A 72,089-nucleotide genomic window follows, 5' to 3' on the forward strand; every position below is an offset into this window, starting at 1 on the left:
GCAGCAGGTTAGTTTTACTTCCTCAGTTCTGGTTAAGTGTGGTCCCGAATAACGCTAGAGTGTCCAGAAACTGCTCAAATCACATCGTTTCAGAGACTCCGGGATGGCATTGCTATGGACTGTAGCCATTTGGGGCTGATCCCAAATGTTGCTTCTCTGTGCCCTTCTAGGAGTCCTGATGATGCAAACTGACCAGGGAGTTGTTTTACCAACGAACCCCTCCTACACGTCTGGCTATGGTATAGAAAGAAAGCCTTTATGGAAATGAGACAGCATCTCAGTTTTTTAAAAATTAAAGTCTAACTGTTTGAGGGTCTTCAAGACCAGGGGCCTCAACCAGCACAGTGTTCTCCTCCTCCTCCTCTTTTGGGGATCTACCATTTCAAGTGATAAGAGGAAGGGCACTCTGCTGGACAGAGCTGGCCAATCAGTCAATCCGCAGCCAGTGGTCCCAGCCAGGTCACGCACATCCCCCTGCTCGTCATCCCTTGCTCCAAGCCCTTATAATCAGGACAGCACACAACCCAAGTGCGATCTGTGGGGTTTTACAGAGCAGCATCGCGGCCAACCCTCGCTGCAAACCTCCATAAAGGGCTCTCAGTGCTGCGTGTCCTGGCACCACCACCTCGAACCAAGGAGTCAAGGTGAGGGCAGCTCCAGAAATCTGTTCCATTTTTCACAAATAGGTGTGGCCTCCTTCTCCTGGAATGCTGCCAATTTGGTCTTCCATCTGGGTTTGACACGGTAAATAATGATGAATATTTTCTCTAAGCCTGTACGGTCCTGCACGCAGGTTATTTGCACAGCCAGAAAAAAAAAAAAAAATCCTCCCACAAAACAAAGCATTGTTGTGGCTCCCCTGTATCAGCAGGGATACCAACTTTATAAGAATTTGCCTAATTTCGCAGGTGTATATGTAATTCTCCAAATTTCCATTCTGGCAGATCTCTTTCATCTTTGGGGGATGAAGGAAAACACACCTGTAGTTGCCAAAGCCTAGCCCGATGAAGGGGACTTGGTGCGTGGAGGCACAAGCAGAAGCAACAAGCTCACTTCCCTCTGACTGTGACCTGCCCTCGGATACGGAGCAAAGGGTCCCTTCGTAACAAGTGTTCTGTGCTGTCATTAAAGCACTATAAACGCACGTTGATTCAGTACTTGTGATCATCTCAAGAGGCCCCAGAAAGCACTTCCCCATAAACTATATCTTCAAAAAGACTTTTACTTTATACCAGCACATTACAAGAGTGTCTAAAGACACAGAGGCACTCTATATAGCTATACTTTCAAGAACACTTACTCTCCACAGAGTTAGGAGAGCAGGTAGGGCGCCGGTTGATAACAAAGTCAGCTTATCCACCCAGCGTCGCGACCTGGAGGAAGCATCTAAGGGCTCTCTTAAAAAGAAAATATCCTCTGCCTTTGGCAACAAAGCCTACAATAGAATAAAAGCAAGCACCTTTACAAGCAGAAGTTATAGGGTAAGCCAAAAGGGGGAGAGCACACATAAAAGAATTCTCCTCCGGTGGCGCACAGCTCTGGCTCTCCTGTACCTGCCTCGTAAACCCCGCACCAGCCTCCGGGAGACACAGTCCCGCGCTGTCTGCCACGGCGTCTGGGTGGCAGCAAATGTGGGAAGAAAACCGGGCAGGGTAGCTTCTTTCCCAGGGAAATGGTATCTCATTTTTTCCTTTAAATTGCAAGAGTAACAATGCCTTTCCTAACTTCCGAAGGGGGTAAGTTACAGTTACTGTTTCAGTATTGAATATACAGCTATACTTAAGGAAGACCTAGAAAAGTCTTCACCAGCAGCTACTCAACCCTGAACGTCCTCACGCTTCAACCAAAGAAAGGCACATCCCTGCCCTCCAAAGTTTTTGATATCAGACTTATCAAGACTTCCCTAATATTCACTGCGTGGGCAACAAGTACAGGCCCATTTGCGCTCTGAAACCCACGGTTCTGACTCTCATAAACAGACAAATACATCTAACTTGAATCATCTAGAAATACGTTTTCCTGTTTTCAAATAAAGTTTTGCCTTAAACACGGATGTGTCTTTTTTTTTTTTTTATTTAATTTGCTTTTGGTTTCTTTCGGTGGTTGTTCTTGGTTGTCATTTTTTCTGTTGGGCAATTACTACTTAGAACCAGCATAGTGTGAAAGGCATGAAGCAAACTCTATAGATGTTTTTTATATAGTTCATAATCTTCACCCAGTTCACATGTTATTTTCTACCATTGTTTAGAAAAATAATTCTATCGGCCTCCTTACCCCATGCTTCTATATCCCTAAAATATTTTACTGTTGGCTTGGAAAAATATAAACAAGTAAATCCTACCAGCAAAGGCAAGAAATTAAATGAATGGATGGCACTGCCATGGGCTGCTGACTGTACACTCAGTCTGATTCCCCCTCCAGCTGTTACTACCCTATGCTTTCGGACAACCAAAGGAAAGGACGTACCTGTCACCCAGCACCACACCATACCATGCCATCTTCCCCAGTCCAGGATTCTATCTTCGAGTCAGGCTTACATTTGGCTCTAGTACCAAAGCAGTATGGAAAAGGTGTGTGAAAACAAACTCTGCCTCCCTCTGCATTCCTGGAGAAAAATCCTGGTGCCTATCATTGGCTCTACCATCCTCCTCTTCGTCACCAGTCTTATCCTCTAAACTCTATTATAATGGACACAAATATTAGTGTGAATTAGATTCGCTCTGCAGTTTTGATTAAAATGCAGACTTTCAGACTCACTCCCCCAAATGTAGCAGCTTGTGGATAGCACCCAGGAATCAGCACTTTGATCCTGTTCCCCATGCTATTCACGTACAGGCCACATGTTGGGACACAACTGACATGTTCCAAACCAGTGGAAAGAGGAAAGTGGAGCAGATCTGAGTTATGACATTCCTACAACAGTATGCAGGGCAAGATAAGAGGGGACCATTATCTGTCATCAGTAAATCCATGAGGTCATTTTGTTCCTCTATATTTAGTTCTACTTTGCTCGAGAACACCTTATCCTACACTAGGGGCTACGTCGTAGGCACTGAGAGAAGATTGCACTCATTAATTCTGTAGCATCACTTTCTAGGAGGCCTCCTTTCCATGTCTGAAGAGACATACAATATCAGTTTGAGCAGATATTTTATCCATCACACTTGAGAATTATTCAAGTGCCACATGGAGATTTGGCTGATGGAGAGGTTTTGTGGGAATTCCATTCCATCACGCTTCCCGTGCTCTTTGGAAATCAAGCTGCGACACAAATGAGGCAGCTCTAAATCAGATTGTGGAAGTCATTACCCCTTTTTTTGTTTGTTATAGTAGTTGTTATTGTTGTTGTTGTTGTTTTTACAAGACATGGTCCCCTTTGAAGAGTTAGCAAGGGACTGGGGTCAAGGGGAGCACAGGTAGATCTGATCTTTTTACAAGCTGTTGATAAGTTGAGGATCTAAAATATTCTCACCAAAATCTGCCAGGATTTCATACGCAGCTACTGGAAATTTCACAACTCTTTGAAAGAAGCAATATGGTAAGTGGGGAATAAAGTGCAAAGTGTATGTGTACGCATGTTGGCAGGGTTGCAAAATTGTGAGAGAAGTTCCTTCGATGAGGAAGTTAGAGATAGTCTGATTGTATTTAACACAACTCAAAGCAAGCCAACTTGCCCTAATTTGGTAAAAGTACTTAAGAACTATACAAATCAGCAAGGAAAATAGAAGAAAGGAGTAATTCAGATTCATACAATGTTGAGTTATAAATTTTTAAAGCAGCTGGTCTTGTTATTATATATAAGACAGAGCAACATATTGTGTATCTGGGATCACTGAGGAAGCAGACATTAAAAAAATAAAAAGAATGTGACAGATCATTAACTCAACCATTAAAGTTTAAATAAATTTAGAACAAAGAAGGAAAAAGATATCCGTCTGTTTGGATTAAAAAAATAAAACCTTTCTAAAATAGGTTAGATAATAAAATCTATTTTCTACTCTACAGAAGTTCATTTCTAAGAATGTGTTAGAATGAATAAGGACACAAAGGTACTCCTTGAAAACCCCTATGAAACTGGCTGAAGCAACAATAATGCACAAAGAACAAGAAAGAACATTTCTTGATTGGCGGGGGGGACCTGCTTATCCTTCAGCTTCCTAACTCATTTAGATCTTTTCTCTGAACTGTTTCATTTTCTATTATTTGTAATAAGAGCTCAGGACCGATGGCTAAATCCGCATTTTATCAATAACCACAGAAGTCCCCTTAGAATGATGAGCCTTCCACGTGGATGCAATTTTGGTCCCTTTGCTATGCTGGTGAGATCACAAATCTACCAGGAACTCTTGCTGATAAGGAGAAAATACCATGAACTAAGTAAGTATCTACCTGCCCCTAACCAGGAACCATGGAAAGACACCCCACTCTACATCACCCTGGCTTGGTCATCCCCACCTCTGAAAAACAGAAAGAACAAACAATCAGGACAAAGCCAAAGAAGAGGACAAAAATCCTAGAATGTGCTAATCTTCGGTTTTACAGCCTGGACATCTCTGTTATTTCATCATGTCAAAGAATATAAATTAAGGGCTTAAGACTGAGGGGTTCAAGACGGGGGAGAAATTTGGCATATAAGCCAAACTATACGTTAATGACTAAGAAAGGAAAGTCTTCCCAGAAACATATTTATTTTATAAAATTGAATAATATTTTAAATACGCTTCATGTTTTCAGTTAAATCTTAGAGACACTCAAATAAGCTAAATACATAATAAGAAAAGACTATTACAATAAAATCTCAATAATCAAAATAAAAAGTATAATGTTAAGCAATACACAGCACACCTGATGGTCCAGAAAAACTAAATTAGTGATGCTGATGAGAAACGATGAGAAACCACATGAGAATGCAGAGAAAGATAAGAACAGGTTAAAAAGACAAGGGTGAGAGGAAGACTGGTTACAAAGCAGCAACCCACTAATAATAGATATTCTAAATTTAAGTTAACTTAGGAAACAGTGAAGTGACAATGTGTATAATATTCAGAATCTCCATATATTAAGAATTTCAAGACCTGAAGAAAGCCCTCACAGTATGCAATTAATACGCAAAATCAACATCAAGTACATCTTTGTTATATTTTCAGAGTGAGAATAAAGAATCATCTTTATATCCCCAGATCTTTCTGTTCTCAAAGCTTCCAGAGTAGATCGCCTAAAAAGAATTAAATAAACGGCAAAAAGCAGAAGGGAAACCCAGCATTACCTTGCAGGGAAAAGCTGTGAAAGAACAATATATTCAGTTGACTCTGAAATTTATATGTGAGGTTGACCAAAATACTCTCAGGTCTGCCAGGCCTCAGAAACAACATCATAAGCCATCGTATCTGCAGACTCTATTAAAAGATGTTCTCCCAGTTTCAGGAAGATGAATTATTAACCATTAAGAGAGACAACTGTGCTTAAAAATAATTTGCAGGGAATGCTAAAACTTACTAAAAGAGAAAAGGATTCTTCTCTTAAAATGTCAAAATACAAATAAAAGAAGTTGATTCTAATGAGTCTAAATGCTTGTTTGAACTATGCTAATAAAGTAGAATTTATACAATACATATTAAAAGAGAAATTATTTTCACAAAATTAGCAAACAAATTAGATTAACAGAAAACAGGGAACTGGGGTGAAAAAATAAAAAAGCAAAATACCCAATTTTTATTCCTCCCTAAAGAGGGATTGAATTATTTGGGTTTGATCATTAGATAAAAATAGATTTTTTACAAACAAACTGGGTAATTCTTTAAGATAACATTTAGTAGATCTTTTGCCTACCATATGTTTAAAGATATTAAAACCAAACAGTAACATTTCAAAAAGGACAAAGTTAGAATATAATCATTAGGAACACAAAAACAGAATGCAATACTAACAAGTTTAAGAATGGAATAAAAAACAAAAGCATATTAATATTTTTCATTAAACATTTAAGAGTGTTAAACATTTTTCCAACTGAAAGTATAGGCAAAAATTTAGCAGTCAACATCAAGGAAAATATAGGAATGTTGAAAATACTGGTATCACATAAGATTTAAGGAATTAGCAAATTAAAATTATGAGACAGTGATAAAAATCAATAATACCATTGAGTAGAAAATGATGTCATTATCATAATGCCATACATTGAGGAATCAAAAAATAACAGAATTTGAACAATATAATTAACATTATATTGTATTGCATAATAGAACCTACATCAACAAAATTAGATGTCAGCTCCCATGCTGCTTCCTATAAATGAAGAATAAGTTTTTAAAGAACTCATAAAATGTTTATAAACACTGACCAAATATTGGGTATTCAAATAGTTTTGAAACAATTAAATTTTATTATAAAACAGTGCAATTAGGAGGGATACATAAAGTTAAAATAACTTAGAATTTTTCTCAAAAACAACTTTTTAAAAAGTATTAGTGATATGGTTTTGGTAGTCTTGGGTTTAAATACTAACTTCCCTTCCTACTAGTGCTCTGACTTCAGCATACCTAGGAAAGGCAGCATAACGGCCAGTAAGAACTTCACAGGGTATATAAGACACCTTGAAGGCAAACAATAAAATGCGTAAGGAAGATCATAGTGGGAACACGCAAAATCGTCTTAAAGGATCAAAATGTCTTTGAGCAGACAGACCCAGAGATTCTTTATTAGTGCTGGGAACTTGAATAAAAACTGGCAATTACTTAAAAAATTAAAAGCTTTTTGAAATGTATTAGAGGAAACAGTAAACACAAATGAAGTTTGAAGAGAAAAAGAAAATAAAACATTTTTAATAGGGCAGATCATTATATTAATAAACTTAAAAATAATTTGCAGGGAACACTAAAACTTACTAAAGAGAAAAAGATTCTTCTTTAAAATGTCAAGTTACACATAAAAGAAGGAAAATGCAAGATTTCTCTTTAAAAAGCTTACTGTGTTTTTTTTTTAATTAGGCTATCTAAATTGAAAAATGGTTGAAGGAATAATTTTAAATGCATATTAAATAATTTCAATAATTAAAAACTCCTAGGATTAACCTCATCCAAAAATATATATGACATTGAAAAAAAAACCCACAAAATTTAATGAGAGAAAAAATAATTTGTTTTACAAAAGTGGCTGCCTAACACACCCCTAGAAGTAAAAATCAAATATTGTAGAGATGCCAATAATTGCCAAAGTAGTTTAAATATATCATGGTTTTCTATTTTTAAAACCCTTGGAAAATTCTTAGGAACTTGAAAAAAAAAAAAAAGACTCTCTAATGTCTGATAGAGGTTTCCAGGATGAAGGAAATGTTCTAAAATTCTGCACTGTCCGATGTAGTAGCCACTCACCTCATGTGACTATTTTGAGACTTAAGATAGAGCTAATGTGACCAAGAAACAATTTTTAAATTTCACTTAATATGAATTAACATAATGTATGTTTGTCCATATGGGGCTAACGGCTGCCATATTGCAATGCATCTCTAGATCATCTGGAGGAATAAGTAATTAAGAGTTGCAAACACAGTCCAACCCAAATATATATCATATTCCAAACTTAAGACAAAATCAGTACTCAAAAACATCACCTCTTACCATGACTGTGGTAGTAAAATAAACATTTAGCAATGACTGTCATTTGTAAGAATTCAATAGGGATTTTTTTTAATAGAAAGAAAGGATTAGTTAATTAATTAAGTTGAACTAACTACTTAGCAATTTAGAAGGAAAAGTCAATTTAAGCCCTCATCAGACATAATTTGAAAAATAAATTTCAGGTTGCTTTTTCAAGAAGTAATCAGAACGTAATAGCCATAAGACACAGAACTGGTTAATAATCAATTCTTTGGCCTGGGAATGATATTTTAGACACAAAAGAAATTACAAAGCAATAAATAAATGGACTTAAGTCTAAATAAAAAGTAAAAAATAAAGCCTATACCTAAATATATTTAGAGTTTTATATGTCAAAATATAAAAAAAAAAATATATAACATGGGAAAATATTTTCAGCAAATAATTTAGATAATATGTTAAAGCTTTATAATGGTTATTAAATTATTCAATCTTTTGGAACATCTCCTCTGTGGCTTGCCTCCTCCTTGTGTTTACGCAGTGAGTACGCACCATGAAAAAGGAGACAAGATCCCTGCCTTCAGGGTAGTTATGTCCAGTGGGAACAATAGCAACTAGATCAGTTTAAAAAAGAGGTTTCTCAAGCTCCAAAGAAAGGATTAAGAAGTGATTCCTCTGTCCCTTAGTCCTGCATCAACTCTATCAGCAAGTCTTTAAAGCTCTCCCTCTGAAACGTAACCTAAGCTGATGGCTTCATACCATCTCCACTTCTGATCCCCAGTTAAAGCCACCTTTCTCTTTTACAAGGGCTGAGGCAGTGACCAGACTTCTCATCTAAATCTAGTCTGGAGGGGCGCCTGGGTGGCTCAGTGGGTTAAAGCCTCTGCTTTCGGCTCAGGTCATGATCCTAGGGCACTGGGATCCAGCCCCGCATCATCGGGCTCTCTGCTCAGCAGGGAGCCTGCTTCCTCCTCTCTCTCTGCCTGCCTCTCTGCCTACTTGTGATCTCTCTCTGTCAAATAAATAAATAAAATCTTTAAAAAAAAATTAATAAATGAATAAATAAATCTAGTCTGGGCAGTAGAGACACATAACCCAGGAAACCTTAATTTAAAACCTGCTTTACCAAATTATTCAATATGGGACTTGAGCAAGTTCCCTAACCTAAGTTCCATTTTGTTTTGTTTCATTAATCCGTAAAATTTAGACCAGAAGTACACACACAGCATGGAAATCTTAAGAGGTTTAAGCAATGTATTTCAATGCCTCAACTTGGAACTTTAGTAAACCTGTTTGTCTATTACTGAATATTAGTAAATGTTAGCTATTAATCTGGGATTGATGTTCAAATCTTGCCTCCAAAATATTACTTCTTTGACCCTGAGCAAGTCTCCTTATTTTCTTGTGCCTCCTTTTTCTCATCTGCAGTACAGAAATGACAGTGGTCCTACCTCCTATCATCAATTTTAAGATGAAATAAGTTAACAAGTATGATGTTCCTATAACAGCACTTGACAATAAACATTAACATATATATAAATATATAACATATATAAAAACATGTTTTTATATATGTATCAGAAGTGCACATATTCTAAACATAAGACAAAATCAGTACTATAAAACAATTTTTATACATAATAAAAATATAAAACATTTTATGTTATATATAATATATAGATATATAAACAATTGTTTTATATATAAATAACGAACATATTAACTATTAATTATTCTTTATGTATTCAAAATGGGTGTACTTTAGTTATTAAAAATAATGATTAAGGCTATTTTGCAATGTGTTTCTTTTTTTTTTGCAATGTGTTTCAAAGGCTTTATAATTGTTCAAACTCAGAATGATTAATTCCACTGTATCCTCAGAAATAATTAGAGAAGATGACAAAGTTCATCACAATATTTGTTCTAGGAGAGAAGTTTTAGAAACACTCTAAATGCCAACACAGTTTGATTTCAAAAATCATAAATCCACATCATTGAGTGCTATGCAATCTTTTAAAAAAGCAAAAACAAAAACCCTCTTTCAGAAGAGAACTGACAGGAAATGTTCAATATATATTAAATGAAAACAATTAAACAACATGATCCTTATGTAGTTAGCTCTAATCAGCTTTAGATTAGAAAACCAAATAACTAAGTTTGCCAGGACTGATCCTAATTACTTTGAGTGAATGAAAGCTCTAAGTAAATTTCAGAAACTCTTTTAATTGGACTTGGTGTCCCATATTCTGCTGAGTTTGTCTTTTTTCCCCCTTGCCTGTATATCAATTAAAAAAAAAAAAAGTAAGAAAGAAATACACAATTTGGCCAGTAGATATTTCTTGAAAGTTATAACTAATGTTTCCTTTATATGTTAGCAAATTGTATTTGCAACCTGTAAGGGTGTAGTGTGGCTGATTAAACTTTTCACCATGGCTCAAGGCACTTTGATATAAACTCGTCCACTCCACCTAGTACTTCCACAATCCAGCCACACGCCGGTCTGATTTGCTCTTTGCTAGGGAGAGGGAAGAGGCAGAGGAAAACAACTCTTCTAAGAAAAGAAAAGAGGATGCCTAAACTCCCAGTTTGTTGTGCTACTAGATCACAGATCACAAGTACGGTCCTCTTATATGGCACAATAAACTACTGAAAATGTTAATAAAAAGTAGCAGTTATGGAAAAAGTCTTTACTTGCATGGAACAGAATTGCAGATGTTGCCATTTCATGTACCTCTGAGACCAAAACCTCCTCAGTGGCTCCATTAAATACTATCATTTTACAGATGACTTCTAACACAAAAGAACAATCATAAAAAGAAAGTACAGTATACCATAATCTTATATGGTAGCCTTAAAATGAATAGGGATCATGAACACATTGAGAAACATAAAGAAAGACTTCTGACAGAGGTCAACAAAAAGCATTACACCAAAACTGCTCTGCCTTAAGGTAATAAACTTTTTTTTTTCTTCTTCATCCTTGTGGGTTCCAGAATATTTATTAGGCATTTGTAGATAAGGTTATGTTACTTCTTAAATTACTTAATGATAAAATCTGGTACATCAAATCAGATTAAAGCGGTTCTCTTTTATATCAGTAACTTTTTTATTATGATATATATCTTTCCTATGACATCAACACCTAATGATTGCTATGCCTGTAAAAGGGAGGAGCTGAAAAAGATAAGAGATGATTTAAGGAGATGGAAAAAAAGTGTGAGAAAAACGCAACTAATGAAATGATAAAAGTAGAACCAATGATGGCACCGGTGGTCTGAGTAATTGGTTAGGGTGGGGTGTTTGTTCAGAGCTCAAATCAAGATAAAACTATATTTTGGGAGGTTTCATCTGTGTTGATTTCTTGAGCGTTGTGTAATTAACACCATCATTTACACTTAATCAAATTTTCAGTTGGAAAATTACTTTCTTATAATGTTACTGAAAACATTTAAAAGCTGCATAATTAATAACAAATTACTTAACAGAAGGCACAAGGGCTTTTTCTATATCATACGAACACCTCAGTATTTCTATAGCCATGAAAACACAGTAATTTGCTTTTAGTAGCTTTATTTTCTTGACCAGCAGTATTGGTATCTTGTTACACCCCTAAAGGCTGTTCTAATGCAAATAAATATTATCAGGAACCTTCCTCATTGTCCTTGAAATGCAACCCGAAAAGTAAGCATGATAGATACACACTAACTGAAGATATCTGTGCCCTCCCCAAATCAGCAGATGAAGAATGTCTTCCCCTGATGTTTGAACCCATCTGCATTCCTCACTTCTTTTATCTAAGAAGGGTCTTTTCCACACTGAATACTTTCTGCCTTCAAAGAGCCCTTAGCCTGTTCTTCATTCCCATCCCCACAAATGCAATCTGCAAGTCTCACTGCAGAAATATGTTAAAAATAAGGGTTCAACTCTTCCCCATTTCAAGGACTCAGACTGAATAGGTACAGTGTTCACTCCCGCCAGGCCAGAGAATGGAAGGTGCTCATAGTCTACCAAACACACATGCTGCTCTTTTTGACAGGAAACCCAGAAAAATCCAACAGACACAATGGAAAAGTATCCATCCAGTCAGTTTTTGCATATTCAACCACAGCTAAGGAAAATGCCATATGAATGTTTTCTCTCTCTCTCTCTCTCTCTCTCTCTCTCTCTTTCTCTCTCTCACACACACACACACACGCACACACACACACGTTTCATTCTTTGTTTCCTATCACGGGCCAGTTTTCCTTGACACATGTTGGCTCTGAGAGGTACAGGTAAGCATGAGCAGGGAGGTCAGAGGAAAAAATACAGAAATACAGTATTTTTGGAATCAAAAAATAAGATAAAAGTGTACACAAAAAAGGGGCGCCTGGGTGGCTCAGTGGGTTAAAGCCTCTGCCTACAGCTCAGGTCATGATCTCAAGGTCCTGGGATGGAGCCTGCATCGGGCTCTCTGCTCAGCAGGGAGCCTGCTTCCTCCTCTCTCTCTCTGCCTACTCCTGATCTCTCTGTCAAATAAATAAACAAACTCTTAAAAAAAAAAAAAGTGTACACAAATAAAGGACATGTCATAAAGAGTCACAAGCTTAAACACTTGAAGACACAGAACTTTAAAAAAATGAGTAACAGGCCCTTTGAAGCATTAGTTTCAGAATTCCCAACATGAAGTGTCACTTGGAAAATACTTAATTGGTTACAGCCTACACCGGAGATGAGTCGTCGGTAGACACTCTTCCGTTTAAACTTTGAATTGTGTAATGGACTTATTAGCATGATGCCTGACATAAGGGTTCAAAATTTGTCAAGACGTTACATTTGAAAGACTTCTATCAATAATCATAGCACGCTTTTGGAAAGGTAATAACAAAAGCAGAGTGGGGGAAAACAGCAGACAGATCAATACGGGAAAAGCATGCTTATTTTGTTATCTTGAACTAACACATCATCTACCTGGAAAGAGGAAGTGACTCGGCGAGGGGACTCCATTTAGGAGAACCAGAGCCGTCAGATCTTGCTCTAGAAGTGTGGGTGAGGGTCCTTATTTTTTGTGGTTAATGAGAATTTGACAAAATGTGAGTCCCACCATCTCTAAAGTTATCAGTGTCCAAATACGCTAAGAATTTAAACACTCCTTTCTAATTTATGAGAATATAAGAACAGGGTTTCGAATTAGAGGGGATACACAGAAACACTAAAGATAAACCTTTGTTCCACAAAACAAAAATAAACTTCCATTTGAGATTAAAGGAATGCTCTCCAGTCTCTTTAAGAAATATTGAGAGAAAGTGCAAAACTGGAGGAAGTATGAACATAACGAACATAGAGCACAGTAGCTTCTGCAGAGGAAGGATTGGGTTGGGCCCTGGGGACATTCTTTGCAAAAACTCTTGCTTCTGTGTCATGGAGATATGTAGGAGCTCTATAGCCTGGATCAGACCCAGGAGAAACAAACTAAAGATGTCTTACCTTCCATAGTGCTCATTTATTTGTGATTTATACTGAATTACAAAGTTCTAGTCACAGACACTGCCTAGAGACCACAATGGGAAAAGGACCAGAAAAGGCTGTTACATACACACACATACACACACACGTGCTTCCAGAAAATCAAAAGAACCTGCATATTGGCACAGACAGAGGAGTCCCTTGTTTCACAATTCCAAGTGCTGCTTCATGAGGATAAACTGATTTTTAAATGTTGGAGGCATGAAAAAATGCTACTCAAAATTCAACTCATTTAATGCCGCGCCCTCTAATTTATTTTATTGCCTCAAGGGTGGAAAAGGCATGTTCTTCACTGTCTGTGAAACAAGAAGCAGCACCAAGCTAATGCTAATGGGAATTCTGTGGCCAGAGCCCACACTCGAAGATGTCTGTGCACACTTCAGTTTGGGATTTACCGGCTTTCACAAAAGGGCATAATGGAATGAATGCATCCCAGAAGAGACAGCCTTTTCCGTTAAAACTTTTTCTGAAACATAGCACCTACTCAGCCCTCGAGAATATGAAACATCTGAATTACACTGTGTATACTGCTCTATATGCAACTTGTAATAACATTTTTAAACGCTCTCAATTTCCAGTACTATTAAAAGAGTAGGTTTCTTTGAAACAGAACTAAGGAGTAGCAAATTCCCTAAGGAAAAAAAGCAACAGGAGAAGAAAAGTGATACATTTCTATAAAGTAGCAAACATCTTTAGGAATAAATAACAGAAGGGAACAGTGAGGGAACCCTGGTGTATTTCCACAGAGTTAGCAGGTCAATAACAGACACATTGTAGGAAACATCTCCTGAACAAAGGTAGCAGCAGTGCTCCTGGAAAAGTTCTCTGCTCTGACTCACACTCCCCACCCTACTGGAGCGTTTCAATATGCAACCAGCAGTCGGAAGCATTTTAGGTCTAATTTTCCAAAATTTCAATCTTCAAATTGGTAACTTTCCAAATTAGAGTCACGAATGGGAAGAATTCTCACACAGACAGAAGATACGTTTAATTATTGTAGCTTTCACGAGTACACTGGCACTTTTAATTAACAGTTTGTGAATCCACATCCAAAATCTCAAGGAAATAAATATACACAGTGAAAGATCTCACCAAGATTTTCCTTGCGCAAAATGAGTTTCTTCCACTCAAGACTGTCTGTGCACAATGACTATGCCACTGCCAACTTACCTTAATACAAGAGCAAGTGCTGATTTATCATAATATGAAAAATGTTAGGGCTGAAATTTTGTCTTTGCATTAACTGGAAAGAAGAGGTCTTCTTCCAAAAAGTTGACCTCTAGCTGCGGAAATACTAAATGAGCATCTTTAATTCCTTTTAAGAGAACATATGTTGCTTTTAAGTGTTCCCCCGAAACTAGACATTTACCCATTACTGACATATTTCACATTTCAAACCTGCCATAATAACCTTTTCAGTATTATATGCCCAAATATTTTTATTAGGCTGCTTTCTATGCTAGCCTCTCTTCCAAATGTGTATAGTTTGAAAGCTATAATAGTGTTTATATAGGGTATATATACTTTTATAAAATATGTAATAATTATACAAGTGTTATGATACATATATTTATAAATATATATAATTTTTTTTATAAATCAAACTTTGCATTAGCTGGGTCTTCACCTGGTTATTTGGTCATTTGTCATAGACTTTAAAACTGGAAGGTGCCATATGGTTTATAATAATGAAATACCTTCATTTTACAGATAAGAACACTGAAGAATGCTTAAGTTTTTCACAGAACTAGGACTACACACCTGCCCTCCTATATCTCCATCCATCCTTATAACACATGGTAGATGAACAAGCCTCCTCCCCATCACTGATTCCCAGTGTTAAGGCTTAAAACAGAATTTGATTTAAGGTAAAGAAACCTGCTATGTGACACCACAAACAGTAACAAGAATTGCAAAAAAGAAGGGAGAGGTGGCTAGAAAAGTTGGTCCAATTTTTTGTGTATAGATTGGGGGCTGAAATTCAATGGAGTGAAGTAATTTACTTGTTTGCATGTTTCAAAAATAGCCCTATTGATCGTTTTTAATTTGTATTAATCCTGCAAGAGATAAAAGTGCTGCAAGTGAGATTATAGCAAAATAGTTTTCAACCAAAATTATAATGATTAAACACAAATGTGGGTGTTTTTATAAATATTCACCCCTCCAATGAACTAGGTATTACTCATTTTTTTTTATGTCCCACAATAGTCAGAACAGTGTTTGGGGTACATAGTTGGCCCTTAACAATTTTGGGAAAATGTTAATATATTGTTAGCAGGAAGCTAGAGAAAGGAATGTGATTTTTAAAAATACATATATATAATATAATGTGGCTATACCAATAGTTCTTCTGATATTGTACAGAAAAACTGCAATTATTTGCAATTCAATCACCTGAAAACTGTAATTGCTTTGATTAATTTACTATTACTGTTGTAAGCCATTTTATAATTAAAGAATAAGTGTAAAATGAATAAATCAAAGTGCTGACTTTAATTCCATTTTGCTAATCTGTCTTCAAGAAAAGTTAAATTTCGAAGAGTAAAGGTTGGGTTACCCTTAAAGACAGACTGACACAAAATATGTTAAATTTTAAAATGTTAGAAATACCAAAAAAAAAAAAGTTAGGAATATCAAAATTCACTCATGTAACATTGTGTGACAACTATACTCAAAAAAAAATAAACTAACATTCTTAGGCTTTATACCTTCCTTTTCGAGGTACTTTTAAAAATTGGTCAAAATGCACATAAGATTCTTTTCCCAGTACTTTGATATTTCATTGAGTACTTTGAATTTATATAAATTTGGGGACAAAAATCCAATGAGTGTTTAGAACTAAAAGTAAATGGGTATCAATGTAAACATTCAGGAAAATAGATAGAAATAAATCACAGGATAAGTGTATAAAAGCTTTGAAATGAATACCATTGTAAGAAACAACTGAGATGACTGCATATAAAAAAAAAAAAACTTGTCAAATTAATCTATAAAAGTTTGGAAAATTTAGGGTGCAAAGGACCCATTTTTATTTTGTTTGTGGCCTTTATTTTCCCTCCTATGACACATGGGCTTTTGTTTTTTCCTATTACACTTTTTTCCACAGCAGTGTTGCTAAATTTCAGAGTTGAAACAATCACATTCACACTAAGGAGCCATGACCCTCGGTATCTAATCCTGACAATTCTTCTCATCGCTAGATGGGCATTTCTGTTCTACCACCCTGGATTTACAGCAGGATGTTCCACCAATACCTTCAACTTCAAACGTCTGAAATCAGCTCATTATTTACTCTCTCTCATCCTAATCTGCACTTCCTCAAATATTTCCAGTTCTCCCAAGATTCAAAAATTAGCTTCGGGCTGCCTGGGTGGCTCAGTGGGTTAAGCCTCTGCCTTCAGCTCAGGTCCTGATCTCAGGGTTCTGGAATCAAGTCCCACATCAGGCTCTCTGCTAGGCAGGGAGCCTGCCTCCTCCTCTCTCTCTCTCTTTCTCTACTTGTGATCTCTCTCTCTGTCAAATAAATAAAATCTTTAAAAAAAAAATTAGCTTCAAGTTAGATTCCTTTTTGGTATAATTCCTTTCTCATCTATCTCTCCACTTCTATTACTATGACCACATTAGCATTGTGCTGTATAATTTAAAAAAAAAAAAAAAAAAAAAGTCTCGTGTGTGTCCTGGGTTCCTAGGAGGGAATTCTAAGCCCGTGGAATTTCCTAAGTGATAGGAAAGTTTCTGTGATTCATAAATGGCCCCTGACCTCCAGGGATAAGATGGGACCTAGAGAATGAGTTCACTTACATGGTTCATTGTTTCAATCATGCCTATACAATGAAACCTCAATAAAAACACTGGACATGAGGCACCAGTAAGCTTCTTGGTTGGAGAACACACACATGTCCCAGGAGGGTGATGCATTCTGATTCCATGGGAGAGGACAAGGAATCTCTACTTCCAGGACCCTCCCAGGCCTTGCCTTGTATGTATCTTGATTTGGCTGGTGATGATCTGTCCTTCATAATAAAATAATCATAAGACAGTGCTTTCCTGAATTCTGTGAATTGTTCTAGTGAATTATCTGCATGGCTTATGGGAACCCCCAAATGTGAAACCAGATGGTCCAAAGTACAGGTAACCTCAGGACCCTCAAACTTGCTGCTGGAATCTGAAGCAAGGACAGTCTTGTTGGAGAGTGCCCTCAACCTGTGAGTCAGCACTACCTCCAGGCAGTTAGCATAAGTGCATTACAGAATTGCAGGTTGCAAGAGAAAATCCAGAACATCCATTATATATGAATTTCAGGTAAATACCAAAGTCTTAAAATTTAAATATGTCCCAAAATTGCCTTAGAGCATCCTGACACCAAAAATTCAAAAATTGACATTTAACTGGGCAGCCTGGTTTGGTCTGGTTTGTTTTTTTCTAAATTTGGCAACCTTATACCCTAACCCAGGTTCTCACCACAGATGCCTAGCAGTCTCCTAACACCCCGTCCTTTTTCTAGGCTCTTTTTTCATCTTTGTTATACTAATCTTAGATTATTCTTCCTAAACACAGTTTTGATCATGTATTGTCTTCTCCAGAACTTTGACTGGCTTCTCATTACCCATATATAAAAAAATACAGATTTGGGGACAGTTGGGGGGCACGGCTGGTTAAGAGGCTAACTATGGTTTCAGCTCAGGTCATGATCTCAGGGTTGTGAGATTGAGCCCTGCATCAGGCTCTGCACTGAGTGTGAAGTCTGCTTGAGATTTTCTCTCTCCCTCTGCCCCACCCCCGCTTGTCCTCTCTCTCAGAGATAAATAAATAAATAAATAAATAAATAATAAGTAGTAAGTAAAATCATTTAAAAAATAAATATGGGGCACCTGGGTGGCTCAGTCAGTTACACATCTGCTTTCAGCTCAGGTCATGATCTCAGGGTCCTGGGATGGACCCTCACTGGGTCCCCACTCAGCAGGGAGCCTATTTCTCCCTTTCCTCCCTGCTGCTCCCTCTGCCTGTGCTCTCTTGCTTTCATTCTCTCTCAAATAAATAAATATCTTTAAAAAATAAAAATTAAATAAAAATTCAAAAGATAAATATATACAAATAGGTTAGCCTGGTCTTTAAAATTATTTACAAAGTACTCTGGGCTTTGGAAATCGGACAAAACTGGGCTTAAATCTTATCTTCACCACCATGGCAGTCAGGTAAAACTGGACAATTGATTTTCCTCCTTTTTAATTTTTTATCTATTATTTTTAAGTTGTTATTTAAATTCCAGTTAGTTAACGTACAGTGCTATATTCGTTTCAGGTGCACAGTACAGTGATTCCACACTTCCATATGCATCCCTCATGCTCATCCCAGCAAGTGCTCTCCTTAATCCCCAACACGAATTTAACCCATCACTCCCCATCTTCCTCTTATAACCACCAATTTGTTCTCCACATTTAACAGTCTGTTTCTTGGTTTGCCCTGTCTCTCTTTCTCCCTGCTTTGGTCATCTGTTTTGTTTCTTAGAGTCCACATATATGTAAAATTATATGGTATTTGTCTTCCTCTGACTTACTTATTTCGCTTAGTGTTATACTCTCTAGCTCCATCCACAGCATTGCAAACGGTAAGATTTCATTCTTTTTTATGGCTGAGTAATATTCCACTGTGTATACACTGTGTGCGCGTGTGTGTATGTATGCCTCCTCTTCTTTACCCTTTCATCAGTCAATGGGCATTGGGTTGTTTCCATAATCTGACTGTCATGGATGCTGCTGGCATAAACATGTGGGGTACATGTATCCCTTTGAATTACTATTTTTTGTATTCTTTGGGTAAACACCTAGTAACGTAACTGCTGGATTGTAAGGTAGTTCTACTTTTAACTTTCTGAGGAATCTCCATACTGTTTTCCAGAGTGGCTGCACCAGTTTGCATTGCCACCAACAGTGCAAGAGGGCTCTTGTCAGCACCAATTTCTTCTATTAGTGCTTTTAGCCATTCAGGCAGGTGGGATGTGATATCTCATTGTAGTTTTGAAATCAAAACTACATTTCCCTGATGACCAGTTATATTGAGCATCTTTTCATGTGTCTGTTGGCCATCTGATTCTCTTTCTTGTCCTTGATCTCTTCATTGTAATATGAGAATGGTACCATATCAGAATGTTATTTTGAAGAAAGAGAAAAAGCTTTGTATCTACCTTTAATTGGCCAGTGACCAATGGCCTTTTAGTAATTACATACAATGAATTCATCCTCGTATTTTTCAAATATTGATCTTTATTGAAAGCCTTGGCTTTTCTTACGTTATCCTCCATGGTTTTCCTTTAACAGCTTGTCACACACATACCTGTCACCAAATTCTGTAATCCTGTCCTCTAAATTAGCTGTCTCTCCTGCATGCACAGTCTCTTCCTTTGTTAAGGCCCTCAACACCTCTCCTCTAGATAACTGCTCTGTATCAGTCAGGGTCAAACCAGGAAACGGAAATAACTCTGAGTACCCGAAGTAGAGGGAATTAATCCCAAGGATTTAGCACTCAGGTGATGGAAATGAACAATGATGCAATTTAGACATTAGCATTCTTGTTGTTACAAGAATTCAGGACCTTCCCTGAGCTAAACAGAGAAAGACAGGAGGAAAAATCACCTGGAAAAAGGTGAAACTACAGCAGGCTTCAGAGGCTGAAACAGAGACAAAAAGCAATCCTTAACGGAGATGTTTTCTCCTCCCTGCTTCACTCTCACAAAGGTTCTTCTCTACCCTCACTTCTTTTCAAGACATATATTCAGCACTGCTACTCTTTCAAAAGGAAAATCTGATCATGTTTATCTCAATGCCAAAAACTCTCCAAATGGTTTTCTGCTCTCTGTAGGTAGTCAAAACTCACCTCTTCTTCAACTGCTAAGCTGTGCCATGACCATCACTCCCCAAAGAAGACTTTGGTTCCCCTACACATTCTGTTCCCCAACCTGGAATTCCCCCATCCCATGTGCTAACACTAGCAAACGCCTTCTCATCTTTTAAGACCTATATGTCAACTCATCTCCGTAATACCATCTTTCCCTGTTGTCCCTGTCCCTCTCCCCCTCTCCCATTCTTTATCCCACTCTCTTCCTTTCTCTTATTCCTTTTATTCTCCAAGTTAAATCAGGTGTTACCATGTTCCTCTAATGAAAATGTCCATATTGGCACTGATTTCATAGCACTGCAATTGTGTGTGTGTGTGCATGCACACACGAACACACACACACACACACACACACACACACAGATTTCAGCATGACTACTCATTTCAGCATGACTCAGCTACGCGTCTATCCACAGTACCAGGCTATAAGATCCCTGAGGTCAGGAGTGTTTATCACACATCTTTTATCAGCTCAACAATTTCTGGAAAGATGTTTGAATGAACACAAGGTGCTCAAATATACTTAGGTGCTCATAATTTCCTAAGACTAGACAAGAAAAAGCTTAAATATTCTATAGAAATGTCTCATTGTATGAGAAAAATTTTTGAAAAATGTACTTCTTACATTAGTTCACTCAGGGAGAACATAAGTTCTCTTCCTTCTCTGATGATTTTTAAATTATAGTTTGAATGGGGTTACTAATATGACCTGACTCCATGGGATTAGGGTCCCTTCTTCTCCTGTAATTCTAATGCTTTAAAGACCATGTGAACATTCAAATAAAAATTGCACTTGAGGCTTGTGGAAGTTTGTATGATATATGTGAATTCTGGCAAATATAGTCTCTATATTGTTTTAATTACTTTTTGGTGGCTCTCCATAAATTAAGAATATGCTATCAGGGGTAAGGATAGGGTGGTTGGGTAATGTACACTGGGGAGGGTATGTGCTATGGTGAGTGTTGTGAAATATGTAAGCCTGATAATTCGCAGACCTGTACTCCTGGGGCATATAATACATACGTTAAAAAAAAATATGCTACTGGATACTAAAGTTCAGAAAACTCTCTAATTCTCTCTCTTGCCCCATTTATTGCCCATGAGCATCTACAAAGGCAAGAGATGTCTGCCTACATTAATTTAATGCCCACAATCACCACACGAGTGTGGGTTACTATTTTAGTTCTATTTTACAGATAGGGAAACTGAGGCACAGAGAAGTTAGGTAACTTGCCCAAGGTCACTTGCCAGAAGGTAGCAAAACTCAGATCCAAACCAGTTCTGATGTCAGAGCCCAAATACTTAGCCACTAAACTACTCTTCCCCAAGTGTCAATGGTACTTTTCACCAAAACCCTTGGGCCCAAGAATGGAGAGCTGGGAATAGGAAGCACACGGTGCCCTTCACAGCTTATCCTTCCCGTCCTCTGTTGGATGAAATGTGCCAATGAGGGAATGGCATTACTGCTATAGTGTAAGTATCGGGGTCCTTCTGCTGACCAAGGAAGATCTAAAGTGATGTAGTTTGTAAGCAAGGAAAAATAATACTTCCATGTATTTACAACCTGCCTTTCTAAGAAAGGATTTAAGGTGTTTCACTAAGATATGTACATTACTGACAGATAAAGTAAATTAAAATAGGTAAAAAGCAAGGGAAAGGGAAAATTGGGTTACAATAGCACGGTGTGTACACTCAACACAGGTCACAAATTTAGAGAAACTTGCTAATAACAGGCTTGACGTCTGGCTCTAACCTACGTAGCAGCCAATGAAAACAGAGAAATGAGATTATATAGTTGATTGTTCCACCAAATACAAACAAAGTAGCTGATCAGGAGAAGCCCAGATATTTCCAGTACTAAAAACAGAGAGAAATTACTTCCATAGTCTTCCAGAGAGGATACTGTGCAAATACAAGAAACAGCATCTTCAGCATGCTGAGATATCAGAGCATCCAGAAATGAATGTCAGAGACTGCTTCTCACCACATCCCTCCAAAATAAGCATAATGCATATGAAATCCAGGACACAGACTCAGTCTTGCCAGAAATACAACTTTACTCTTTTACATGTCTTGGGGAAGTACATTACTATAGTATGATAGGGACTGCCTAGATTTGGATCTTGGCTTTGTCACTTATCAACTGTGTGACGTTGTACAAAACTCAAAACCTCTCTGGGCCTCAGATTTATCAATGACAAAACGGAGATAATAATAGTCACTGCCTCATGTGGTTGTGCGAGTCTCTAGTCACTACAGATAACTTGTGTAGAATAGTGTTTGGCACACAGAAAGCACTACGGACATTTTTATGATTATATTTATTATTCAATAAATATATTTATTTTTCAATTCCCAACTCCCCCACTGACAGCAACTTCAAGTTGACAGATTTAGGGTTCCATCTAAGTCCCAGGGAGCATGTTAGTGAACAGCCTCTGGGGGGAAAGACGCCTTGTCTTTAGTGTTATTTGTCCATACCAGCATCTCTTGGGATTTCCTTTCTTCTGGTTCAAAGCCTCTTGTTCTAAACAGGTGAATGTTTCCAATGACTTGCACCTTGTCAGGTACACGGAGGTCATTACAATTCTGTCCTAGGGGGAGGGGGTCACAACACACTGAGGCTAACTTAGCCCCATCTGTCTCTCGGTCTTGCTGACTTCCCAGGCTCTACTTAGGAAAATAAACCCTATTAATTAACCTACTGGGGCCCTCTATCAAAAATCCACCTCCCGCCATTGACTGAAGGAAGGGGAAAGTGTGATTTACTCTCTTCCTAGACATTATTGTTTAGTCATTCATTACTTCTCCATGTGGAGATCTATTTTACCTTGGGGGCCAGTCAAAGGAAGCTTTGCATGGGTCTCATATCTTCTGCACAAATTCATATATTCCACAGTCTTGACTTTTGCAACTCAGAACACAAGAACTCGCACCTTTTCTCTCTCTTTCTGATGTAAGATTCCATTTTTGAGACCGTGAATGTGGACAGCTGACGGGAATGCAGGGGATGGAGGAGACTCAAAAGGTCCACAGTGTTGTGAGTAGAGGGGGTAAATGAAAGCTGGGTCACGTTTCCCAGTATAACCTACCACATAAAATTATGGCACCTTTCCTAAACACACTTCAGTTAACACAATTCTCTAGTTTTCCAATGCAATGAGGTCCATATTGGAAGTTTTCTTTTCTCCGTCTCAACCCCCAGGCAGATTTTAAAGAAGACAGAAGGATGGGCAGACTGAAGAGAAGATCAATATACTAATTACACAGTTTTTTTAAACTTAGATCATGTGCTGGTACTGGTACTTAGCTTTTTCAAAATTCTGACTAGCAAGCAGAAGTTCTGGGAGCAGCTGATCCGTCAGAAGCTCCAAATGGTCTAGTCCAATTTTCAACTCCAGTTATTTCGTAAACTATCAACAAAACTAAAATAGCACGCAGCAATTCATATGAGTAATACTCAATGTTCATACCATCAGCGCCACTGAAAGGTAACTCTTTTGGGTCCTATGTTGTATCCTGATAAACTGAGAGCAAAAAAAAAACTGCCATCACCCGGGAAGGTCCCCAGAGATCCAGTTCTTTCAGCACCTTTGTTTTAGATAGGAGGAAACCATGACTGGATGGTTATTCGAGATCGCATCTCTTTCCTTTTATGTAAATACTTTGAGATAGGAGAGGAAAAAATCCCGCATCCGGTCAGATAGATGTGTCAGTCCTCCTAGAATTGTGCCATGTGACAGACATAATGCCCCGATTTGTTCTGTAATTCTGCACAGTTTCTACAACTTGATTAAAAAAGTGTCTAAAGGAAACTCAACAAGCGCCCCATAAAGTTATAAATTCCTCATGGATAATAAGCATGTATGCGTCTCTCTCCCACCATACCTAGTAAAATACCTTGCAGAAAGCATACGTCAAGGTGCTTCTTAATGGTGGTGATGCTGTGCTTCCCTTCCCAGGGTCTGCATCTCTGTCAGCAAATCCCTATCCATTTAAATAGCTCTCCATTCCTAGTTATTTAATGTATCTTAGTATAATTCCCACACCAGCTGTTGGATTCCCCCAAAGCATTTACTACATCCTACACCTATTATGTTTTGCTCATCGTCATCGTCAAAGCTTGTCAAAGTGGAGGCACAGATATTGCCCATTAATACCTCCTTTTACACTCTTAACAATACCCTTCTTGTTATCAGACTTTCTTGGGCTTTAAGGGAACTATTCACCTCCAGAGTGCTATGTTTTGCTACATTATGTCCAACTTTCTTCTAGAATCCATGGGTGAAAGGCTATGTACTCTACATATCATCTTTCCACGTAAAATCATAAATATTATAAGTTATCCCCCAAATTCAGAAACTATCTTTTAACCCTCTGTTCTATAACATTTCTCTGGAATGGTTTCATTGCCATTTCACATTTTGAAGTAGAGTAAAACAGATATGCAAACTGTGTCAGCCACTGGATTGTAAAAATTAAAATAACATTTTCTATGTTGTTTTAAATATTCTCTGTAATGAAGGTAAACGTCATAATATGAGAGTAAGAAAATATTGACAAAAGTGTTTACTAAGAAACTGTTCTATATTTTAATATTTTCTAATAATCTGTATTGAAAATAAAACAAAGCATTGCATTAGACATATAAGAACAACGTTTTACAATTTTAACACAAATAGTTTTACTCCCTTTAAGATTATCTAATGATGAAAAAAATCCTTACGCACTCTCCAGAGTTCATTATATGCATACAGAGATGAGATAGGGAAATTATTTTTACTGACCAGAGAAAAAGAATAAAAGGTTAATGTTAATAACTGTTTAAAATAAGAGGGGGCGACAGAAGTACATTAAGCCAGTGCTTATTCCAAACATAATCTTATAAAAATTCCAAGAGTCTCTAAATACTCATGGAAGGTCAGGAGCAGCTGTTTCAGACAAATAAGTTTTGAATCTTGAATATATTCCCTGCGTGATTCTTTCCATGATGGTGTGTTAGTGCCTTAGAATGACATATTATATGGCGAACCCCTTCACAGAAAAGCTAACACTCAATAGGATAAAGTGTTTGGAACTACAACTCATAGGCTATATCATGTTGACAGCTCAGTATTTCAAAAACAGTCTATAGACATATACCATGTGAGAGTAATTCTGATTCATAATACAAACTAAAATTATGCAGACGTTTGAAGCTTTAGTTTTTCTCTAATTCCAACTTTCATTGCTTTCCAGAGACTCTCCTTGGGAAAAATATTGGCATATATGTAAAAAGCAAACACATTTAAATTTTAACACACTCCATAGTCTTTAGACTCTTAATATTGTCAAATGATCTTCAATCAAAGACCACCTGGAACACACCGGTGTTGAACAAATGTGGGTTTATTGACCCACTGCAATGCAGGAACTGCAGGGAGTCTCAGTAAATACGTTAGAAGTAACTTAAAAGATTTGGACATGTTAGGTGATTTTTGGAGAAAGTTTAAAAAAGCAGTACTGAATGTATAAAGAACATGTGGTATATATACATACACACACACACACACACACACACACACACAATGGAATATTACTCAGCCCTTAGAAAGGATGAAATCTTACCATTTACATCGATGTGGATGGAACTGGAGGGTATTATGCTGAGTGAAATAAATCAATTATTTCATGGTTGACTCACAGGGAATATAAGAAACAGGGCAGAGGATCACAGGGGAAGGGAGAGAAAATGGAATGGGAAGAAATCAGAGAGGGAGACAAACCATGAGAGACGCTTGACCACAGGAAACAAACTGAGGATTGCTGGAGGGGAGGTGGGTAGAGGGATGGGGTAACTGGGTGACTGTTATTAAGGAGGGCACGTGATGTGATGAGCACTGGGTGTTATATACAACTGATGAATTACTGAATCTTACATCTGAAACTAATGATGTACTCTATGTTGGCTAATTGAATTTAAATTTAAAAAATAAATTTTAAAAAATGGAAAAGAAATAGGAAATCCATAAAAAAGGCAGGACTTTGCTCTGCTTTGGATGCTCTCAGGAAGCAGGAGTCATTCTGTGATTGGGTATCTTAAAAATTCTTATCCAGAAGGTAAGAAGAATGTGATTGGTTCATAAAAAAAAAAAAACAAAAACAAACAAACAAAAAAAAAACAACCAGTTGTGATTGATTTAAAAAAAGAAAAAGATGGGAAATATTTGATCCTTCTCTGATCTTCAAAATGTACATGTCTTTGCCCAAGTTCACATATGAGTATGGAGTGGTCTAGTTTTTGTCTAATCCATCATGATCACAGAAGGTCCTGCCTGATGTCAACAGTCTCTGAAATGTTATGTTTGGCAGTAGAACACCACACTATCAGCAATGCTTTTCTCCTTCTCAATATATAAAGAATAAGCATAAAGTGGGTGGGGCCATCATCTCCACAGATTTAAATACAGTTACAAACAAGAACACATCTCAACTTTACTTGTATTGCTGGCTCTCACCTGGGTCTGGTATATTTTTTGTATCACTCTATGTGGTAGAAACAGCAAACATCCAATAACTGCTTCAACTAACTCACTTCTTCCTTCAAAAAAATCACTAATGGTTCCCAACTACAGAGAATCTCTTAAGTCCGTAATCTTAAATCTGTAAGTGGAGCATCAAGATTCAATGTCATTGTTACAAAGCTAAGGAGATAAGAATGGAGGAAGATGAAAGCTATTCTACACTCACATTATATCTGAATTTGTATGTAAGGGAACACTTTGCAATGAGTGTTTCCTGTACATAAAAAGAACCGCTAGGCCTTCAGGAATATTGGAATATAACAGTGAGTAAGATCAAGTCTCCAGGCCCAGTGAGCTTGCTGCCCTATGAGAGAGTTATAGTTTTATTTTCTCATTCTTCATCTTACACAGTGAAATAAAATTACATCATTGTATCAAGCCGTCAAAAGAGAAAATTAATACTGGCCTACACCATGTGTTTATGGCCAATTTTGGTCCTTACTACAATCGATGTAATTTTTTAATTAAGTTTTGGCCACTGGTTAGCTGGCTCACTGGAAGGTTTGAAATATTTCCTTTACTTTCCACAAGCATCTCACATAAACTCAAGAGTACAGGGACTCAACTACATTCTCAATAATGAAGAAGTGTTTTCTTTTTTATGCTGTCAGTGAGAATTTGATTTATTTTATAATTTGATATACATACATTGATTATAGATACAAAATTAAGTTTTATAAGTCACACTGGTATAATGAACTGTGATTAAATTTTATCACTAAATTAAAATTGGCTAACTGTGGAAATTAACAAGTTATTTTAGAAAATAATATGAATAAAAGTTTTGGGGGGGTTTAACTATTTACATTCCACTTAAAAACATGGAAGTGGTTCCATATTATTATTTCACAGGAAAATAACATATAATTATTGACCAGATTTTTCAATATATATTAATAGCTATTCTATCTACCTTAATCTATCCTTTATAAGATTAAGCCTCTTAAATAAAATTTCTTGAAAATTTTATTTTAAATCAATTAGAATAGTACCATATTGCAGAAATATCTTTTCTTCCTTTTTATTAAATTCATTACTACTTACAGAGATTACCATCTTCCCCAAACCTAGACACACATATATTAAATAAAACTTCCCTAATAGTTTTCTATCTATAATGATGGTGCTTTATTATTTCATTATTTTTTTTATTTTTATTTTTTCAGAGAGGGGCAGAGGGGAAGAAGAGAGAGAGAATCCTAAGCAGGCTCCATACCCAGTACGGAGCCCAACATGGGACTTGATCTCACTACCTTGAGACCATAACATGAGCTGAAACCAAGGGTCAGATGCTTAACCAACTGACCCACCCAGGTGCCCCTCATTATTTTTTTTTTTAATGCATATACTCACATAATTTAGCCTTATCTGCTACTTACTTACTCACTCACAAAGTAAACATTTACTGAGTGTCCTCCAACAATTTGTAAAAAATTATGTGGAACAGAGCAGTTAAAACAAAACATAGCATCCCTTCTTAAGGAGTTTGCAATCCAGGAGGTGAGAGTAAGACATGTACACAAATATTAAAAGAAAGCAGTAAACAGTAGTTGCCATTATAGATAGGGACAAAATCTTCCAGGGGTTCAGAAAGGAGAGAGGTTCCAGGCTGGAAGTATCATGGGAGTTCTCACAAAAAGGGACATATCTTAAAAATGCATTAAAGTATAGGATTACAGATAGAGATTTAGGATATCTAACTGTGTTCCTTGGGGACCCACATCTCCCTAATTCTCAGTTCACCCCCAGTTCTTCTTCACATTCATTACTATCAAGTTTCCATTGACCTAGGCTTGTACAGTTCACCTTTCAAGTCTAAATACAAGGTTCATTGCATCTAATTATCTTAATTTTATCTGGTTTTTCCAGCCAATATCCCAGGTTATAGCAACACTTCTGTAATAAAAAAGTATCATATTGAAGTGCAATATGCAATGTGGCAATAATTTTGAATCTTAATTTTGTTTTTTAACTCCATCTGGGAGTTATCTTTCCCTGGTTTCCCATAACTGCAAATTTGGTAAACACACCTCTTATGTATTCATCCAAAGGGATATCAGACACTCATCAAGGTGCTCAAACATTAAGAAAACCAAACTATGTTTGAGAGGCGGGTGTGTATAAAGTGTGCTTAAGGATTTGTGCCAAAAATATCTTATTATGTATCCATCCATTAACTTATTTCTCTATCCAATAAATGTCTCTTGAGTACCTATTAGGTATCAGAAATTCTTATGACTCTTTCAGGATTGACAGACTCCCTACTCGCCATTCTAGTAGAAGGTGAAAATGAAATAGAGAAAACTGATCAAGCCACAAATGAATAAAGAAACTATATACACAAATAAAATTATTGTTATAAACAATCATGTTACAAGTACTGTGAAGATAGCCAAAATGGGACAATGTGTAATCATGACATGTTGTTTATTTGAGAAGTGAGAGAAGCCCCCTTTGATGGAGTGACATTTCAGAAGGGATCTAAGTAATGAGAAGAAACAACCATACAGTAATGAAGGGGTAGAGTGTTTAAGGCAGAGAGAAAACCCTACCATAGAAATGAACATCATCCCATGTTGAAGAAAAAAGCATGGCTGGGGTGCAGAGATGAGGGGAGAGAGGTGCAGGAGGAGGACAGAGAGGTAAACAAAGAATATAGATTTTATCCTAATTGCAGAGGGAAGCCATTGGTGAGTTTTAGGTGGGTGGGGGACATGATATGAATTCTGTTTTAAAAGAATATTCTGGATGCTAAACAAAATGGATTTTAAGGAAGTAAAAGTAAAATTCAGAGAAACCATGTTGGACAGCAATAATCTAGGCAAGAGAGGATGATGATGGGTGGACTCAGAAAATATTATACAGATTTGGGGCGCCTGGGTGGCTCAGGTCATGATCCCAGGGTCTTAGGATAGAGCCCCGCATCGGGCTCTCTGCTCAGCAGGGAGCCTGCTTCCTCCTCTCTCTCTGCCTGCCTCTCTGCCTACTACTTGTGATCTTTGTCTGTCAAATAAAATAAAATCTTTAAAAAAAGAAAAAAAATATTGTACAGATTGGCTTGATGGGACTTATTATGAAATGGATATGAGAGGAAGAGACAGAGAGAACAATACTTTCTCAACTTAAACCAACTGAGTGTGTTGAGGAATTTGATGTGAATTAAGTGGATAGGAAGAGCTCTGTGTGACAAATGATAAAGAGCTGTTCTTAGGACACATTAAATTTGAGACGCTTATTAGAGATCAATGAGAAGTTTTAAAGTAGAAATTTGGAAACAAGAGTTGGAAGCTCCAGGGGACAAGTCAGATCTGGAAATAAAGATCTGAGTGCCTTTCACATACAGATGTTATTTAACACTATAGGATTAAAAAGTCAAACCTGGAAAGAAAGCATATCCTTAGAAGAGAAGAGGGTATAGGAGAATCTTCAGAAACTCCAATAATTAGATATTGAGCAGAGGAGAGATTAATCAAAGAAACTGAAAAGAAGCAGCCAGTCAAATAGGATGAAAACAAGGACAGTGTGATGTTTCCAAAGTCAAGAAAATAAGTGCTTCAAGAAGGAAGGAGTAGTTCGTGATGTTGAACAATGCTGAGAGGTAAGAAAAGAAGTGAAGATTGGATCGGACCACATAGAAGTCATTTGCAACCTTAACACCAGGGAGTTAAGCGCTAGGGAAAGGGATCTCAATGGGGATGGAGTTGAGTAGACTACTGGGAACAGGAGATGAAAGAATGGAAACAAGATCAGAGACAACAATTTCAAGATGTTTTACTGTGAACAGGGCACAGAAAAGTGCAACGGTATATGGAATCAAATAAGGATATTGTGATTGATGATAACAAAATGTATTCTTATTCATATAGGAATAATCTTATATTAATAGAGAAATGTTACAGAACAAAGAACAGATAAACTATAGGAGCAAATTCTTGGACCTGATAATTCCAGAGAGTAACAGAATAGTTCACCTCAAAAGTTACCTAGGGCTATGGTTATAGGCCAATTTTCTTTGAGTGTGTACTTTTGTGCACATATAAACAGACTGATAATTGACAGAATAAAAAAATACTTATGCCTATAGTAACTAATCTGCATGCCAAGGCCTTGCCTGCCTCTTTAAAAATTCCTATCTTTACTACACTACCCAACAAGGGGAAGGGACTCTAATCTGCTTAGTTACATTCCAGGACACTGACTCTGCCATATTTACCAGTGGGCAGAATCACTGGCTACCCAAAGGTCATACAGAATAGGTGTGATCCTCTCCTTGGCTTCCTCCTTTTCTGTTACTGTGCTGGTAAGAGACCAAAGGCTTTAGTCCAATCCTCCCTCTCCCATTCTCCTCTCTTTTCCTGTCTTTTGCTTTCCTGATGAAAATCTTCCCTGCAGGTAGAGGGTTCCAGGCAACTCTTTTCTCCCCTTGACTCTCTTCTTCTCTCTCCTATACCCGCCCTAAGAAGTAGTTGGTAATCCCATGGCTTTTTTTTCATCAACGGAAACCTTGTTTGATTTCTCTCCAGCAAGTCTTTTTTTTTTTTTTTTTCCCTTGAAGGTTAATAAATCCTAAAATTCAGATTTGGGCTTAAGACATAATAGGTCAACTTTTTCCTACTGGAAAAATTGATTAGGAAAAAATTCAAGAATTTTAGGTAATTTTGTGTAATTTTACCTTGGAAAAATATCAAGTAATAATGACAAAATAGTAGCTCCAAACTCCTTGCCACAAAATACTAATAAAGTTATCATGGGACACTGTGTCAGAATACTTAATCAAAATCAAGTTACACTATGTACACCAGGAACAAAATCACAAACGAAACATAGCTTGGGTTCTGACAAAGGAGTCCCTGGGTGGTAAACTAGGAACAGAGTCCGTATTCTTCCTAGGAAGTTAGAAGATCTGAAGTAAAAAAGTTGTTGTCTTTACTCCCATAAACTTGAACCACTCTATAGAGAACGAGATTGGCCAATCTAGGATTTTCTTCCCGACTCTGATTCACTTGTTAGCTAGTCACCACTCTGGGTGGTTTCCCACTTCTAGCCACTGCTTTCCTGTTTCCGTGCCTGTCCACTTGGCCAAACCTTTGTTGTTTTCCCCATCTAACTCCCTTATTAAAACAAAAAACAAACAAAAAACAAAAAATTCATATTTATGTAACTTGGTAAAGTTTCCCTGAGGTTTCTTAAAACCATTGATAAGTATCTATGGACCCATGAGGACTTTATTTAGCTAGTGGTGCATCTTTTATGAATAATTTTATAAATAAGTCATATTACATCACTTTCTCTATTAGGAAGTTTTACCCTAGACTAGTTTATTGTGTGCAAATTTCTTGAGATTTGGGGCTCCATCATAGTTCTGTCTGATTTCCCCTAGACTCTGCACATACAAAATTTCTATTTATTATTTGAAAGAGATTGTGTAGATTATATATACTGAAAGCCCCCAGAGAGGAAGATAATTGACACCCCATACTTAAAGGAGTTCCATTTATACATTAAAGTTTGCCAACGCCGGCATTTGAATAACCTTTTATTTTTATTTATTTTTTTTACACAATCTCCAGTTCTTTCCTTCCTTTATCATGACTTTCTGCTGTCCAGCCCAGGTGTTGGCTATCCCAGTGATTAGATCAAAGATGACCTTTTTGTGTGAAGACAGAGGTAAAGAAAATACTTATTAAAAGTCTCTGCCTTTTGTATGTCATCAGTTAAGAGTTTTCCTTTCCCATCTGATAAAGGAACAATGTTCTCCTTTATCATTTTCCCGAGTTTTAATGTATTTAAAAGAAAAGAATGCAGTGTTCAGTTTTTTCTTTGTTCTTTATCTCAATTCTTTTGTTTTATTTTGTTGTAGTTGTTGCTTTTCTATGACCTAAACATGCAATTCAGGTACTAATTGCAATTTTTTGGCCAAATAATTCTACCTTCCATTTTTGTAGCCTTCATGACTTATATGTTTAAAGCATTTTATTTATCCATGTGACATCTCTTTTCCTCTGGTATTCCTGAATACCAGATTCATCAATCTGGTATAGATGAAATGGACACAAAAATGGCCACAAAAGTATCCATTATTATGGCACTGGTAGAAGTCACCGCCTTGTGAAATCTAGACTACTCTTCATCAGATCCCTTTAAGTGACAGTTTGAAATTAAAAGAGAAAAAAGTGTCCTGGTACTTCGACGGAGGCTTAAGAAACAGACAGAAAGGAAAATAAAATTGAAAATGGACTTAGAAGGCAAGGCCTGTCAAAAAGAGGTAAAAATGGTTTCTAGGGGTACCTGATAAAAAGGAATGTTGTGAAATATGAATGAGGGTTCAGTGAATGGTTGGCTGAACTGAGGAGGTGAAAACCAAAGTATGGGTTTCCTTGACCTTTTCAGGTCCTTTGCTTCCATGTTAAGCAGACAAAAAAAGATCCACAAAGATTATACAGTAAGAATAGAAGATCAAGACAATTGGTCAAGGAGGAGTCTTCTGGCCATCAGGACAGTAATGGACTTCTTGTTTCCCTAAGGCTTAAAGAGGAAGATGGTGAAATTTAATACCATGCTGGTCAGAACACTTAGTGCCCTTACATATATGAAGGGGGAGATGATCTATGGATTTTGAGTATTATTCATACCTGGAACATTTTTTCTACCATTTTCTTCTACATTTACTGAAGTCTCTTCTTTATATACATGTTTTCAGTTACATTCTATTCTGGTCATTATCATCAACCTTACCTTTCTTCCAGTTATAATTCCTAGTATGTCACACTCCTAATGGATAAAATTTAGAAGAGCTTTCTTTTCCTACTTTCTTTCTCCTCTTTATACATCACAATATTATCTCCAACACAATTCAAGGATATGTTTGGTAACTTGCAAAGTTCATTGTCCTTCAAGAAAATGTTTGAGGAGAATTTTCTATTGCTGTTAGGCATACACAAATATAAACCTATTTAAATTAACCTTAGAACTTCATAGTGAACATTGTACTCTAGTATCTCAATCATAGTTATTCTGGCCTTTGGATATCTGTGTATCAAGATTTCCATCTCCCTATAAAGTTCAGTACACATTTATGATTACTATTATCATTATTATTATTACTAGTAGTAGTAGTAGTAGTAGTAGTACTAGTAGTACTAGTAATTTTACTTGCTAGTTGTATCTATTTTTTTCTACCTTTTATTGAGTATATTTTAAATCTTCAGAAAGTTACAATACTTACATACTAAACTCCCATACATCATTCACCTAGAATTACAACTGCTAACATTTTGCCACATGTGCTTTATGTCTTTCTCAGTAATAAAAATATCGCTGTTATCATTTTGCTAAACCTTTTGAAGTAAGTTGCAAGCTTTAAGGCCCTTTATATTCTAAGTACTCAGTATGTATCGTAAGAACAAGGACATTCTCATATGCAACCATTGTACATTTCACTAATTAAGGATAATTAATGTTGGTAGACATAACTATGTAATATATAGTCAATTTTCTAATATATAGTCAATTATATAACTATGTAATATATAGTCAAATTTTGCCGGTTATCTTAATAATGTCCTTTATAGCACCTTCTCTCTACAGTTAACAGTCTAACCCAGCATCATATTCTATTCTTACATAAGAGTATCACCTTTTTTTTCACAGCATATACAAATTATCTATATTTTAATTTCATACCTCCAGCCATAACTCCACAACTTAATATTCCTGTTCATTTACAAATTTCGTGAATTTGAAATCATATAACCATTTGAGGGGTCTATATGCTGATCTGTTTTCTTTTATTGCCTTCTGATGGCTCTAAAGAGCCTATGCCTTTAGGTAGATAACCTCTGTAACCCAACTTAACCACTTAATCTGGTTTTCTTCCCCTAAATTTACAAACTCTTCCTAAAGTTCCCTTCTGTTCTTGGATGTGGACAGTATAATTACCTCTGCATTATTACTAGGAAAGTATACAGATCCGCATCATTGAGTCCATTACCTGAAAGTACCAATCCTTGACAAATTCAACTCTTTGGACGTTGGAGAGACTGACTACTAGTCTGTTTCCTATCTCCGTCTCCTTGCCGTAAACCTTTTTTGACCAGCTCCGCATATGCCTTGGCAATATCGCCATGGTGTGTGGACATAGGCTCACACACACAGAAAGAACCAACAGTATTAAACAGAGTCTTAACACTTCTGGGGTTTTAGGAAGCTCTACCTAACATCTTGAATTCCAGGGCTCCATGACTTGCAAAATATATATGTGCACAACCTCTTACATTATCCTCTCATGATGCTGTTTCACATCATAAAATAAGTTCCATTATTCCCCCCCACTATGCCATGCCAGTTCTGCTCTTGATTTACTTTGCACTGTTGTTTTAAGGAGTTGTTCTTCAGTAATTTACTGGTGGTCCACCTTTTAGTGGACCTTCAAATAAGTACACAGATTTCCTCTTTTAGTGGACCTTCAAATAAGTACACAGATTTCCTCTCACTTGTAACCACACATTTTAACATATTACTGTAAGTTATTTCTCAAAAAATTTTACACAAAATTGATTGACATTGATAAAATCACCAAAGAAAATGTGTAATAGTCACTACTGCAATCCTAAACACATATAGACATACTATCGTAAGTGCAAATTTATTATTTTAATATCTATTCATATCCCTCAGTGAAATTTTCTAAAATTATAATCCCATGATATCATGTTGACTTTCTCCATAGCTACACACTGGGGTAATTTAGACAAGCCACATAGCACAGGTCCTTTCCAGAAAGAAAGAAACTCTTGGCTTATTGGATAGAAATGTTACAAATTATCCACCCAAAGCACAGATCATAAACTTGACCCCCTTTTTAGCTTTTTATTAGTACTGAAATAATTGATACCGACAGAACAAAGAGAGGATTCTTACAACCATAAAAATCACTTTGCTGCTACCAATATAACTGAATCCTACCTCTAATGGATTATGTGGCCAGGCCAGCCTCATAATAACATTTAGTAACTACCTCTGTCCATATGCTGGTGTTCAATGGCCAAAGGCCCCATTTAATTAAGAAGATGGATTTATATGTGCTAATAATTCAGGTTACAGCTTTGAAAGCCTAGTATTATCCAAGCAAAAGAAAAAAATCTTTTTAGCCTAACCACTTTTTTTCTTACTGAGTATACTTCCCATTTCTGTAAGACATCTGATTTAAAGTATAGTTATAATATCAGATATGCTTTAAATATATGAAAGCATAATATTATTTAGCACATGTTTATAAAATCCACCTCAGGATAACTGCCTTCAATTTTAAACCAGACTCTCTTAACAAAGAGGGATTATTAATCTTGTGAAAACCTGATGTTGAGATAAATCTACTTATCAGACACAGACATGGAAAAACATAGCCAGTTTAACTTAGGAGCAAAGTTATCTAGAAATAACTTAATGGGCCCCATCATATGTGGTTTTATATATTTTATTATTTGCTCTGGTCATAAATCATGACAAGTATACCCCTGGCTAAAACATCTTCTGGGAATAAAGCTCTTTCATTGCAAAGTTAATGTTAAAAAGTACTTTGTAAATCAAATGAAACAGAACCACTGAGATTCAGAGCCATGAACTTCAAAAAGTTCCTAGGTCAAAACCACACATTGCCTCAAGCTAAACAAAGATAATAATAGAAGTGACCAGTACCAGACAATGGAGAGATGTATTTTTGTGGAGCAGCTATTATCCACCAGGCATTTTGATGATCTGAGCCAACACAACAGCACACTAGACAGTTCTACTCAACTTCCCACCCCTGAAGTGATAACTCCCTTCATCTAAGATGCTCCTGGCATCTCCAGTTCTCTTATCTCTACCTATCCCTCTTTAGCTCTTTCTCTTTCTCTACTACCAGAACATAAGAAGATCTGACTTCAGTCATTTACAGCCTCTTGACTGACCTACTAATATAGACATATTGAAATTAGATAGGAAATGTTCATCCAGCATTTATGATCTAAATTTTTTGTCTCTATTAATGGAATAAAAATAAAGGGTCCATTCAGCTGAAGCTAGATGAAGACCATTCCTGGAATTGTGGGTAATAAGAATTATTTGCTGACAATTGCTTCTTCCAGAATCCAGAGCTGTGGCGCAAGATCCGTCAGCACGCCTCCTTCCTCTAGAAATATTTCCTTCCTTCCCAGAACACAAGTCAAGTCCACACCTCACTTACTCTCATATTAGCCAACCCTACTTTTCTCTCCCCCACGTTAACATTTATGGACACCAGCAATAACAACTTGGAAAAGAGAAAGAGGATGTATGCGTTCCACATTTTTCTAGATATGACAAAATACAGTCATTTTGATAGTGGGAGTTTAGAGAAAAAGAACTGGGGAGTAAAAGAGTTAACATAGTCTTCCATGTCATAATAAAATGAATAAATTTATTCAGAAATAAAATAAAGGAAGAAAACACTGTGCTTGTCCCACTTGCTTTGTACTTAAAGTCAAGCATCAATATTTCAATTTAATTTCTGAATGCCTACAGCACCCACATTAGCCTGATTAGGCTCAGAGTGGTGAGAGAATATGGACCAGGAGATTAAAATCCCAGGGCCTTAGATTAATTTATACAGTTTTAATAGAAAATACTAGCAACCACAGCAATTACCTTTCATCTCCTTAAAAAAATCATCCTTATTGTATGTTTATCCAACTTTCCTACTTTATATTTAATATACAAATATTCTCAGTATGGGGCACCTGGGTGATTCAAATAGTGAAGCACCTGGCTCTTGATTTCGGCTGGGGTCATGATCTCAAAGTCATGAGATTGAACCCTACATCAGGCTCTGTGCTGGGCATGGAGCCTGCTTAAGATTCCCGCCCTCACTCTTCCTCTGACCACCCCATACCCCCACTCACACATGTGCATGCTCTCTCTCCCTCTCAAATAAATAAATAAAAATTGAAAAAGTATATTCTTAGTATGATGTCTGTCTAACTTATCTTTCATGCAGAGATTTAATATCTCTTCATAGTCTTTTTAATAAAGAATTATTTGTGGAAACTACACAAATGGTTCTGTTGAAAGATGTGTCTCTAATGATTCCTCAGTCAGTGTCTAGAAATCTTTGCTTCTAGATCTCTGACTACCTACCAAGAAAACTACCCTAGATTATAGGTAGGAAGTCTAAGGGAAGTAACTCTATGTTGTACAGCTTGCCTGCTGATCGAATTATGCAAAGCACCATAATATCCACACACCATTAAAAGGCAACTGACATCAATTCAGTGTTTTCCCAAGTCCGTATGTCATTCTGCATTCAAAATTAGCATGGACATTTATTTTGAGATATTATAGGATCATTTGGGTATCTAATGCGATGCTTGGATTTTAACCACTAATCAACCAGCACGACTGGATTAACTAAATGGTAAATTTATAAAGATGATGTCAGTCTTACACCTCAGCATTAACAGAGGCTGAAATTATTGCCAGGGTATTAGAAATCATCAATCATCTTGAAAAACTGAGTATTCCAAGCAGCATGGTAAACTAAATGAAAGGAGCAGTTAAATCAAGTTGTCTACATTTAAAAGTGTCTATATTTTTAAGCCCATACAGCTGAGTAAAGTGTTTGTGGCTGAGTACATCAGTCTTTCTCCTGGAAGAACCACTCTGAATGGACTAAAAGATAAATCATTTTTTTTTTCCACCTTTAAAAAGCAATATGGGGAAGGCGCACCTGGGTGGCTCAGTAGGTTAAGCCTCTGCCTTCGGCTCAGGTCATGATCTCAGGGTCCTGGAATCGAGCCGAACATCGGGCTCTCTGCTCAGCGGGGAACCTGCTTCTCCCCTTCTCTCTCTGCCTGCCTCTCTGCCTACTTGTGATCTCTCCCTGTCAAATAAATAAATAAAATCTTAAAAAAAAAAAAAAGCAATGGGTTGACTCTGGGCCTTCTCCCCACTCTATTTGCTTAATAAACAACAACTAAAACACCTGAAGCTAACTCCTGCATGTTGGTCTTACTGGATGGATATCTGAAAACGCTTTCCCATGGCAAAGAGAATCCTTTTTAAACCCAAATTCCATTACTTACATCGGTCACTTCTACAAACTACTTCAGAGATTATGCATTATATTTGATCACTTATTTTAAATACTGAAATTGAACATCTGATAATGAAATTTACTCTATTCTTCAATTTGTTACCCTAAGAGAGGTTTACCAACCACTGGAAGGAATTTTATCTGATTCCAGCAAACACATTCTGAGCAATTCAGTTGTGGGATTTCTAGTCCTCAAATCTAAAGCCCTGTCTTTGATATCACCCTTTCAAAATCAAACAAGATTTCTTACATTAGCCATGGGAAGAGCAGACTTGCAAACTGAAAGACCAGTGATCTACCATTCAGCTACTACTGGATCTAAAATTACTGTCTATTAGCTTTATCCTGTGAGTTATGAGAGCCCCATAGCTCACACTGAAAACATGCCAAATACCCTAATGCCTAATAAATAGGAAAGGGCAGGCCAGGGCCCTCTATATCCCCAATCATAAACTAGGTTGGGCTCATCAGAGTGAGTACAAAAGGAGTTTGAAAAGCTGAGAGCAAGCTGAGATAATAGGGCCCAGGACAGAAAAGTTCAATGGGGAAATGAGATGGAAGGAGAAGGAGCCAAAGGAAAAAAAAAAAAAAGGGAGTCCAATAAGAGCAGTAATGATCAGTGCCCTCAAGGCCAAAGACCAAGGCTGTGAGACATCAGACCTTCAGAGTTAAAGCCAGCTTCTAAGAAGGCACGATACAATAAATGGATTGCAGCTGGATATTGTTGTTTCTTAAGTAAACATAAAATAATTTATTTTTATAATTTGTAGAGGATTTTATAATTTTTATATTTTTATTTTTATATATTTATTTATATTTATTTATATTTTTATATTTTATAATTTTATAATTTATACTTTGTTGAGGATTTTATATGAGCTCTCACACTTGCATTGGCCAATGGAACACATCGTTGTTAACCCTGTAAAATCAAGTACCCACGTCTTTCGTACTCTTGCATCATGGATATATATGTAGACTTATTAAAACATTCACACTCTCTACATTTGATTATATTTTAGTTTGGAGGTTAAAACTTCAGGCATTTTAGTCACAGTGAAATAGGGTTTTCCAATCTCTTTAAGGGACACTTTAGTTGGATTTAAGATCTTTACTAATTTGTACTCAAGATGAATACATATAAAATTTCCCTGAACCTCTTTCTTTTCCCTGAACTTTTCTTCCTGATTATAATTTAAATAAAATGTCCCATAATTAATTTTCAGAATGTAAATGTCTCACTCCTACTTGCCATGAATCATTTTTTAATTGCCCTATTTCTTGACCTAGTAATTATTGCTTGTCTGAATTACTTTAGTTCTCCCCTCCCCCAATCAACCAATCCGGACAATATGCCGTAACATTATAAAAATTTACAAGTGTATCTTACAAACCAAAATGGAAAGCTATTTTTTATAAATACACTCAATTATCATTTTATGGATGCCTTTATCTAGCAACCATCTATTCAACCCTGGAATAAGAAAGCTTCAAATGAGTCTTACATATGGGGAATAATGTTCCCATACCACACATACCATGAAGATTATCTTAGTAAAAGGCAGTTCATACATATCAGTAAATAAATATATTTTCAGTGTCCCCAACTTTTGAATAAACAGGATACAAATAAAAATCTTCATTTAGTACCAGAATTCTGGATTCAAGCTAAAACCAGCATACAATTGGTACTGATTTTGCCTACAACATACTCTTCTCTCTTTTTTTTTTCCATAAAAAAGATTATTTTAACTTAATTTTCCACAATATGCAAGTGGACAAGAGAGGCTGTAAAGCATACACTGATAAATACCTACCAATTATATGAACTAATTTTGAGAAAATTAGAGAAAGGAAAAATTGATTTTGGACAATGGATCTTCTTCCTTCCTAAACTCTCAAAGCAGATGGCCCACACAGCTCCTTAGAATTCCCTATGTCCCTATGTCTTCACCAAAGCTATCTGGCTTTTCCACTCCTTTGCAAATGTCTTTTATTACTGCACCCTCCACCAAATATTAGCACATGGCCTTATGGCAAGAGTAAGCACGTCAGGATAGAAACACAGTGGCGTTGGGAGTTAGAACTGGGTTTGTATCTCAGACATGCTCTTTATTCCTCTGAGCCTAACCTGGAGTATCATTATGAGGGCAATATATGAAAACCTAAATTAGAGCATGTATCACAATACCTACGATCGGCACCCAAAAAATGTAGTTTTCATCGTTCTTTCCTTCACTGAAAAAAAAAAACACGAAGTTCAAAAAAGCCCTGTTATACAAATATTTTAAAATCAAATAATTTAGCCATCCTTCCACCTTAGAGCAACTGTATCAAATGATCTTTTCAAAGGCACTCTTGGTGATATAGCCACACACAATGGACGAATTAACATGTTTTCTATATATTTGTCAAGCCAAAGAAACACACATATATATAAGACTCTACTAACATCATAGATGAAATGAATAATAATTTAAATAACAACTTAAAATTTTATCAAAGACATAAATACATACTAAGAGATAGTTCAGTGAACAAGTGATATCCAAGAAGCCTGAGTTTCAAAGTCCTTGAACATATAAATATAATTCAAGATACACATTCAACCTTGACACTTCCACAAATCCCTTGACAAAGCATACAAGCAAAAAAAATATCAACCAAGAGTTCCTTCGCCCATGGGAGGTGTCTCAGCACCTTCCAAAGCTCTAAACAGAGCTGCTCAATTTGGAAATATTGCCGGATAATAAAATGAGCAGTTACACTAGAAGAAAACAAAGCAAAACAAAACTTTTATTTGTGACTCCAGACCTAGGGTCATTCTCCTGAGCCCAGGAAACTCTATACCAAAATTCTGGGATTCAATCAATAAAATGTATCAAATTTAAGCTTAATGGCACAAGATGCCAATATTATAAGTGGGTTAACGAGAAGAGCTACCTTCCACATTGGGACATACTCAGTCTTCCCCCACATTGATTCACTCATAGAGGAAAACCCTTTTGAGGAAAAAAAAACAAAAACAAGAAACAAAAAACCTGTGTTTTACTTACATAGTTTGCCTTCTCCACCCTCCAAGAGTCTAGCAGTATGATACAAACAGGCATTTAAATAACATCAGTAAAATTAAAATAAATGAACATAATAAACAGAATGTGACAAAAACCTAAGCATGATAAAACGGAGTCCTTCTAGATGAAAAGAAGAGCTTGTTATCATCACAGCATCTCGGTATCACTAATAGTAATAACCCTCCAGGGCATTATAACTTCCCAGCCAGTATCAGACATAACACAAATTCAATACAATCAGTTAGATGTAAAATACAGACTTAGTAGCACCAGTATAAAGATCAGTCAAGCCAGATCCAGTATAACTATTGCTACTCCACAATATTACACAACCTAAGGTAGAGAAAAGATTTTGGTAGGGTAAATTCTACCTTTACCTAAATAAAAGTAAAATACAATTTTACTTCTAGATGCCCTGGAGGTTATAACTGAGTCTCAGCTCTAAGCTACACTAAACTGGCAAAGCCAAAAATTCTCCTCCTATATTCTACAACATACTACAGGGCTTCAAGGATATTATACACACACATTCATATATGCAGAATCGATTATAGCCAAGCTTGCAGTTTCTATAAAGCATTATTATAAAAAAGTTCATTCTCAGAAATAATTTATATAATTATAAGAGTTGACATAATCTCCATATGTTTTTCTTATTAACATAGTATTTGTTTTCTCTCTGTTAAACCCTGAGGCAACCCAGGCTGCCTGGGGAGATATAGGAAAAGGAACATACAGGGCAGATGACACACACGAGAAGGACTTATGGGAGGCGGACACGGCTCCCTGTCCCATGGCAAAGAGGAAGAGAAAGGCCACCATCAGGCACAAGAGCCCCATGGTGTCCAAGAGGGCAAAGCCCAGAATGGTGTAGGGGAAGAGCAATTGCTCCAGAGAGGGGTTCCTGCCATAACCAATGATGAGGCTCCCAAACACAGCCCCAGAGCCAACCACTCCTACCATGGCAGACCCAGCCCCAGTGCACTCGGCTGCTGGATCCATGCCCCGTGAAATGACGCTGGTTAAGAAGCTGTAGTTAGGAATCAGTGAGGTCAGGGGACGAGGGGCTGCCAAGCTGCTGAGGTTCTCCTGACCAGCAAGGGGTTGGAGACAAACTTGGTGCAGGCGGACATTTTTCAGGAGATGGGGGTGGGCTTTGGCAGCAGAGGTGCTCACAGTGCAGAGAAGACAGAGAGCTGCTGTAATCCATTTTTATTTATTTATTTATTTGATAGACAGAGATCACAAATAGGCAGAGAGGCAGGCAGAGAGAGAGGAGGAAGCAGACTCCCTGCCGAGCAGAGAGCCCCATGCGGGGCTCGATCCCAGGACTCTGGGATCATGACCTGAGCCGAAGACAGAGGTTTAACCCACTGAGCCACCAAGGCGCCCCTGTAATCTACATTTTTAAATGACACTAATTACTGATCTTATTTATTGATGTTGACAGAGATCAATATACGGCCAACACATTTACATAGCAAACTGAACACTTGAAGATCTCGAGAAATGGTCGAGTTATTTTACAAGTCCTGTATTATAACTAATACAGAACTCCATGTCACTATCTAGCTCCTCGATATGGAAAAACAATTAATTATTTGATATGGGGATTAGAAATCCTCTGTTCATTAGGAAAACATCAGCCTGATGGAGTAGTTCAAACAATCTGAGATTCGACTGATTCTGCGGAGAGTTTCTTGTATGAAGACAGAACACAGCCATGCGCGGAAATGAAACGCACCTAAATGCCAAGACCCGGCCAGAATAAGGTTGCTCTACGGTTGCTTTTGTTCTCTGCTGGGTGGGAAGGGCTCAAAGCTGAATAAAGCACACATGTGCTCTTAGAAGAGGCTGTGGAATTTCCATTGCTTATCACAACGATCTAGCTCTTTTGTTTGCATTTTAATCAGCTCAGATGAATCAGTTGAGAATACAGTTCAAAATACAAATGAAAATTGTGCAATAACCCATATTTTAAGAAAACTTGATTCGGTTTGTCTGTGTTTTATGACAATGGGCGAGAGATCAGAAATCATTAGAAATAGCTTGTTCAACTGCAATACAGAGGGTGGGTTTATCTGATAATGATAGGAGCTGGACTCCACGGTTCCTCAGACAGAAGCTCTTAGACGTTAGCATATATAAGGTTTACCTGGAGAGGAGGGTGTTACTCTCTATATTCCTGAGCTCCAGCCAGAGCTTCCGGGTTAGGAGGTCTGGGGTAAAGCCCACGGATTTGTTTTGCTAACCGGCTTCCAGGTGTTGTTGATGGTTTTGGTCCTTGAACCAACCACACTGCGAGGAACACCGCTATATACTGTCCCTCGCTCTGGGATTGGCTGCCTCTGAATTCCAGGATTCCCCACTGCAATCTAGCTCTGGCCACAGCTGAGTCACATGAACAACCCGAGCAACAGTTTGCCAATATGCATTAAAAACTGAAATACTTCAGCCATACAGTTAGGAAACCGACCGCCCCCCCGAATGCTGATTTGCTATCTCTAGTGTTGTGACACACTAGATCATCTCCAATTATCTCCAGGGGTGATGTAAGAGTTTCACAAAATACTTTTGATTCCATTTTAATTGAATGAGGCTCACATCTGGAAAATGAATGCAAAATTTGTTGGTTAAAGTGAAAGTAAAGAACAGCTGAATCCATTAACTCTGCTCTTATAACCTAAAGCTCTTTGCTTAATTTTGTTAAATTCATTGAGGATTTTGCTTTTAACTTGGACCTTGGGCCTCATTCTAACAGAGCGGTAAAATGCTGTGGTCAAGTTGCGAACTATTTATGGAAGGGTAATTACAAATACGCAAAGGCTCTGATGAACCCAGTAACAGGCAGAGGCATGGTGGCACCGCCACTCCATGGGTAAAGAGACAGATGACTTACATGTCCTTCCTTTCACTAACATCTTAGCTCCAAAATGAGTTATTGAGAACTAAAATGATAGTCCTTAAAAACTGATGATTTACCTCTTCAAGCGAATGAATTATCCTTTAAAAGAATATTTTTTCCCAAGTGGCAGAAAATCGCTCTAGAAACAAACACGAAACATAATCCCCAAGTCTTTGGCGGGGGGGAGCTTATTCTAAATGTATGAGAAAATATTATTCCATACTTTCCCCCAAAACATGTATGCAGCTACTTAGGAAGTTCTAATATACAGTCTGCTTTTTAAAAGTCAAACGAGACACGATATAAATGCCTACCACCCGCTTGCCACCGTGCTCTGAGATTTAGGGTTTACAAAAAAGCAAAAGGGACATAAGGACTCTTTTCTTGTTATTAAAACACACGTTCTTCATAGGGAGACAAAGCTAATCTATATGTAGGAAAAATATGTATATAAAAAAATGCCAAGGGGTGCCTGGGTAGCTCAGTGGGTTAAAGCCTCTGCCTTCAACTCAGATCATGATCCCGGTGTCCTCGGATGGAGCCCTGCATCGGGCTCTCTGCTCAGCAGGGAGCCTGCTTCCTCCTCTCTCTCTGCCTGCCTCTCTGCCTACCTGTGATCTTTGTCTGTCAAATAAATAAATAAAATCTTTAAAAAAAAATGCCAAGATGTCTGACACTATTTTTGCAAAAGAAATATAAAACAGTCAAGACTGAGGATAAGAAAAATAATGGGAAGCTTCTTGGAACAAGTGAGACTTCCACTGGACCTTTTCAATGTGGAAGATTTAGATGATAAAGAGGGAAAGGCAGGGAATTACATGAGCAAAGGTCAGGAGCAGGGACTGGAAGTGAATGGACATTGTGGGATAGAGTATAGGAAGACAAAGGTTCCTTATAGCCTAGGAAGTATAAGAAATAACTTGAAAAAGGAAAAGTAATGGGAAGTCCTAGAACCAAAGAAGAAGAATCTGGACTTGATGAAGTAGGTAACAGGGAGCCACAGCAGAATTTAAACAATGATGACAAAATGTCAGCTGTTTCTGGTACGTCAACCGGATAGGCTTGAGGGAGGAAGAATTACAAGCAGGGTGAAGGAATAAAGAGGAAAAATAGATGCCAATTCAAGATTAATATTTAGAAAATACAGGCAAGAAATATAAATGTATTTAGATATAGAAATAAAAGCTAGAAACATTATAGTAATCAAACATGGGGTGTGGGGAAGGGGTGAGCCACAACAACTACAAAAGCAAAAAAAAACCCAAACCAATAAATTAAATATAGACAAGAAAAAAAGTCTATCTTTTTTTGATCTCTTGAAGTAGGACATTATTTCTGATTATTTCTGTATTTATAAAAAAAAAAATCTAATTGTTTTATATGTATAGTTTGTGAGAAGGTCAGTATTCACAAATCCTAGCTTTACAAGAAGTACAGCCCTGAAGGAGATGGAAAGTAACACAATTGCTTGTAGCTTCTTAGATCACAGATCCTTTTGATCTTACAGGAAAGGAGGAAGGGAGGGAGGGAGGGAGGAAGGAGGGAGGAAGAAAGAAAAGGAAAAGAATGGAAAGGAAAGGAGGAGAATTCACAAAATGTGCATACTGCATCAAATTGAGCTCTGTCTAAACTTCGTTGTCTACCAGCCATTTAATAAATATCTAATGAGAACCAATCATGTACTAGCCATGCATTAGGTACAACGGACAGGGTGCAGGTACCTAAACTAAGCTCAGTTGATAACTCCTCCAAGCACCACAAATACATAAGAATCAGTCCCATCCTTCCAAAAGCAGTCATAAACTTGAAAATCAAGCACCAAAGGGAAATCACTGCACTCTCCTGAACAATAAGAAAACTGCTGATCGTTTACTAAAGGAAGTCTGAATTATAGGATGACAAAAAAAAAAAAAAAGAAAAGAAAGGAAGAAAAAAAAGGTGGAATTCTCCTGAAAGTGGAAAGTTTAACTACTGTTTGCCACAATTCCCTTTCATAAAAACTTCTATGTAAAGAGTTTATAGTATAGCTTTCAGAGTTTAAAAAGATGTAATCAAACCAGGTGTTGATTACCAAAGAGAGAAGAGGGAAGGAGGAAGACAGGGCATGCTTAATCTTTTCTTCCAGTGTTATCCTTTCAATAAGAGAAGCATATATTTTCACCAGTTCATTACAAAACCTGATGACATTCACATGTTCAAACACATACTCCATTTATATGAATGCATTGTGATTATTATAATTAAGCTCCTACCTGAAATTTATAATATATGCTGAAATAAATTGCATTTCTTTATTTTGCAGTCTCCTAAACTATATTGGTCAAAGTGCCTTTGGGCATATTCCCTACATATACAAATGTAAATTGCAAAAGCAAATAAATGAACGGGCATGTGAACAACCTGTCTTGTCATTTGTAGTTACCCCTCGAACAGAGGAAAATAAGAAAATAAAAGTAAACAAAAATAGGTAACTCCAATAGGATCTTTAAATTTTAGGTATTCACTGATCAGAAGACTGAAAATCAAGCTTGTTTGACAAAAGGCATAGTGAATGGAATGATGACTATAAAAATTTTATGTAGATTGCTCTATTGTGACTCAACTTTTTTTCAAATTAGGGAAATCTTTTAAAGTCTGAAAAATAAATTTATTATCAACATGAACAGATTAATTACCCAAAAATAAAAAAGTTAAAAAAAGAAACACTATAATACTGGACTAAAGAATCCTTGCCTGAAGAATTTTTCGTGCAATTCCTTAGCATAGTCCGAGGTGAGAATAATTATGACAATTCATGATCTAGTCAGCTCTCATCACCTTAAAAAAAAAATAGTATATTCAATAGTAAGTTTCAAAATCAAAGTTCCAAATGTCTTTGGCAATATATTTTATTTTGCAAAATAAAAACAGCAGTGATGCTAAAAAAACACATTAAAAACCAGTGAGTAAAGTTTTAAATGGCTTTCGAATTAAATCTTCCTGCTCTTCAATGAGTAAAAACTCAAGTTAAAATAGTCAGTGTCAAATTTCATATTATTAAAATTACAATAAAAAACGTGTTACATCTGAATCGAGAGACACGTTAAGACATCTGCAGTAAAGGGGGTTTTTTTAGGTATCATCCTACTAGGTATAATGTTCAAAATTGACAGTTGCATTGCTTCTCATTTTAATGTATGTGGTTTTGTAGTACAATTAAATGCATCAGACAGAACATAATTAAGGAATGGAACAGTAGTATCTGTTCTATCCTCTTTGAACGTACAGATGCTAAATGATCATACCTCACCAGTACATGCCTACTGCAACTCCTGTTTCACTTTCCAAATGCTCAGGGTTTAAAACAGAGCAGACTGCACTTTTGATAACATCTGCTACAACAAATAACAAAAAAAGAGTGTGAAGTCTGATGAATGTTTAAACAGAACATTTTTTATGGATCAGCTAAATCTTTTCTGCTTTTTAATTAAAAGTAAAGAAAATGGAACTTAATTATCCTGTAAAGATTAGCTTGTGGGCATCTTCCTGTAAATTACTTCTAATTGAAAGCAAATTGTCAAGTGACATTCAAAGTACTGTCCTTTAAAACACAGCTGTTCTACTGCTGATTTCAGTGCACTGCAGTGTTTTCTTGTTACAGTATGGCATATTTGAATATTTTAACAATTTCACTGGTTTTGTATAGATTTCCATTTAACATATCTTAATCACATTTCTTCGTGTAAAAAAGTTAGCATGGTAAGTGGTTTGCCGCATCTCGAACCAGCCTATCATGAGAGCCCTCCCCTGAGGTTTACTTTTTTTAGATTTGTTTGCTGAAAGTACAGCTACATCTGGACAACAATGGGCCAGGAAGTGGGTGATTATACTCATTAGACTACTGTCACAGCCCAGATCTGTAGGATACCTGTATAATTAAGTCACACTTTATTGATGCTTTAAAAGACATTAAAAATTCAAGTGAAATTCATACTAGAAACTGAAAATGAACAATTTAAAAAATTTAGTCCTTGGTCTTAATCTCACAAAACAAACTGAAGGTTGATGGGGGGAGGGGGGTTGGGGGGGGATTATGGACATTGGGGAGGGTATGTGCTATGGTGAGTGCTGTGAAGTGTGTAAACCTGGCGATTCACAGACCTGTACCCCTGGGGATAAAAATATATGTTTATAAAAAATAAAATTTAAAAAAATACCAGAAAAAAAAACACTTCAATTTAAGAAAAAAAAAATTTTAAAGAAACACGTAAAGGGCAATATGAAGACGGCTAACCTAGGAATTCTTAATGTAAGACTTTAATATGAAGACAGATGAGATGCAAAGGAGGAACACAAACACATTAGCTCACTACACTACGTTTCTACTTCTGCTCACTTCCATAAGTATCCTTCCCCTGATTCCTTTGATTGGTTACTATTGCTTAGCACCGTACTCAGCACTGGAGACAAAACAAAATCGACAGAATTCCAGCTATAAGGGACCCTCTACTCCAGAAGAGGAAGAAAGAAAATGAATCCCAGAAAATTTCTGGTGTCAGGGATCCGCTCAGGATTCTGGGTATAGATTGCTTAGAACAACTCAACAAACAGAAGTCCTCACCTGTATGGAGGACTTATTTCAGGTAGTCATAAATGCTTCGAAGAAAAATAAAGCAGCGAAGGGTGACAACCACTGACAAAGAAAGGAGGCATGTCCTCTATGGGGTGGTCAGGGAGGACCTCTCTACTACCGTGCCTCCTGAACAGGGAACCCCGATGGATTTCTGAGAGTGAGGCATACACACTGTGCGTAATGACGGTACGGAGAGGAGGCCCTTCAGAAGAGTTAGGGAAGTCTGATACTCCAAAAACACAGCTTGTGAAAGGCCAAAGTTAGGAAGGTAAATGATTTTTCATCATTTTAAGTTTGAAGACTTACATGTTTGCTTAGCTAGTAACATGATTCAAACCATGAACCCAATGAATGCCTACTTTATATCCCCAGGTAGTAAATTATGTTCCCAAGCTGTATATTTAGCTCAACAGTATGCAATACATGTAATTTACTTTTATATTATGATACAGAAATTATTTTCTCCACAGCAAAATAATCTGCATGAATTGCCCCTACTCTAACCGACTGGTAGAGGTAAGTATGTAGGGACGTAGGTAGGTAGTAGATGAGTCTGTAGGCAGGCAGAGAGATAGATAAGGTCTAAATATTAACATTCCAAGATTTTTTTCAATAAGCAAAAAAGCATTCTCTAACAGTACAGGACAAGTCTTTTTTTTTTTTTTAAGATTTTATTTATTTTTTTGACAGAGAGAGATCACAAGTAGGCAGAGAGGCAGGCAGAGGGAGAGGGAAAAGCAGGCTCCCCGAGGAGCAGACAGCCCACCCCAGGGCTCGATCTCACAACCCCGAGACCATAAACTGAACCAAAGGCAGAAGCCTATCCCACTGAGCCACCCAGGTGCCCCATAACAGTGCAGGACTAAGTCTTAAGCACAATTTGAGCTCATTTTTATACCAGTATTTGTGGTGACTGTCTAAGAAAAGATAACTACAAAGCAAATTCTGACCTGTACTCTCATCTGCTCAAGCACACTAATATATCCAGAAAATGAAAGGGAACAGAAAGAGAAAAGAAAGACAGTGAAATGAAAACTTTGGATGTTTTTTAAAGTCACTTCAAAAGAACTGGTAGACCAAAAAAAAAAAAAAAAAAAAGGAGTAATGCCTGAACTTGTTTACAAATTAAAGTCATGTTCTTCCTTAGTGTTGAAATGATGTGGGCTCATGTATTACCAATATCATAAATCTCACTAATTATCTTTAACAGAATTCACTGAAGGGGTTTTAAAAAAAAACCTATGTCCTAGTAATTATATGAATTATAATTGAGATGTAGAAAATACACATTTTAAAGTACATGAATTCAAACTATGAAATTAAATTAAGATACACAATTTAAAGCAATACAAGAAGCAAGCGTATTTTAGTTAGGCGTGTTAAACTAAGCTTCCACTATGGTCACAAAATTAAAATGTCATTTTATGAAACAACATCGAAAACATCCAGCAATGCACAAAATCAGCACAACACTATCCATTGTGCACCCAATATTTGGTCCCAAACTTGAGATGCATAAAGTTTAAAAAAATTAGGCACCAGTTGGCTATAATTAAGTCTAGCCTTAAAAACAAAATCAAAAACAGAACAAAACAAAACAAAAAACTAATTTAGCAGACTTTTTCACTTAAGCATGCATAAGGACCACCTGAAGGGCTTATTAAAACCCAGATTCCTGGGCCCCTCCCTCAAGGTTATGGACCAGTAAATCTAGAGTAGAATTTAGGAATCCGCATTTCTAGTAGGCTTTCAGAGGAATCCTGAGGGTGCTGGATTCTAGAGAAATGGCAATCATTTTGGATAACTAATTTGTCCATTAATTAAATACTATAAAGTTTCGCTTTTATATAAAATTGAATCATTTTATCCAAAGGGGGAAATGGTGACCTATCTTTTCACACGGAGAATTTTGAATATAAATTTTAAGAGACAAATATTTGGTTTGAGGAATAAAGAAATATTTCTCTCCCAGTAAATACTCCAGATTTCACTTATTTACACTTTTAATCAGCAATATTATTGGGAGCCACACTTAATCCTTAAATACATAAAGAGAGTGAACACAATTTCAGGGTAACCCAGATTCCAATGAAAGGAGTCTGAGTCAGATCTTTAAATACAAAACTGATGCCAGTTAAATTTGATGTAAATTTTAAATAAAAAATTTGAAACAAAATAGAATACAGTGATTCTTTTTTTTTTTTTTTAAAGATTTTATTTATTTTTTTCACAGACAGAGACAGGCAGAGAGGCAGGCAGAGAGAGAGGGAAGCAGGCTTCCTACTGAGCAGTCAGCCCGATGCGGGGCTCGATCCCAGGACTCTGGGATCATGACCTGAGCCGAAGGCAGAGGCTTTAACCCACTGAGCCACCCAGGCGCCCTACAGTGATTCTTATACCAGGGGAAATATAGTTCAATTTTGTATCCTCCAAAAGTCCCCAATAAATAAATAGTATGTTAAAATATCTATTAAGGTAAAAACCCATTCATTTGTTCAGTGCCCAAAAGAAATTAGAATTTGTTTAATTTTTCTTTGTTCCCCCCAACCTTGAGAAAGCCATCCTTTTCTTCTTGCTACCAAAAACCTTCCATTTCCTTTAACTTTCAGCTCAAGGTTCAATCAAATACAAAGCTTTCCTATCTAAAATCTACACTAGTCTACTTATCTGATTATTCCTCTCCAAATATTTTCATTACTCAAGTATTTCATGAACTTCAGAGTGGAACGTTCTATCTCTTTTTTGTACTAGAGTATTCAGAATAAATGGTCAATGAGGAGTAGACTGCCATGTTTCTGTTCATTTTCAACACACACCCTCAACCGAGGAAATCACTATTACACACCTGAACTGCTTTAACAGACTCCCAGAGGCTGCCTGCCTTCAGCCTCTGTAATTATTGTTCAATGAAACCAAACTGTTGGATTGCTTGATCCCTGTTGAAAAACTGAACACTAATATTCCAGAATCAATGAATTCTAGAATTTCCAAGAACACAGGAACTCTAGAAGTCTAATGCCAAAGCTGCAATTGTTTTCTTTATCCTTTCCTTCTGCACCCTAACTTCCTACAATGCAGACAGCCTTTAATCCACTAATCTTACTGATTGAAATCTATTCTCTGAGAAAAACCTAGCAGCAAATGACTATATGCATTAATCTAGTCATTGCAGTAACAGTTATAAAACCTGGATACTAGCCAAATGCCTTAAAATACAAGGTTTAGATAAATCAGCTGAGAGGCTACAGAGCAGAAATGCAAGATGAAAATCATTAAGACCATGTAAATATATGGAAAATATTTCTTATAAGCACAATATAATTATATCTATGACTGTATATATAAATATAAAATATAGAAAATGGAAAAACCAATGTATTGTGATAGGTATTTTTGGTTTCTATTGTTTTTGTAAAACACTGGGGTCAGTACACACCAAATACGGACTTCTATATCTTCTATATCTCCATCTCTGGAGTTATGCAATATATGTAATGAGCTTCATCATTTAGAATGATGAGGCAGAGCTTCTAGAAGGTCTTAAATTACCATAAGTTTCATTATGTTCACCTTACATGGGGCATAAACTCTTCACTGAGAATTTCAGTAAAGGTTGTTAATAAAACAGAATTTCTGGATAACCATCAGTTAAGTTTAATTAATCAAAATACCTAATGGTTCATTCCAGGTTTTACCTTGTATTGTGTACCAGGATAACTAAGAGCAGATGGGTTTTGTTGTCACATTCTTTGTTACAAGGTTTGTATACAATTACAGACCGTATTACTCAGGCCTTCAGAACTGAATGGGAATTGAGCAGCTGAAGTCCAGGTCATTCCTTTGAAAAGGAATGTCTTCCAGCTATTTTTCTTTCTGGTTATATTGAATTTTCATATGGATCTAACTACGGATAAATAAAAGCCAGAATAGCTCCATGACTGACTTATTCTCGTTTCAAAATTCTGGCATTAAAAAAAAAAAAATCCAGTACCTAATCAGTTAACATTAATGGACTCAAAGATTTTGCATGTCTACTAAATAATAGTACAACCTTAGAGTGGGACAATTTAAACCCAGACTCCTTGGGCTCATTTATCATCTTTTTCTGTAACCCTATAATAGTTCTTTTGGAACAGAGGAAGAAGATAAATGGATCCCTGAGAAACAAATATTTACAAACCTTTTGAAAATGCATTTTAAGTAGGAAAGGAAATATTCCATTATCTACGCTGATCATATGAGAATTCACGACACAGGATCAAGTAGAGTGTCCTGTTCAACCTCGTAATCGTTTGCAAATAAAATCAACCAATTCCAGATTTCAAACTTATAAATGCAATTCCAAATCCCAGTCATCTTTTTACATAATTACAAAGGGCATTCTGATTGCCTATTCTGAAATGGATTATCTACCATATGGAACATCTACCAGTACCTTTACTGGCTTACTGTTGGGCAGACCCCATCACCTGACCCTTGAAAAGAAGCGAACAGGAGTTAAAATGCAAAAAACATCAATGGTAAATTCCAGTCTCCAAGTTTCACATGATCACAGCACAGATTAACCATTAATATCCTTTTTGTTTTGTTTTGTCTTAACTGGAATAAGAAATGCTTCTTCTAGAAAAACAAGAAATTACTTGGAAAGCTGAATAATACAAACAATAGTCTCAATTTTTCATTTCACTTTGCTTGTACAGAAAAAGCCATAAGGAAAACACATCAGCGTTTTGGTCGCAGCTATGGCCACGATGAAAATCTGATGTGTGTCATTTAATCAGACACCACAGAAAGAACAGAGAACCCTTAATTCCTGGAAAAGCAATTCAAATTGTAAGATGGTAAATTATAATTCTTGGCTTCTTATACAAACACCTTCATTAAAAAAGACTATATAACCATGTAAAGCATGGATTATTCAGCATTATATATGTATATGTATATATGTACATAAAATACTATGTTCTGTTGTTACTGTTTTCTTGGTACTTACTGTATGATTTTTCATCTATCCACACAGACTATGATGAGACTTGTGAGAATCTTGAAAACCTAACAAAATGCATAAGGAGAGAAAGAACTCCTGGATAGGATTTACTCCCATCAATTGATCCTGTCCCAACACTTCATATGTTTCACACGCACACATGCGCGCACGCGCACACATGCGCGCGCGCGCACACACACACACATGCGCGCACACACACACACACACACGCACACACACACTTCTCAATGTTCTCAAGACTGGGGTAAGGGCATTTTAGAAATGTAGCTTAAGAATACCGAATTGAGATAATTTATCAGGATCGCCTGTGACTTCAACATAACCCTTAATGTATTATTTTTTTCTCTATCATTTTTGTTTTCTTTGTTATTATTTTTAATATGGTAAACATGTCCAAGGGCTGTAATATGTTTCCCCAATCCCAACGTGAATGATAAAGACAAGCTACTAATTTGAAATTTAAACACTTGAATAAGCCGGAAGGGGGATAAAGCTGAAACTGTAAGAGAACACAATGGAATGGAAATTGCTCAGACTAACAGCAACAGGGCAGAGCCCTCTGACAGATGGCATGCCACTGAAAGGAGTGAGAGTAGGTCAGAGGCCACCTTTGGGGTCCTGTCACTGCTGGTTGGCTACAGCATTCCTCTTCCCCCTACCTACTAGCTACTACTAAATGTTACAACATTACTCATCCTGTTGGAAATAAAACCTGTTGGAGACAGGAGAGATTGCTCTGAACTGAGACCTTCACACATCTCCCATTAAATAAGCTTCTTTTTCCCAGTAAGTTTTATGGATGTACCTTACTAACTTTCTATAAAAAACAGTAATGTGTTAAGTTTGTGAGACTATGCCAACTCTAAGATAAACCTCACAAGCTTTGAGAAAACAGGTTTTTATGGATATCAATGATTGACTAGAAGTTTGTTTTTTTTTAAACAGACTTTTTTTTTTTTTTTAAGATCTTATTTATTTAACAGACAGAGATCACAAGTAGGCAGAGAAACAGAGAGGAGGAAGCAGGCTCCCTGCTGAGCAGAGCCCAATGTGGGGCTGGATCACAGGGGATCATGACCTGAGCAGAAGGCAGAGGCTTTAACCCACTGAGCCACCCAGGTGCCCCCAATGACTAGAAGTTTTATGTTTAATATAGACTTCAGATTCATGATCAGTAAATTGAAATTTTAATGTTAAAAGAACCATCAGAAATTTTAATGTTAAAAGAAGCACCTGCGTAGCACAGTTGGTTCAGTGTCCCACTCTGGGTTTCAATTCAGGTCGTGATCTCGGGGTCACGAGATCGAGCCCCGCATCAGGCTCTGTGCTGAGCCTGAGACTCTCTCTCCCTCTCCTTCTGCCCCTCCCACCTCTGTCTCTCTCTCTTTCTCAAATAAATAAATAAATTTTAAAAAAATAATCACACTTAGATTGAATACTTTCTTGAAAGGGTACATAAAAGGCTTTCAATAAGTTTTTCGATCTGATGCCTAAGCGTTCCTGAAGGGATTTTGTATTACCTAAAATTGTCTGAAGTTTTTAAAAACATACTTTCTCAAAGAAGTGAACAAAAGGCCCCAGATTAATCCCCATAGCTCTTTGTTTAAAGTTGTATGGCATGCCTCTCCTAATAGTTCATTCTGTGTTATATACAGAGTTGCCTCTGGTTTCCTTAGACAGTAAACCATGAGTGGACAGGAACCATGCTCTGAAACAGACTAAGCTCTACCAGGTGGTTATGTGCCAGATCTAGTAATAGGCATTTTCACCTACATGGTCACATCTTTCTCTAAACCACTTTTGCTTTTTTCTTTTCTGATTTTATAACAAAATGTCTCCTCGATATGTCTGTGCACATATTTTTAGAACAGCTCTACTGATGTAAACTCAACATACAAAAAATGGCACATATTTAATGTATGTAATTTGATGAGTTTTGACATATGCATACACCTGTGGAAACCATCACTACAATCAAGATGACAGATATATAAATCACCTTCAGAAGTTTTGTTATGTTGCATTCATTGGATCCCTCCATTTTGCAGCAAAATCCTTTTCACTGTTAAAATGGGGTTATGAAAAGAGTCCCCCCAACCTGGTTCAAGCACTGGATTTGTCAATCACAGTCACCCTAAACCTAAGAAATGTCTCTAAAATGTGGTTAATTGTGCTTGTCCTATATAAAATAGAATAAGGCAGATAAATAATGTAAACAGTTAAATTGAACGTATACAAAATGTCCAACAAGCACTATGTGTTATGCCTATCACATTGGAGGACTCTCAAAAGTTTTCTTCCCTTCTCCAGAAGTAATATGTAAGATACACTTATATTTATAATAACTTCATATCCCTGACTCCCAAGGATATACTGAATGAAGGTCAAAAATGCTTTTGCATTCTCCCTCCTGTTAAGTTTAACTCCATATGTAACACCTAAAGCAAGCACGCCAGGAACTAAGTCTATCCACTTATCTATTAGAATATCTATACCGTGACAATATTTAAGATCTGTTTTTTTTTCTTTCTTGTTTTTTAAGCTCAAGAGAAATCACTTAAATATTTACCAATTTAGGGTATATTGTAATTAAACACTAAAATCAGAAGACATAGACTATTTAGAAATAGTCATAGGCATAATAAAATAGATTTTTAAACAGAAATGAGAAAAGAATAGTACATTCTAGAAAATGATGAAATCCCATTTGAGAGTCTGAAATAAGTCTATGTGCTTACATACAGAGTTCATTCTGGAATTATTAATAATGTTATAACAGAAAATTTGCATTTTCAATCTCTCTATTAAACCAATCTCCACAATGGGGACACACAAAGAGAATGAAATTTGATCTGATTTTTTTAAAAAGATTATTTATTTATTTATTTGACAGAGAGAGAGAGATCACAAGCAGGCAGAGAGAGAGGGGGAAGCAGGCTCCCCGCTGAGCAGAGAGCCCAATATGGGGCTCAATCCCAGGACCCTGATATCATGACCTAAACTGAAGGCAGAGGTTTAACCCACTGAGCCACCCAGGAGCCCCTGATTTTTTTTTTTTTTTTTTTTTTTTTTTTTGCATACCGGTTGAGCTCAGTCAAGTTGGATAGCACTATTTCCCACTGAGCCAGTAGGCTTGGTAGAAGATGTGAAAAAATCATCTGCTAGCTAGCCAAGTGCTTGGAGGAGCTTCCATACCCTTCAGGAAATATGAGCTTCCCTTGTTAGAAGAAATGATGCTACTTAAATGGGAATTCAGTCACGGCACATCTGACTATGTCATCTTTGAAATCATAGAACTTTTTTGAAAAGAAGGACCCCCAAAAGCTGCAGATATCAGCACAGAAGACAGAAACAAGAATAAAATTGAACTTTGGCAAAAAAAAAAAAAAAAAAAATGCAGAGCACTGAGATATTTGTAAAAAGATACCAAAAAAGCTCCAGGTTGCTTGAAAGCATAATGTTTGGTAACCTATTATTATCAATTAAGATAGAGGAAAACTTCTTTCTTAGAGATCCTTAGAATTTGTCAGCTGCCCTCACTTGATTGATGTCAAAGTGATTTTATCTCTAAAGTATAAAAAATGTCTTGATATCTTCATACATACCTTAGTTTCCTAAGCAATGAGATGCACACAATGACATAACCTTTTGCCTTTGCCATAGGTATAATACATTCATATATTAGACTGCAATACAATAATATGATTTTCTTAGATTTGAGGGATCATAATCACTGTTGGTCTTTGTTTAAATTATTTCTTATTCAATAATAAAAATGTCTATGCATGTATGGCTGTAAAGAGGCATATTTTATATCAGCATTAATTATTCCTTCAAATAGATAGTTGAACCCGTAATAAAATCATCAAATTCCTCTACTACATAATTTGAGCATAATTTGATATAAAAGACAACAGCGTATGTACCTTTCTATTTGTGGCACTTAGAATTACACCACATATAAAAGGGGTAAAGAGAAACAGATCTAGGAACTGGGAGATCTGAAGCTTATACAGTTGGGGGGGTTCCCTCTGTAAAAGGACACAAAATTGCAAATACAAAGTATGTATGAAAGCAAATATTTATTTAGAAACAGAAATCAGTAAACTGCAAATGTTAAAAATATGACAATTATTTTTCCAGCTCAATTTCCCCTTACCATGATCCCAATTATGCCTGAGACTGTTTTGAAGTATGACAGAGGGAAAGTTAAAGAGAAATGATATAGCAGTCTTACTCAATTAGAGTTAAAACAGCTTAATTTTGAAATTTTTATAAAAACATTAGATCACCTGAACACACTGCTTGAGCACTTCCCAAAGTCATAAAAAGGGTCCCAGTCAGCCAGGGGCCCTGACATCTTGAGCTTGTCTAGACTCTCTTTAAGTGTTGACTATTATAATATAACAATGATAATGAGGACTTTCATTGATAGATACCAACGAAATGATTTTAGATTTGAACCCAGAGACTCAAAACACTCAAAGTCCTATCTAAAATGTGGAATCACCCAAGAATCTACTCTTGTTTTGCCTCTGAACTCCTCAATCCCCATCACCCTTTACCTTCCAAATATCCATTAAATAATAAAATACAGAAAGTGATTATCCAGGCAAACCTTTGCTTGCTTTCTACCAGAGACAAGTAGCTCTCTACCTTACAATGAAGGCCATTCCATTTTGAACATTTCTAAGTGCTCTACTGATGCTGAACCCAAATCTGCCCTTGGTACGTAGAATGCAGACCCAGAATGCCCTTGGGAATGATTTCTTCTGAGCTACAAAGAAGGCTAATTCCTGTTCCACATGAGTTCCTCAATTATCTGGATATAGCTCTCAAATGAAACCTATATTTTTATTTTCCTGTTAAATATCTCCAATTCCTCCAGCTATTGCCTTGTTGCTAACACCCTCCAGACATAGTTGAAATTTAAGAAGGGCATGGACATTGAATATAATACCCTAAATTGGCCAGTATTAAAGCATGGCAGGACCCCTTGTTAAATACTGAACACTGTAGAATCAGTCCAAACTCCCAGTAAAGACTCCCAATTAACTGAAATACCTCTGAAGTTTTAATTTTGGTAGCATATACAGTTCCCTCTTCTTGTCCTGTATTTCTACAGTTGACTTTTTTAACCAAAATTCAGGATGTTATTAAATGTCACCAACAGTTTTAGAACATCATTCCAGCCTACATAGTTTTGAAAGTTGATGCTTCCATTAAGAGACATAATGAAGCCCATTTAAAAAAGAATAATTCAAAATTTGGGGCATGTATTAAGTCTGTCCCTCTCCATCTTCAAGCACTTGAGTCTGTCTCCAGAAAAATCAATGATATATTTTTATTGGTTCATGTACCAGACCCAGCAGTTTAGGCAAGAGAGGCATTGGTAGAGATTTTAAGAAACCCAGAGATCTATTACTCCACACTTACAGTTTTCATATCCCCCCCCAAAAAAAATAATAGTTTGTAACAATGAGACTGAATTGGTTGTTTCTCTTTCAAATAGAATCAACACAGTTGCAACTGATAAAGAGAAAACAAGTTCTTTCGGCGGGGGGCGGGGGAGGGGTTGCCTAAGGGATTTTTTGTTTTGAGTTTGACATAAATATAAGATAAAATAGAAGAACTTATATTCCTCTGTAAGGACTTTTTCAGCCTTTTACCTGTGGGTCTCTTATTTATTTTATTTAAAGTAGACAGTCTAGTCCAGATGAAAATATTAATGCACCATTATTAGTAAGTATCTAAATATCTCAAACATTTCTCTTGAATTTGGCTTTGTGTCTTTTTCGTTTTTCAAATTACCTATCTGTACTCAGCTTGTGCTTCCTTCTAGACAGATTCTTCCAGAGTTCTCCTGGAGCAACTGTGCTTCCTAATTTTTGGGTAATTTCTAAGAGAATATGACAACACCTGCTCCAACCTCTTAACCCCTTTAGGCTGACTGAATGAATGATTCAACATAGATCATCAACCTCATTTTCTCAAAGGAGAGTTTGATACTATAATAAATATATGTGGCAGAAAGTTTAACATATCAGTTAAAATAAAACAGATTTCTTTATAATCTGCATATCCATGAAAACAGACAATAAGGTATCATTAAGTGTGGAGATGTCTTCAAAGAGTACTGTCAACTCATCTATTCCTACCCAAGAAGACATTTATTTGTAATCTTCAGAAGCATAAAGCTCTTTATGTATCCATAGTTTGGGTGTTTTCCCCCATGTTCTCTCTAAGCACAGGAGTACATTTACTGATGCTGGCAAATGCCTGAGCCATTTCATTAAGCCATCTCCAGCTGAACAATCCCAGTAAAGAAATTCTTCCCCCAAACGCCTAATGAATCTTTCCCCGGGAGAGCAAAAGTGTAATGCTTCAAAATGTTTCCAATGCCTCATGGTCCCAAGGAGCTCCTAAAGAGCTCTACGGGTTTCTGTGGTCACACACGTCCACTTGCATTAAGCAGTGATGCATGTTATGCAAAATAGAATTAAATTGGAATTAAAGTAGAACTAACATGACTTCAAACCTAAAAAATTCACAGCTGGTACTCCAACAATAATGATAATGCTCAATAACAAAATTTCCAAGGATTATCACTTAATCTAAATAGTCATAAATATCCATTCAGAGAAAAAAAAATATATATGCATATATATATAAATATAAAATGACATCAATTGTGTTAATGTTACAGATATTCATAAAATATATTATAAAGGAAACTACTTCCCATAATATTGACAGAATAATGTAATTATTGATGTGACTAATTATCCCTCATTTGTTGAAAATATTCATGTAAATACCATGTAAACAAACAACATGTCTGAAAAATCCTAAGGCATCGCACTGAGCTTCCTGAATCGGGTATCTCTCTGAGAATAAAAGCCTCGTGATGGTGTGTTCTATGTCTGCCTTGGTAACGCCATTTTCCCTAGAACCTAACCATTTCTGACACGTTTCTCCTCAAAACTTTGTTCCATAAAATCTAACGGCCCCCAACATGTTTTTTCTGTCCTCCACACTATTCAAAAAGGGAACCACTTTCCATTGGGTTGTTGGGGCCTGAGGTGGATCACAGTGTCTGGGAGACATCTGTCCCCTCACCTTTGAGAGTGGTTCCCAACAATTTATAAGGAAAGATTAATTTTCTTGCTCCTTATCAATGGCACCTAGTTTAAGAAATTTTTGACTAACAGATCATTTAAGGATCCCAACACTCACTTTTGGCCACACTACCCTATTTGGTTTTCTTCATACACTTATCCCAATCTGAAATTACCTCGTGCATTGACTGAATTACTGTTTAGAATATAAACTCGAAGAGAGCAGAGAACTTACCTTTCTAAGGCATGACTGACCTCCACACACAGAACAGTACCAACCAGACTCAGAGAAAGATCACAGTACATATTTGTTAACAGAATAAACAAAACTGTAGAAAAGAAGTAATACAGAATTTAATTAGCAGCCTCCATCATTTGTAAGACACAACGGTAAGTTTTTCAGAAAAAGAAAAACTACAACCTTAAATGGATTTATGGATTTTAGAGCAAGCTATATTCTGACCTGAGGAATATGGAAATATGAATTCTCAAATCAAGAAATATATTCTGGCATCACCTTCTTAAAATTACTCAAAGATTTATATAGTTGTCGGAGTTTCTCATCAACATGGATTAGAAAATGTCATCCAAATATGTGATAAATCCCATGACTCATAGGAAATAAAATGTTTTAGTTGTTCTGGGCGGGTTTCTGAGTGATGACCTTCCAATTTCTCTTGAGCTTTTAAAACACTGAAATTACCTACTAGCCTCAAAGGTTTTTAGACTAGGAATGACCGGTGTAGTCACGTCACCCCATTTCACAGATGAGAATCAATTAAGACCCAAAGCTTCAGGGATTGTTCTTAAGGTTACCCAAAAGGCTAGAGAAGTCTTTCATTGCCACAGCTCCGTCATCTTTCTCATTGGCTCTTTACACTTTTCTAAGAAAAAACACTTTGTACGAAGCATGGTACATAAGAGGAGCTCAATATATGTCAGTTTCCTTTATTCCTAGACTTCCATTTGCTGGAAATAAATAAACAAAAAATCTAAATTTTCAAATCCTGTCATACATCTTAAGCTAACCCTGTGGTTCTTTAAGACCTCCTTGATAGCATCTGTTGTGAAAAGTTGTGGAAAAGTTGTGCTGGGGAAAACCAAGATATTTCAAATAAGAATTCACACTGAAACAGTATTACTGTTCTTAAAAGTAAATAAATAAAGGGGGGAGGGGTGGGAGACAGACTGACAGACACAACGGGAAAGAGAAAATGACCCAGAATGTGAATGAGAGCGATGTCAACTATTCGGGAACTCAGCAGGTTCTCCAAGCCCTAGGGTTTCATTTCAGCCCACTTTGCAGAGTTCAACTCTGATCTAACTACTAGCACGATTTTTGGGCGACTGTTTGCAGATGCAGTAGAGTTATCAATCCGAACAGACACACAATCCGGGTCCAATGTCACTTCTCCTCATTATGTTAATAGTTAATACATGCAAATGAAAACACTCTAGCAATTTGATTTCTTTGAAGATAGTTTGCATATTGTCTTAGCCGTAATGACTGTACACTCCTCTCAGCCTCCATTTATGCAAGGGTAGTTTAGTTCATTTTTATCAGCTCAAGTTCATTTTGGCTGCTCCTGGAATGTATGTGCATGTTTCTTTTTTACCTTTTGCCTAATTACCATTCAGGTACCATAAGCAGATTTTTCATGCTATTGGTGTTTTTCTTAATTAAGAAACAAATGAATTCTCCCTAGCAAAAAAGATGGAACAACAGAATAAGATGCCAGGGGCTGATGTTCTGTTTCTTAATTGAAGCAGTTCTATTGTTCGGTGTCGGTAGTGAGGGGGCAGAAATGTCGTAAGTGTAGAATGTTAATAGTACAAAAATAACATAAAACTACTTTTAAAAATAAAGAAGGGATACAAAAAAAATGCTGTAAGAGCCTTGAAAACATAGATTTCTATCCACATATTAATTCTGACAGTAACAAAGTAGCTTAATTTACAAATCCCTCACACTTAGAAAGCCTAAGGTTCTAACCTCAGTCCTGAGAGATATGCCTGCCCCTCTCTGCTTGTCTAGTTAACTGTACCCTACTTATTTTCATCAATTAAGGAGACACCCAGGGGAACAATTTCTTTAATTTGTGAATAAACTATTTCTCTTTTAATATGCATTCTTTTTCTACCCACAGTAAATTTCAATATCCTACTGACATATTCAGTAAGTGTTACCACAACCATAAAATAAGATGCATGCAAATTCATACACACTCCTCTTCCATTTTTCCTAGGGTGATGAAAACTTCAAGATATCAAGATTTTAGAAGAAAGCTGAGACTTTTACTCACTTCTGTTTGATGGCACAATCTTGGACTAGTGAATAACATAAAAAAATTACATGTTTTTCTCTTTAATAAAAGCTATGGGGTAGATATTCTTTCACTCATGGCTTTATCCCTTTTTCAGATGACTGAAGTCCCACCTTATTTTATTGTTTAACTTAATATTTTTAAAACATGAAAATCCATTATTGCCCTTTACAATAAGCTACAAAAAGATAAAAGAAGAAGATTAAATAAGAAACACAAAGTAATGCATTTTGCCAATAGGGGAAAAACATACAAAAAATGACCCTGGGTATCAATTTCTAAATAACTGAGTTTCTAATGATACTGATAACATTATACTTGCCATTATTCAGGTGTTGAGTTATTATATAGGATATATCTAAGAATTATGATATATAAATAATGTATATGTGAACGAAATATTTCCTTCTGTAGTTGCTTCCTAAGTGAACAAAAGAGATCACAACATTATGTGCTTTATCATAAATATCACTACATATAGGCAAGATGACCCTTTATTTATTAAAATCAAATATTTTACAGTAATGTGGAATATCATGAAAAAAATACCTTTAGGTTGCTCTGATGGCATAATTCATGGCTTTTGAAAAGTAAATAATTAATTTTAATTTGGGATGATTTTTAAAACATTCTGTCAAACCTCAAAAACTACTTCATGAAGTCATCCCAATAAATATCAGTAGGACAATTTGAAGACAGTTTTTCATAGAAAAGAAGATCAATAAGAAGAAAATGTGTAACACACAAAACTACATACATACACATAAGAAAAGATCATGTGTACAACCATTATAAAATTCATTATAAAATTCATTATCCATATTTTGGTGAAAACCCTAAGATAAATTTCAAAGAGCTTTGCTAACACAGAATCTGAAATCCTATGAAACTGTCAAGGGAGTTCTTAATGTGATTGCTTTTCATTTTACTAATTTTAAACAAAACCGTGACCCATGACCAAAAATAGATTTACATGTCTGTTTCCTTTATACTTTTTTAGAAGAGTTTCTGCTTTAGTCTATTTGGTAGGGTCACTTGCATAATAATAAAATGTGCCACAATATTCAATTATTGAGTTAGTTTTGATTAGGAAAACTATGAAATAAGACCTAGAGACAAATCTTTTCTTCGTTCACTTTCTTGAGCTTCTGTAATATTAGAATGGCTGGGGAAAAGGAGGAAAAGCAAAGAATTCGGAGCTTCGAGGTTTATAGAGCCTAGGGAAGCATAGCCCAGCATGAATATCATTTAAGACTACTTCCAGAAACCCCTGAAATTTTATTATTTCATCAAATTCTTCAAGTAGAGTCTACAAATGTCCATTATCAAGCCTGACCCAGTGGCAAAATGTCTATACAACATATTTTTTTCCTATCCTCACAGCAGCCCGAAGCTGTTGTTTTCCCCACCCCCATCCCCAGTCTCTGACTTGCTAGCATGGTATCCCTGCCAAATTCTTGGCGTTGGAAGAGAGAGGGAAGAGGCCATACCATAACGTGTTGATAATGAGGAGATAGAAATAGCAAACCAGCTGGATTGTCCTAATAAAGTATGTCTGGGATTTAGAGACACAACAACTATGTGTTCGGGTCATCCAAATGCATTGTAACCAAATGGTTTCTTCAATGACCTTTTCAGATACTCCACTCAGGATCTCTCTAAATGAAATTTTGTGTATTAACTCCAGAACTGTCTGGAGGGCAAAGAAAGAAAACCTTACCACTCAAGTTTTCTAGTAATATTATGATGCCCAAGTCACTGCATGTTATTTTTTAGTAGAAAAATTAGACAAAATGGTCTGTAACAGATTTCATAAATTTTAAAAACATTTACTGTTTTATAGCTATGTATGCATGATAAAGAGATTGCATTTTACTATCAATATACTTTATATAGCATTTCCCAGTGAAGCTTGAAATATTTTCTTCCTTGGGAAGAAAACTTAAAGAACTATTTTAGGGCTGTCAGGGCAAAAATTTTCAATTATTTAGGATATTCAACAAGATCTCTGTCTTTTTACTCGAAGTAGAAGCACTATTTACAAAAAGAAAAGACTGGATTTAAATATTCATCTATTAGAGTATGCAAACCAAACACCTTTATATTTGTATTTTAGATGCCTGGGAATGCTTATTCCTATAAGAGAACAATTTATGAATTTGACTTCATAAATGCCAATAATAAAGAAAAATGTTTTCCTAGTGTATGCCTGGGACTCTCCTAAACTCTTTGTATGTATTAACCAATATAATGCTTAAAATTACCCCCAATGTACCTGTTTCTTTAGTAACCTCTTTTCAACAAATGGAGGAAACCGAGTCACAGATTAAGTATCTTGCTCAAGGACATGCAATAAGGAAGCTGCAGACTTTCAATGGAAGCCTGACCTGACTCCCAAGTTCTGAATCAAGATACCATCCCCGCCCCCTCTAATGAGTGATTGAATACATCAATCCCTTTCTAAATACAAAGGTTACTATGTGGCTTTGTGACTCCCATCCATTCAAGTACAAACCCAGAGGAAGCCCATTCCATTGTCTTGAAGTTAATTAGGTGAGTTTACCTACACTCTCATTTTCAAGTAGGTTAGCTTAGAAAGTTATTTCTTAGAATATTCAGTCCTCTAGGCTAACACATTGCCACAGGCTGTGGCACGTGACAAACCGTTTGATCAAGACCCACTGCAGGCAGTCTTCTACCTGATTCTGAAAATGGATCCTAATAACATACATAAATCTAATGACTTCTCCCTTAAGGAATCAGTCATTCTAGAAACGTTGTATGATCTTCCGGGCAGAGGTAGTTTCAACCAGATCATCTTCAATAACTTCTACTGGGCCTTGCTCTGAGTCTATTTTTAGTACCAACCACTAACTTTATCATCACGAAAACCACTTGTGGGTTTTCAACACTGGATGGTTGGGACATCATCAGCAGGCCACAGGGAAACAGGAGGCTGGATCCACTTTGGGTCTGTTTTCTTCTGATATTTCTCTAGATCTTTAGGAACAGAATTTTTGAGGACAAGAAGCTTCAAGAAGCCAAATTAAAAAAAAAAAAAAATTCCCGAACAAATTCTCTGACTTACATAAAGTCATTGCACAAGGCCACTGATAAGATGAATTTATCTCCATTGCACCATGCATCCTGGTAGCTCCACTGTCCAAACTAAGTACGTAAAATATAAAAATACAATAAAATCTTCAGGCTCACCCTGGGTTTTTTTCAGAATCCATAAGAATAAAATGAGTGAAATTGACCTTTTGGCCATATGTGCTAACAAGGCTAAAAGTAGTAGAAGAATCTAACAGGTAAAAACAAACTTAGCAAGATATATTAACTTTTCTAGGTTCTAGGTCCCTTCAAATAAGAGAAACAAATGCTTCTTTTGTGTTCAGATTATAATTTCTTTCAACTGCCTATGTTACTTCTATTCCAACTTCATGCCCACGTCTTTAAAATTATTTGAAAAATTCAACATGGCTTATTTCCTTTTCCACTCTATAATAATTACCAGAGGAAATTTATGGTGCCTTTTATGAACTAAGACCTTTATGGTTTTTTTCCCAGAGCATCCTTAAACCCCACTGCATCTCGAAGCTTGAGCCTATGCCATGTGCTGGTTCAGCTCCTGTTTTTGATGCTGCTGCTTCCCACAAAAACACACGGGATGGCTTGAAAGAGTTTCAAGGACACAAAATCATTAATAAGGTGCAGAAGAGAAGCAATATATTTGGTCCAGAACCAAAACCTATCTACATATAATAATCTGGAGAAAAATAATAGGCATTTTAATGTCATTCCAAAGTCTAAAACACTAAGTATGAGTTAAAGATGAATAGTTCCAGGCAGAGCAGGACAAAATTTCTGAACTCAGAAAAACAATGTTATGGGGATAAACTTCTTTTGGTAAAACAGAGCCTATAATAGAACATCAAATTTTAAAGAATAGATCTTTTATCTAAAACCAAAGTATCATACACTATTAATCTGAGGTTAATAACATAGCCATGACCTACGCTGAGAATAGAGAAATATTATACTTTAAAAGGCAACGTATTTAAAATCTTTTTCTCTGTGCTATTTCCTTCTCTAAAGTAAAACAGAGCTTAATCTTCACTGGAGTGCTCACTTTTGGTATATTTTCATATTAAGCTTAATAAGGACTATAGAAAAATTTATCATTATAGCTATTCTCCCTCACAGTAATGTCTGAATTTGATATTGAAACATTTTATCAAATATTTTTATCCATTCCTTATCCTTTCTTCTGAACCCCCAAAAGCATTTCTACCTTCCCATTACACAACTGAAGCAAAGATGAGCAATTCAACACTTAATTATAGTGGCAATACATACTTGACTATTTTCTATCCCTCACCACCCCCACCTCTGTAAAAGGATTCATTAGTAGCAGTGCTGGTAGGGGCTTTCACTGGTAGGGAAAATAACATTTGCACCTTCCAATGGATGCCTTTTACTTTTGTGTTAATTTTCATTAATGGTATTAATTTATAATTGGTTGAAATTGTAATTGATTAAAAAATTAAAACTATCAGAAGGCACACAGTGGAAAGGGAATCTATGCCCTACTCCAAATGCCCCATCTTAATTCTCAAAGAAAAGCATCATTAATAATTTCTTGAACATTTTTCAGATGTTTTTGTGACAAAATACAAATACGTATGTCTCTGTCTACTCGTTCTTTCACTTTTAACAAGTAAGGAGATACCATACTGATTTTTTAGATTTATTTATTGATTTTTTAATTTTTATTTCTTTTTTTTTTTTTTTTACTTTATAAGTCTCTGAGATGTTTTTATATCAGTATGGACACATCTGGTCCCACCCTTTATAGCATATAAACTGCAATGAGGGTTATACTGTAATTTTATTTAACCCATTCCCTATTCGTGGACGTTGATGTAATTTCTAATTTTTTGCTGTTACAAACTGTGCTGTAACCAGCACACATATAAGAGTTTCTATGGGCTACATGGAATCCCTGGGTCCAAGAGTACATATGCAATTGTAATTGCTATAACATGCCACAATGTCTTTCCAAGAGGTTGCAACAATTGGCAATCCTAGTAACAATTATTCTGCCCACTTGCTATTGAACATAAATTTATCCTTCTCAATATTCAGTTATAAAACTAGGCTAATGCATATGAATGAATGGGAAGCTACTACCAAAGACAATCTCATGAGTTAAGCACAAACAGATTCAATTAAAAAGATACTGTTCTGTTCATTTATTTTTGCATGTGTTGTCTCGCCTCAATAAAATATTCATACTAAATTACTGAAAGCACTGAGTGATGGTTTTAGCCCTCCACTGCAATGCTGTTATTAAATCTATATCTAAAAGTTAGAGGGTAGCACAGAAGGACTAAAGTTGAATGTGAGATAACAGTAATTGTTAAATTTAACAAAATGAAAGGTGACTAAAGCCCGTTGTCAGCTCAAGGGCTTCTTGTCCTCTCCTATTACCCAAATGTCAATTAGGCAAGGCCATGGAATTATCAAGTACATTCAAAATAAATTCATCAGGCTCTATTTTTCAAAATCTGCAGTGACCATCCATTACCTAGGGGACAAATTCAAGTTCTTTAACATGGCACACAAAACCCTTTAAAAATCTTGTTACAAGTTACTTGTGAACCTGCATTCTCTGTCACTCTTTTCCATGCAAACACAACTCTTCACCGGACCCTGAAAATATTATCTACTTCAGTGCCCTTCTGCTCTCGGTCAAGCTGTTGATTTCTGCCAAGAAGCTATTCCCCCTTGCCATGACTGGATCTCCTACTCATCCTTCAAGCCCCGGATTACCTAAGACCTCATTCTAGAGGCTTATCTGAACTCATCTGGGCATCTTGGTGCCAGAACAGCTCATACCTCCATCTACTGTAAATTTATCACAGTGTACAGTAACCATGACTTTCTCTGTCATTAGCTAGTGGGTTCCCAGAGGGGAGAGGCTACAGTTTGTTCACTTTTGTATTCTCCCCTCTCCACGGCTTAGCACACTACAATAATTGATACTTAATATGTGTTTGTTTAATGATGATTAAATAAAAAACAGGAGTTAATTTAAGGCATGTGGGTACTCTTTTTTTTCCCCCTTGGGTAGACAACTGCAAACCAACCTTGCCAAAAATATACCACAGGAAATGATGTAGATTTTTAAAAATTGTTCATTCATTATTCATTCATTCAGCCAATATTCTTTGAGTATTTCCTATGTGTCAGGGACTCTTCTAGGCACTGGAGATACACAAGTCAACACAACCAGATCTCACAGCCATTGATCTTAGGATTTAGTGATAAATGATCTAAGAAGCAGGTAAACATACTAACAAACAAGTAAGATAATTTCAGCAAACTCTCAGTGTAATGAAAACAAAATAGAGGATTGGGTTAGAGAGCAAAATGAGGCATGTGGAGGCCAGAAAACTCTACATAAGAGGATAAGGAAGGCCTTCTTGAAGAGGCCAACGTGGGCAGTGAAAAGTGGTAAGGAGGAGTCAGGAATATCAAAATCCTGGAAAATAACACTGCGGCTTGGCATGTTCAAAGAAGAGAAGGAAGACCAGTAAAAATGGACAGTGGTGAACGCAAGTGGTTTACGGGAACCAGCCAGGACAGGGACTGGGAAGGGAATTGGCACAGGATGATGGTATATTTGGTGATCAGATAAAACAGGAAGGCAAGGAACAGATCAGGGAAGATGTATGAGGTCATAATAAAAAGCTCAGGAGTTAACTGCAAAGGACACCCAGTGGAGGAGGTCTTAGAGCAGCAAGGGGACAAATTTGATTTTATAGTTTTGAAAAAAATCATGTGACAAAGAAAAATGAAGCAACTCCTACTTACAGGGTTGCATTTTAAAACATAACAAGTGATCATTTGATACACATAGAGAAATTCTTTAGAGTGGTCTCAAAGTTTTGATGAGCCCATCAAAAGTGAAACCCTTTGACTATTTCATGAAAACCCCTTCCCCCCCAAAATTCTTTAATACCCTAATTTTGCATAAAATGTCTGGATAATCACAAACTCCTCAAAGCCTATGGATCCTCGGCTTGAAAGCCTTGAATCAATATGTAATAATTAATTTTTCTTTCTCAGGGTAAGAAGAAGAATGTGCAGCTAACATCTCGTTCATCTCTTGCAATACCTAAGAGACTCTTTCTCAATATAGAGAACACTGGTACTACCCAGTTTCGAGAAAACAAATCCCCGAAGATCTTCCTCAGTAACATCTTCTACCTAAAACCTTATTGTTCTTCTCTCTTGGAAACAAAAACTTCCAAACCAAGAGTGAGAAAACATCAAAGGAAATGTCAAACTCATCAGTCTAGCCACTGCAACTTCAAACTCCCACTCTTCCTTAAGTGAGATTCCTGAAGCTATGGGACTAATCAAGAAACTGCAGTCGAGCTGACCAAACAGCTGATTGTTACGTTCCATTTATAAGGACTGCTGATATTAATTATTTTTATGACTTGACATTTTTTTCATTTGTCAACTCCAATTTTCCTCAATGTATAATTAGATAGTTCTCAAATGCCGCTTACACCAAGGCAAAAGGAAGTGTGCAATTCAAAGCCACATGGAATAACAGAAAGAACAAAAATACTGAAGGAATAAAGGTGTTGAGAAGGAATTTTAGGTAAACTACGATACTGCATGTGCATGTGTGGGGGTGTGTGTGTAAAAAAGTGAGTTCATAAACTTTCAAGAGCTTTTCATGGATACTCAAGGGGAAAAAAAAACCCTGCACAGTATCAAAGCCAGTTGCATTGGACAACTGTTACACCACCTTAAAATGAAAGGTTATTGAACTGAATAATTCCAAAAGTGTATCAGACACTTATACAGCAATTATATAAGAAAAATCCACTTGTGTTCTCTTTTCCCTGATGTAGTAAGTGTTGACCATTATCAGCTCCCACCAGTAAATAGTACTGCTGGGCTCCTACCAGTGACGTGCCCATCAGAACAGGGTCACTGCAGGTGTGCTGCTTCGACCTGAGACATCCTTCTGTAAGTCTTCAGTGTGCCTCGGTCGGGTAGACAGGTAACAGAGATAGGTAGATAGAGAGATGATAGGTAGATAGATAGATAGCTATTCACTCCATATGAACGTATGTAGAAAAGATCACGTCATTGTCTTACAGCACCTTTCTAGGAAATATTACCAATGACGGCTGACATGGTCATCAGCCCCCCTGCCCCAGTCACTTACTGTGAGTACCACTCCAGGTCTGGGCGCAAGTGCCTCATATGGTCTTCCACTTACACTATCAGCAGTACAACACCTTGCAGAATTCATCTTGCTGATATTAAGCCTACAGTATTAGCCGAGACCCAACT

This window comes from Enhydra lutris, unplaced genomic scaffold (assembly GCF_002288905.1).
Source record: "Enhydra lutris kenyoni isolate GAN:26980312 unplaced genomic scaffold, ASM228890v2 scaffoldscaffold14, whole genome shotgun sequence".
NCBI classification, from domain to species: domain Eukaryota; kingdom Metazoa; phylum Chordata; class Mammalia; order Carnivora; family Mustelidae; genus Enhydra; species Enhydra lutris.